This window comes from Tasmannia lanceolata, unplaced genomic scaffold (assembly GCF_043159265.1).
Source record: "Tasmannia lanceolata isolate RefF3 unplaced genomic scaffold, GAP_Taslan_0.1 ptg000013l, whole genome shotgun sequence".
Lineage (NCBI taxonomy): Eukaryota > Viridiplantae > Streptophyta > Magnoliopsida > Canellales > Winteraceae > Tasmannia > Tasmannia lanceolata.
The window spans coordinates 31,019,982-31,073,176 of NW_027518690.1; the positions used below are offsets into that span (position 1 = coordinate 31,019,982).

The 53,195-nt window shown below is 42.1% G+C and overlaps 1 protein-coding gene and 1 pseudogene across 1 annotated transcript; one reads left to right on the forward strand and one right to left on the reverse strand.

The window, feature by feature from the left end:
* The first annotated feature begins 6,457 nt into the window (after positions 1–6,457).
* On the forward strand, positions 6,458–7,468 carry LOC143891161 (protein FAR1-RELATED SEQUENCE 5 pseudogene; annotated as a pseudogene).
* Positions 7,469–32,200: 24,732 nt separating this feature from the next.
* LOC143891162 (uncharacterized) lies at positions 32,201–35,039 on the reverse strand. Its single transcript, XM_077395798.1, has 2 exons — positions 32,376–35,039; positions 32,201–32,218 (listed from the first exon to the last, which is right to left on the reverse strand). The coding sequence occupies exons 1-2, from the start codon at positions 35,037–35,039 to the stop codon at positions 32,201–32,203; spliced, it is 2,682 nt and encodes an 893-aa protein (XP_077251913.1).
* Between the last annotated feature and the right edge of the window lie 18,156 nt (positions 35,040–53,195).

A 53,195-nucleotide genomic window follows, 5' to 3' on the forward strand; every position in this document is an offset into this window, starting at 1 on the left:
TACTTAGAGGCAAAGCTATCTATCTTCTTCGGAAAACGCTTAGATCTCGGCGGTGTAGGAGAGACAAGAAAGGTGGAAGGGCATCCGGTGTTAATTCCCTTGGGTGGAGCGCTTAGAACTCGGCGAAGTAGGAGAGTCATTGTAAAGGTGGAAGGGCATCCTCATTTAATTCCCTTAGAGTGTAAAAGCCTCGGAGCCGGGCGTCGTGGAGGTTTCAATAGTAGAAATCCTCAAGTGCGACCTTGAGTAGAGTGGAGTAGGCCGTTTGCCGAACCACTATAAATCTTTGTGTCACTTGTGTGATTGGTATTTCTCTCACTCCCTCTCACTCTCTTATTTATTTGTGCTTGCATTTTTACATATTTAGAATTGAGTGAGTAGTTAGCATCTTGATTTTAATTAAATAATCTTAACCTTGCTAACTAGGCTATTAAATCACCTAATTAAGTTTGCTAATCAAAAAGGGTTTTGAACTTATATTAATTTGTATTATTGTTTTAAGTTCAACCATTTCAAACTTAATTAAACAAGGGATAAAACTAGGGTGAAATTAGTAAAAGTTTTTAAAAGGTAAAAGTTTTATAAACATCCTATTCACCCCCCCTCTAGGTTGCCAAACCGAGTCACCCCTCGGATTTCACCATTGAACGGTAATATTTTGGTTTTCCTATAAATATGGGTGTTCTAAACATAACAATCAATCCTAACACTCAAAAACTTCATTTGAATATCCAAGAGTGAATCAAACTTCAATTGTGCCTCTCATCACCATCTTTAGGATTTGGATCATAGGCTCAAATTTGTACATCCATTTTGTAACCCTTGTGAGGGATTTTTCATTTCTTTCTTTCAACCTTCGAGTGTTGTATTCGGGCGAGTATTCGGAGAAGCGAAGCCCATTCTCCGTGGTGAGGATAGCCACCGAGGTTAAAGCTATTGGGGTGAGGATAGCCACCAAAGTTAAAGCTATTGTAATTGGCATTCGATCTTCGCCAAGGTTAAGAAGATCAAATAGTGAAGCCATCAACGGGTTTGGTTGGTGGAGTGGAGTAGGCCTCGGATTTGACGACCGAACCACTTTAAATCTCGGGTGCACTCTTTCTATCTCTTTGCTCTCTTATTTGCATTGCACCATTAGATTTAACTTGTATGCTTGAATATTGATTCTTGATCTCTTAATCTTAAAATCGGTTTAAAAGGTTATAAATTGGTAGATTCTATTTCTTAAAACAACCATATTCTCCCTCCTCATTGTGTTGCCATTCTAGTATAACTTGGGACCCCCCTACATCGAATTTTCACAAATAATGAAAGAATGATATATGACTTAGTTGAACCCAAAACACGTTACTTGAAACGAAAACATGTTACTCGTCCTCAAAACAGTGCAAATCGAAGCCAAAAATCCATGTATTGTAAATTAAACCATAATTGAAATCAAACATGGAAAACATATTGCACTTATCTCTTTTGATGGAAAAACATTTATGGGAAACCCGATTAAGAAGAAGAAGGCTGAGTCGTGCCACTGGTCACTCTCCTTAAGAATCGTATCCGCCCCCTACCGGTGCAACCGGGATCCGCGAACCGATGCTCCAAGATAAAACAGCCAAAGTTGGCTCCAGTCTACGTGCACTCGCTGACCGGTCCACCCAGAACCACCTTAGAACTGTGCTCAGACACGGAAGGAACAGAAGGAAGAAAATGAAGCAAAACCAGAAAATATAAACCTTTTTTTGCGTAAACCTCTTTCTTTTTCTGTTGGCAAAAGCCACCCCAAACGTAGACCCCAAAATCTCTTAGCCTTCCCCAAACTGTATTCTCTTCTCCTTTTTATAGACACCAAAGTGTCAGTTGGAAAGAGCCAACATTTATGGGTATTAATGTTGAGAAAAGCCACCATTAAGAGCCTTGAACGTTTCTCTTCCAACATTCATATTTGTGACCGTTGGAGATGAAACGGTTTTGCAACTTTAATAGGTGTTATTATCATAACCATTTAGCAATTAATGGGGTAAAATGGAAACCGTTTTGGGCATTAAAAAGAATCTTTTCATTTTTGCACTCAAAAGTCACTAGCTTTTGAAATAAGAGGGAAATCAAATTTTGAATCTTTCCCTCTAAATTTTAAAGACAAGGCAAAAGCACTTTTGATATTTCAAATTCTTTAAAATTTCCAACAATTAGTCTTGGCCGGACTTGATAAGTTCTTAGTAGAATACGCTCTGAAACTCGACTTCGACGTTTCCAACAACGAAGCTGAGTACGAGGCACTCCTGGCCGGACTATCGCTAGCCCTCGAATTGGAGGATGCCGATTAAAAGCCCATAGTGATTCACAACTCATCGTTGGACACATTAATGGGCTCTATGAGACAAAAGGTCGAAGGATGCTTAAATCTCTAGAAAAGGCGAGAGGGAAAATCTCCCTTTTCAAAGAATTTGAGATTGTGGAGATTTCTAGAACTCTTAATGCAAGAGCCGACATTCTATCAAGAATTGCCTCCTCCGACACCACTAGCTGGGGAAACATGTACACTGAGGTAATCTCCCGTCCAGCATAGAGAAAGAGGAGATTGCCCATATTGGCCATGAACCCAGCTGGATGGATCCCATAGTGCAGTATCTCAAAGATGGTACCTTACCAGAGGACCGAAAAGAAGCAAGGAGGATTACTGCCAAATCCGCCCTCTACATACTGAAAGGTGAAGTACTCTATAAGTGATCATTTTCTTGGCCACTACTAAAGTGTCTTCGACCCACAGACGCCGATCGAGCAGTGGCCGAGGTACATGAAGGCATATTTGGAGATCACTCGAGCGGCAAGGTGCTGGCCCACAAAATCCTTCGCCAAAGATCTCCTTCAAGGACGAGCTTCCCTTACAAGGTCCGACAGAGCCAATATTCTCCCCTAAAACCGAGCTTCGCCGATATGATCCGGTCGAGCTAAAGGAAATCCCTTTCGAGGACGAAGCTTCACCCATCAAAAGCAGCAAAGTTATTCATGACCGCGGTTTGGTGGTTAGTTTGGATATAAAGGCTTAATCCATTTGAAGTGTGTGAAAGATTTTTTCAGCTTGCAAATTTTGGGAAATGATATCTCCATCTGTTAGGGTATGCTAAAAGACTCCGCCAAGCCTAAATAAAGAAGCACCATCATCGAGCAAAAGAGTAGTGGCTAACTATATCTTTACTTTGGATGACCTGAGTAAGGACGGATTGACCATACACCCAAGGGACGCCTTGAGGTAGACGGTCACCGACCCTCACCATCGCCGACTATCTACGATAACTGAGTTATAGAAACGCCCATACACCGACCTTTTAAGGCCAGTAGAGGCTACTTTCCTCTCATTAAGCCAAAATCGCCACATAGAATGAGCTTGACCTGAACCTTTTAAGGTCGACGAGCCGGAACACAATTCATTTAGTTCATTATATTTTTGTCCTTGTTCTTGTTCTGTTATCCTTCAATCGTGCATTGCACTAACCAATCGAGCAAGAAATGGGCTATATGAGATCACAAAAGTTATCCGACTGAGATCCTATCAACTTGAGACTTGATAGAACCTCAATTCCAGCACATGGAGAATTTGGAAAAATTTTACCAAGTAAGAAGTTCATTTTAGTTCATTATATTTTTGTCTTTGTTCTTAGTCTGTTTGATGCAGGAATTCTGTTTGATGTTTCTTAGGGTATCTCCAAAGGCGGTTTGATCATACACCCAAGAGGTGGAAGGTCACCGACCCTAGTTAACCTCTTAAGGTTAACGCCCACCGGACGAGCTCTTAAGCCGACCGAGTAGGGTAAGGCACTTGTCCGACCCAAGACAGGAGGACTCCATGCCATTACATCAATTAACCTCTTAAGGTTAATGCCCACCGACCGAGTATTTAAACCGGTCGAGTAGGGTGAGGCACTTATCTGACCCACAATAAGAGGATTTGATGCCCTGATCTTTAGATCAAACCAGATGATATGTGAAGTGCGACCGAGGTTGATCATCTCGGATACCACTAAAAATATCACTGGATAATGAGTGCCCTCCTCATAAAGGAGGGCGGGTCAGTCGACTTCGAATTGATCAATCGAATAAAGACGACCGACGTGCAAAGCACAAAGGGAATATCATAAAATTGTTACCTTTATAAAGGAAAAATAGAGCGTATCCCTAAATAAAATGGGAATAGGACCGAAGGTTTGGCCCACTTCTCGTAAGAAAAGCACGGACCAACGTCAAGCCATTTCTTTACCTGGATTCCCCCTATTTTATTTTTAAATAAGAAAGATAGAGGAAATAACCAGCGTAATATAAAAGAAAACCCCACCCCTCACAGAGGAAAGGCTAGAGGTTTATGAGATTCATAACACGAACCCTATCCCCCCATAGAGGCAAGGAAGAGAACTCGTATACATGAATAAAAAGGAACAGGACCCAACGTCCGACCCACTTTTCATTATTAGGTTACTCTAATCATTTTTAAATGAGAAAAGAGATAACCAGTTTAACAAAAATCTAGGCCTCTGTAAAAGCAGAGAGGAAGGATTTACAAATAAAATTAACACAGGCCCCATCCTCCCTAAGGGTAAGGAGTGAGAACCCGTGTATAATGTTAACAAAATGTAAGGTACCCACCGGTACCGAGTTAGTAGTGCCAATAAAGGCACGGTCCTACCAAGTATGTACCCCACCATGAAGGTAAATATTATATATATATATATATATATATATATATATATATATATATATATATATATATATATATGAGAAAAAGGATTATACGCTTGGCCGTTCAAAAATTGGTACGCTTGACTTTTAAGAAACACTCCCCATTGGCTGTTTGATCGGGCCCCACTTACAAACATGCGAAGAAGAAAAAACCCAAAAGAAACAGATTCATGCAAAGAAGAAAAAACCCAAAAGAAACAGATTCGAGCCTCTTCTCTGCTTTTGGATTTTTTCTAACGAGAAGAAGACGAAGCTCTCTCTCTCTCTCTCTCTCTCAACGTCATAGATCCCTCCCTCCAACCTTCTCCGAGCGCCACCTCCGTCGCGACGGGCGCCAAGGGAGTACTCCGACACATAGGTATGTCTTTTTTAGTTTATTTTTCTCGTATAAACTGCTATGCTAGGGATTTTTTGTCATTTTTTTATGGGTAAAAGGGGTTTTCATTCAAGGGTTTGGTTTTTTTTCGGTTTTTGGTTTTGATTCAAGGGGTTTTTCATTCAAGGGTTTATTTTATTTTATTTGGTGGCTGCTCTCTCACGCAAGAAGAAAAAACCCAAATGTTACAGATTCGGTAACTCGTATGTAACATTTGGGTTTGGTTTTTTTTTATTTGGGAAAAAACTTATCTAGGGTTTCTGTTTTTTTTTCTCTTTGTGCTAGGGTTTTTTTGTCATTTTTTTATGGGTAAAAGGGGTTTTCATTCAAGGGTTTGGTTTTTTTTTTCGGTTTTTGGTTTTGATTCAAGGGGTTTTTCATTCAAGGGTTTTTTTATATTTATTTGGCGGCTGCTCTCTCACGCAAGAAGAAAAAACCCAAATGTTACAGATTCGAGCCTCTTCTGTAACTCGTCTGTAACATTTGGGTTTGGTTTTTTTTTATTTGGGAAAAAACTTATCTAGGGTTTCTGTTTTTTTTTCTCTTTGGACTAATCTTACATCACTGTCTCTAAAATCTACACATTTTGTTCTTTGAATCCAAAGTATATAGAAACTAAGTATATACTTTGAATCCAAAGTATATCCAAAGTATGCGGTTGCTTGGTGGATATATTTTGTTTTTCTAAAATCTACACATTTTGTTCTTTCATTTTGTTTTTCCATGTTGTTTGGTGGATATATTTATCAAATTTCCATTTTTTTAGGTAACCATAATGGATCCAAATTCTTCACAACCATGTGGGGTACCTATTGAAGGAGTTGATTGTAGACCTTGTGGTTTGGTTGACGACACTTTCTCGCAAGCATGCGGCTTAGCTATTGAGGAAGTTGATGCTCATGGTTTACTAATAGGTGATGATGGTGTTAATCTGGATGAAGATATTGGAGAATGGGCCGAGACAGATGTGAATGACAGAGATGAGGTTAGCAGTGGTACATTTAGTACACCCAAGAGGGTTGATGGTGAGAAGGGTGTTGTAAATATGCCATTTGTGGGGCAAGCGTTTGATAGATGGGAATCTGCCTATGAGTTTTACAATGCTTATGGGCTGGCCACTGGGTTTGGGGTACGGAAGTGGAGTACATCCTCTTCAATGAGACACAAATGGCAAAGTCTAGGATCGCAAAAGTCATTAATTCGACCCACGATGGAGTAACAGGTGGGCTCTCAACAAATCAAGTTATTGCCCATTTGAGAGCAAAACGGAAGACCAATTTGGGGCAAGAAGCAGTCTTAGTGGCCAACCATTTGCAAAAAAAACGGTCGGAAGACCCAAACTTCTTTTTCTCGATGGAGTTAGACACAGATGGGACCTTTCGATCCATGTTCTGGGCTGACGCTAGGGCGAGGGATGCATACATGACATTCAATGATGTCATTGTTTTTTATGTTACCTACAAAACAAATAGACTCTCTCTGCCATTTGCACCATTTACAGGAGTGAACCACCACAGACAGCCGACCCTATTCGGATCTGCGCTGCTAGCCGATGAGACGGATGAGACATTTTGTTGGGTATTTGAGCAGTGGTTGACGTGCATGCATGGTAAAGCTCCGGGTGCAATAATAACTGATATGGACTTGGCTATGAAAAAAGCAATTAAAATAGTTTTTCCAGATACACGCCATAGGTTTTGCGAGTGGCACATATGGAAGCATCTACTTGAGAAAGTTGTAGAAATGCGGGATACCAATAGTGATTTTTATCATGATTATAATCGCTGTTTTCATTCAAAAACAATAGAGGACTGTGAGGACAAATGGCAACAATTGGTGGTCAATTATGAAATTGGTGGTAATGAATGGTTGTGTAGGATGTGGGAGCAGCGAGAGCATTGGATGCGGACATATTGGAGAACCACTTTCACTGCATGCATGAAATCAAGTCAGCGCAGCGAAAGCATGAATTCCTTCTTCGACGGATATGTGAACAACAACACTGGCTTAAATGAGTTCTTGAATGCCTATGAAAGGGCACTTGTTCAACGCCGTAAAACCGAAGCCGAAGAAGATTTCAAGTCAAAATATTCGATTCCTAAGATGCAAACGAATAGCCCACTAGAAGAAGAGGCCGGTAAATTCTATACGAGTATTATCTTTAACAAATTTCAGGATGAGTTGAAGGGTAGTACCAACTGTTGGCATGATTTTTTGAGCAGTGAAGGGACAATGGAAGAGTATTCTGTAGGTCTCAAAAATGATGAGAAGAGTAGGTGGTGCAGGGTACAGTATGATGATTCTGACGGAGTCACCGCGACATGTGAGTGCGCTATGTTTGAGATGGAAGGGATATTATGTTAACATATCCTTCGTATTTTTGACCTTAAACAATTGAGAAAGATCCCTGAGCATTACATGTTAAGGAGGTGGTCTATTGAGGCAAGAGATCGAGAGGGGGTATATTACCTATAAGCACACAAGAGAGTAATGGCATGAATCCGTTTAAGAGGTGGTGCCTAATCTCAACATGGCAACGACTTATAGATGGACCAGGTAAGAGGAAAGATGTAATGAAAATGATGGAAGATTTTTGCAGTGCACTTTGGGCTGAAGAAGAAGAAAGGAAGAAAGATGAGTTTGTGCAAAGTGAGTTACCAATCATTGGTAGCCAAGTCATTGGTAGCCAAGTCCAATCTAACATTTGTGTCAGTCAAACACCTGAAATTGCAATTAGAGACCCCACAGTTGCAAAGACAAAGGGCCGACTGAAGAATGCTACACGTTTGAAATCTAACATAGAGACTTCTGCAACCCAACCAAAGAAGAGGACGTGCAAATCTTGTGGGGAACAATGACATTATGCGTTGACTTGTAAAAAGAACTCCAAGGTCTGTACATGATGCGTTTTTAAGTTATAAGTTTCTTACAACAGAGAAATTATATGGTGTAAGGCCTTACAACAATAAGGCCCTTGTACTCCTTAAACTATTCCTTAATAACTTTTTTTTTTTTTTTTGTAATAGAAACTAAAATGAAAGCGGCCAAGGAAAGAAGAGGGAGAGGAGGAGGAAGAGGAAGATGAGCAGGTGGAAGAGTAGACGCCGAGCAGGTTAGTCGGTGTTTTTTTTTTTTTTTTTTCGAGTTCATAAATACATGGATGTTATCAGTATCATAAAGACATGGATGTTCTATCCTTGCAGGCATTTTGGGCTGAGAAGAGTTATCAGAACCTGCTGCTGCTGCTTTTTTTGGGTGTCGATAGCTGATGCTACATTACTAATTTCTATCCACTTCCACTTTGTATTTGTGCATTAGAAGTGTAGCTATCTACTTTGGGATCTGACGAGTCCAACCCATTGCCATTGATCCCGTTGGGATCTGACGAGCCTAGTTCCTTGATCCATGAAGCTTGATTTAGAGTTTTGCTAAGAAAAGACAAAGCCCTGTTCGTTTAGAGTTCCTTGATCCATCAAAACCAAAATATTGGCTCCGAATGTGATGATATTGATGATATAATATTTTGTTACAATTACTTAATTACCATATCATCCTCTGGTCCACCGTACTATTAATTTTTATTCTGCTGCTGCTGCTTCTGTATTGCCCCATGATATTTGGTCCAGATTTTATTACAGCCAAAAGTTTGTGAGTTTTGTAAAATTGCTTCCTTTGTATTTCTTTCCTAACATTAAGGTAAATATTTAAGGCACTAAAGATCCAAGGATCATGAAAGCAATAGTGAGAAAAACAAATAAAGCAGGAAAAAAATTGGCGACCACAGGTGCATATATTGGTAGTGTCAGCATGGTGTTATCACTGTCTAGTTTGTTTTTTTTTTCCCCCGAATAGCTTTCTCACTGCCTAGTTGGTGTCAGCAGCAGGGTTCGCCCACTTCAGAAGTTCTTGAAAATGCACCCTTTGTGGTCTTTGTATGTGATGTATCATGGTAAATTTGCAGTGACTTTTAGTTTTTGATGGATTTTGAAAAGTGAATGTTTAGGGAAGTATATGGACTGAGAATGCAGGGTTTGGAATTTTTCCATGTTGGAAAAACTCAACAAAAAAATTAGGTAGACTTGAGTATAACTATATAATTTTGTGAAGTTAATTTTGGAGTTTCAAAAAGTTCTAAAATTTGTAAAAAAATTAGGTAGATTTGAGTCCACTAAAACAATAAAATGATGATCGCCTAACATGTCCTTAAATTTGAGTCCAATAATTAGTTCCAGTTTGACACTCACAATCAGTCGTCATAATCTCAAGCGAACAAGGCCACTGGACTTCAACAATCGGTCTCAGAATACTACAGTCGGTTGTCACAATCTAAAACAAAAAGGGAGTGTCTGAGTCTCTTTTAACGGATTCTATTAGGTTTGTCACGCCTTAATCCTTAATTGTTCAATGATCTTCATCTTCGGTCCTGTTCGTTTGAGATTGTGACAATAAATTGTAAGACCCTGTAGACACCCCATTTTGACCTAGCCCCAATTTCCCAAAAGAAAAAGAAAAGAAAAAAGAAGGCAAATATAATACCTTTTTATCCTCCCCTGGTCTTTACTTGGACCACCCCCCTGTGGGGTATAAGAATAGACATAAAGACTAGATAGGTCTGTCCAGGGCAAGAAGAGGGGGGCCGAATTTATCATTTTAGCTTGTCTTGCAAGCATCGAACAGAGACCATAGGATCAAAAGTGAAATGGATGGTGAAGATTAGAATCAGGTCCCTAACCCTAGTTATAAAAAAAAAACAAACAAAAAAAAAGGGGGAGGGGAGGTCAAGTTTTTTGGAAGAGAGAAACAGAGAGGAAGGAACTCCACAAACCCCATCCCCATCTTCCTTGGCCTCCCTAACCGGAATCCGGCAAGGATCCGGCTCCCATCACCGACCGAAACCTCTACCTCCATTCTCCACTCTCCATTTTCTCCACCTCTTCTTCCTCCATTTTCTCCATCACCTCCCCCCATCCTCACCCTCTCCACCACCACCGCCAGCCGGAATCCGGCGAGGCCAAACCCATCTCCGGCCAGCAACCCATCGAAAATCCACCTCAATCTCCTCCATCTCCTCCAACCTCCACCGCAACCCACCTTCTTCTACCTCCAACCCACTCCACCGAGCCACCACCTCCATCGGCCGCGACCTCCACCATTACAGCCACCACCTTCTTCACTGATTGCCACCACCTTCCCACCGGAGCCACCTCTACAACTCCTCCCCCCCCCCCCCCCAAATCCCTTTTCGAAAGAAAAAAAAAAAAAACCCATTCACCGCCACCTCCATTGACACCGATCGCCACCACCTTCCCACCGTCGGCCACTACCCCCATTTCCTCCTCCACCCCCATCCGCCACGATCCCCATCTCCAACCCCCACCAATCCCCAACCACAAAACCTATTTTCTAAAAACCATCAACCCAAACCCCCCATTAAAACCCAAACAACCCAAACCCATTTCAGAAAAAAAATGCCAACCGCCACCACCCACACCACCAACAGCCACCGAAACCCTTCGAAAATCCTCCACCATCCTCCACCTCCACCTTCCACAACCCCCAAAGCCGAACCCACTCTCTACACCTCCCAAAAACCGAAACCCATAGCCACCAGCGACCATCCTCAACCCCTTTTTCGAAAACCCAATCCACCCTCCTCCAACACCATTTCTACCCCGAACCGCCACCTTCGTCGGCCACCCTCTCTTCCACGGCCACCATCCCCATCTCCGACGCCCATCTCCGATCCCCTTTCTTCGTAAAACATTCACTCGTTTCACATCTTCTTTTGCACATAAGGAGTTTTTTTTTTTTGTGGAGATGTCTCCAGCTTTAAGCACGCGAGGGATACTCCGAGATACAACGCTATCCAGCAGATGGGTGAAGATTTGAACGAGCCGGATCACATTGTTTTAAGGATGAGGGTTTTAGTTCTGTGGTTGCTGGGAATTTCTTCTGACGATCAGTTCGCAATCAAGAGCAATGGGAATGCTGGCAAAGAAAATGGTTTATCTGAAAGAAATGGGATTAATCGTGGTGGCGGTGGGGTCAAAATTCAACCCAAAACTGCATCAGGCTCTTCTGGAGGAAAGGTTATGATCTTGATTGTTTGATTGCACTTCTTCATGGCTTCAGTATCAGAACTAAAAAAAAGGAAAGAAAGAAAGGAGAGTGAGGTGTGTTTCTGTTTAATATAGAACTTCAATCCTTGTATCAGAAAAGGATCAGGAATGAATTTTATTCTTTGATTCATTTATTGAACCTCAATTGTTGACAGAGAGAAGAGTCTGGCCTCGTGGTTAAATCCCATTCTGAGTTTCGAGCTCTTGGGCTATGATGAGGCTACTCGGAGCCCGCATTAATCTTCCTCTTTCCTTCGCTTTCGAGGTTTCTCTTGGTTTTAGGATTTTTCTTAAATCTTAGGGTTCCTATAGATTTTCGAGGGGTTGTTCATCGATTTCAGAGGTTGTCTGTCGGGTCGAGGCTATGACGGAATGCTTCTTGAGCCAACCCCTTCCCTTCCTGCCTTAGAGTTTTCGCAGGTTAAGGGATTTCTTCCTCTTTAGAGTCAGTCATAGAGAGTTTAAGAGTCTGTCCTACTATCCTAGGGTTTGAGAGTCTGTCCTACCCTTGTAGAGTTTAGGATTCTGTCCTTCCATCTTTCGAAGTCAGTCTTCAGCATAGGAGTTAGTCCTTCAGTCTTTCAGGAGTCAGTCCTATTATCATAGGGGTTAGGATTCTGTCCATCCCCTCATCAAGTCATGTGATTTTTATCCGCTCCTGCAAGGTATAGGATCCTGTCCAACCCTTGCACAGTCGTGATTCTATTCATTCCCCCCCCCCGCAAAGCATAGGATGCTGTCCAACCTTTGTGGGGATATCAGGAGTCTGTCCTCCCCTTATGATGATAGGATTCTGTCCTGTTGAGTCAAAAAACATCAAAAACATCTGAAAAATCAAAAATCTCAAAAATCTCGAGTCATTAGAGTGTAGTTAGGAAAATCTAGTCCGAACTACGGATGGCTTGATCCCTAGCTGAGGGGTACGTAGGCAGCTCAGGCGTGCTGCTGGCATCCTGAGTCCAGTCATCACCTTTTTTTTACACCCTTTTCACACCATTTTTGCAAATATCTTTCACAACTTTAAAAAACTTCTATAAGCTTCAAAATCTTTCAAACCTCTCAAAACTTCAAAAATTCTTTAAAATAACCTTACCAGCAATTTTCAAAAGATCTTCCCATAGAGTTAGGAGTCTGTCCTAGGCGTGTGGGGTGTCTTAGAGTTAGGAGTCTGTCCTGATTGTGTTGCTTTGCTGTGTCTGGTCGTGTGAGTGTCCTCAGAGTTAGGAGGCCTCGAGTCGTGGCCGGTTAGACACTTAGTCGAGCCGATGGCTAGACTAGGACGCGCTTAGAGAGCCCATGGTTTTTCTTAGGACGCACAGCCTAGTCACACATAGGGTGTAGGGTCCACTTGCATTAGTTAGGGCATATAGGGAGTCCTAAAAATTACCATTCACTCGAACTTAAGTAATGGCGCATTAAGCTTTAAAAACTAGTCAGGTCTAGTTGATCGAGTCTAGGATAGCGGTCTTAGAAGGTTAGGCATTGTAGTTTAGCATAGGTCGCCGAACTACGTTGGCTCTGATTCTTCCCGAGGCCGGGATACGTAGTGCAGCTAAGATGGATGGCCATCTTGGTCCGAGTCAATTATCGCATTAGAGTCTAGGGTTTGTCATATTGTATGTTTTGCTGTGTTTTCTTACTTTCATGTACAGATCCTATACTTTTAGCTGTAGCATGCATGTGTTTGTCCACCAGAACATAGACACCAATTAGGCATGACACTCATAACCTAGCTATTCTTAGGTGTCATATCTTTCATTTCTTTTTGTGTGTGCTTCTTATTCATCTCCGAGATATGCATGATTAGCTAGACGTTATCTCGGGGATATTCGTTCCCATTTCACATGATTTTTGCCCAAAACTCTTCAAAGTTAATAATAAATGGCATAAGAGACCAGGTGCTCGCACTTGGGCTAATCGGGGGCGCCTAATCCCTTCCCTTTTCGTCATTAGGCACGGACCTTTTATATCTCTAGTTATCTGTTGCGACAGAGCACAGCATGGGATCCAGGGCCCACTTCCTTGGATGGCGACTCTTTCTTTGTTTAAGGTGCGTCTCTGTGGGACTCGATCCCGCGAGAGGGGTGGGGCGCGAGCCGCCACGACTTCTCTTGGTCTCTCGTACCCACGCGATTGGCGTGTGCATTTTTATTATTGATTTTAACTCATCTTTTATGTGAACTTGGGATCACTAAGGCAATCCGAATTCCACACAAAAGAGACTGACAGAGTCGCCACCTAGATGTAGGATCTAGGACCCATGATTAACCAGAAATCTAGACTCGCTACCTGGTTACAAGAATGGAAGGTATGGGGATTTATCCACCACATGCACCATTCCTGCCCGATAATCGGTCTTCGATTCCAAAAGCTAACTCTTTTAAATTTATTTTAAATGGCTCATTCAACTCTCTATTAATGTGCTAACTACGGGACATGCATCCTATGATCTAATTTCAATGTGAATCATAAATGTGTATCTTGATTTGTTAATTTGTCTGGATTCAATCTAAGTGAAAGTTCTCCTAAAATTCTAATTTCATGAAAAATCCTAAGTGATTTGATTAAGCATTTACAAGAAAATTAATATATAAAATACCACAATTTGTTGTGGTGCCGACTCGCGGTTGGTATGCCATCAGACATCCAAGCTGCCTACGTACCCAAGCCTCACTGGGATCAGAGTCGACGTAGTTCGGTGCACCTAAGCTAAGCTACTTATGCCTAACTCAACTAAGACACCGACCTAGACGGGATTGACTGTTTCAACAGTTTTAAGAGAAGTTATTTAATTCAAGTTGAGGATTTTATTATCTTAGGATTTCATCTAAGATGCTATATGATTCTTATCTAAATGCAAGTTGTTCCTTAGACTAATGCAGGTTAGCCTACATCCTAGTTTACTAGGCTTGTCCTAGGAAAAGATTGGGCGACTAGTGTAACTAGACCTATGGTACGGTTGCTATTTATAGCAAACATACGTGATGAGGCTGGACTCCTAACTCTAGGACTCCCTAAAACCTAGGACACGACCTGACACCAGTGTTCCTAAATCGGGCTCTAATGGTTCTTACGACGGAAACCGTGATCTAACGGTTCCGACAGACACGAGATGAATCGATTTCAGTTCTTGAAGTTAGTTAATTTCATATTTCAAGGATTTTCAGTTTTTTGACATTTAAGGATTACCAATGGCTCTAGGGTTCATCAATTTCGGCCCAGAATAGCATCCAAGGAAGGGAATCGTGGGCTCTTTCCTTGCGCAATTTAATACTTAGGTTATAGAATCTTATTGCCTGGCATATCTCAGGATTTCCGTGGACAGTAACCTCGGAGCCAACAACATGCTATAGCTTAAATATTCGAATTGTCAAAGATCGAGTGCAATAGGGATACGATTATGGATGCGCTGGCCGTTTTTCTAGGGAAATCTAAAGATCCTAAGATTTCTGTTTCAATGGATTAAGGAGTTAATATGTGACAGATTTTTAAGGTTCTTTAGAGATTTTCAGATGATTTTCAATTAATTCCGGATTTTCAATGAATTTTATCACTTTTAAACATATGAGTGATTTTACAAGTGAAACTGTTGTAAACGAATTCGAAATGAGTTGAAACTTCTACAGCAGCAAGATATGATGAAATGTAGCTTACTGGAAGAGTTTTGCAGATTTTTACATTAAGCTCATATTTAATTTCGAATTAACAATAATAGGACCAGATTGCAAAAATAACACAAAAACTATTAGATATAGAAATCTAAATTCAATGAAATTTCTACAGTAGTAAGATATAAGTAAAAATAGCATGCTGTGAGATTTTCATGAATTTTGGAAACTATTTATTATCAATTCCGGATTTTTCAATTTTCAGACCAGATTATGAATTAACACTACATCCCATATGAAACAAGATTCAAACCAATCGAAAATTTTACAGAAACTATAAATATGGAATATAAGACTACTGTAAAAATTTTGGTAATTTTATCTGCGATCTGATGTCTGTAAAAATTCTCCCAAAATCTGATAATTTTCAAAGAAAGCATAAAATAATATACCAAACCAATTCCAAAAATTCTCAAAAATTCATGGTAGCATGTATCAGCATTATATTATGTTCCTACGAAATTTCATTAATTTTGAAATTCGTTTAGTATATATTTTATTTTTCTTCATCGAAAAGATATTTTTGAAGAGTTTTCTATTTTTAAAACACGATTTTCGAGGAAATTACGATTCCGGAAAACGTCCTTCAACCTTGTTCTGATGTGATGAACACAAGAAAATTTTAAAATTTCAAAAAATAGATCATCCTGAGATGGCTATTTTTTCGAATTTCGTTATTACTCAGCCAATATTTTAAATAAAATACCACTCTTCACTCAAATTCTAAAAAACCGTTGATCCAATGTCCGATCCGATCCGATAGTTATTTTACTCTATTTAAGTAGAACATCGTATTAAATTTTGGGACAAAACGGATTTGAAACGCTCATGCAGATCATGATTTTAAGCACACACATTTAATATTCAATTAAATTCAATTAAATGTTTAAAAATCATGCAAAAATCTAGAAAAATACCAAATCATCCGAGAAAAATCTGAGAATAGTGTACTAACCTGCGATCGAGATCCTCGCAGAATCCGAGAGCCGAAACATCCGAAAAATTCCACCGCCGCTCGATCCGCTCCGCTTTCTCTTTCTTTCTTTCTTTTGTTTTTTTTTTTTTTTTTTGTTTCTTCGCACTGCTGAAAAAAAAGAGTTCCACCAATGAAACTTCCTGTTACCGCAAGGATCCACAGAGGAGGGTCTCGGCTCTTAAGAATTTGAGCCAAGGGTGGCTCGAATATAAATTTTGCCTCAAAGAGACTTGCGGCCACAACTCACAAGTGATTTGAAGAAAGAGGGCTGCCAATATCAAATAGCAATTGGGATGCAAATATCAAGTGATTTGAAAAGGGAACTGCCAATATCAAGTGGTGAGAGGAATACTAATGGAGGTGAGAGAGTGATGAGATAACCAATGAAGTTATGACCGTCTGTTGGGAGATTTCAAAAAGATGCCGTGTGAGGATTGAGCTGATGAGATGTGATTTACTATGGGTGATGATAGCTGGGAATTAAAACATATGGTAGATGGGATGAATAGGTGGCTCAACCAAAATTATAAGAAGGACGTAATTTGGCTAGGTAATAGGGGAGATTAAGATATGATAAGAAGTGAGATGGGATATGAGAGGGCTGAGGAGAGTGGTGGAGGGCGGCTCTTGGGGATATGGAAACAGAGGGAGGGAGAGGAGAGTGGTGGAGGGCGGCTCTTGGGGATATGGAAACAGAGGGAGGGAGAGAAGAGTGGTGGAGGGCGGCTGTTCGGATCTGGAAACAGAGGGTGAGTGGGGTGGTGAGGAGGAAAAACAGAGGGCGTGAGTGAGATGGTGAGGAAAAAAAAAAAAAAAAACAGAGTAAGATGGGAGATGGAAAAAAACAGTGGAGAGGGTAAGGGAATAAGAGAGAGAGAGAGAGAGAGAGAGCAAAACAGAAACAGAGCCGTGGAGATGCTCTGTTTTCTGTTCTTTTTTTTTAATATATATCTTGAGAGAGAAGAGGATAGTGATGGAGAGTTGCTGTTGAAGGGATAAGAGAGGGAGAGAAAAATAGAAAGAAAGTGATTGAGAGATGGAGATGTGAAGGCTGTGAGAGAAGAGGGCTGTGGAGAGTGGGGAGAGATGAGAGTGAGAGAGAGGGTGGTGAGAGGTTGAAGGAGATGCAGAGGGTGAGAAACGAGAGGGAGAGCCACAAAGGGTCGTGAGAGGAAACCAGAAAAACCAGAGGCTCCCTCCTTTTCTTTTTTTTTAGTTTCTGTCTTTTGTTGAATCTTTTCCACGGCTCGATAGATAATTTGATAAGCCAATGATTTTTTTCCGTGTTTCAGAATACGGTTAACCAACATGTTATCACTACTGTGTAAACGAAGAGTTTGAGAGTAAGCATTGCACAATCTCCGAGATCATTTTTTTTTGTTTTTTGCAAAGGAAATAAGGGAATAGATTCTCTAGAAAATGTCCCATACTAACGGATTCGGGTCCATAACCATGGGTTCCAATGCACGAGATCTTGTAGCACTTACCAATGAGGCCCTATCAATTAGTATTACACAGAAGAAATCAACAAAAGAATGGATTAAGGTGATAGAGTGTTATCAGGGGCTTCGGAATTGCAAAATTTTCTCTTTTTTTTTTTTCGTAAGCGGGTTTCGCTCATCAAGTTCCCAAGAAATTCGTCGATTTCTTCCGGAAGCAGATGATTATTCATCTGCTTCTCACGTTCCGTGAATAGCCGGGACATTGAGGAATATCCAGAAAGGCATTTCGGGAATCGATCTGATTCTATCTCTGTTCGTTCCGTTTGAAGAATAACCTTTTCTTTTTTAGAATCCCAGCAATCCTTGCTAAGATTGTCGGCCAATTCTTTCTATAGCCAGCTCTTGCCAAAACTTCAATCCCTTCCAAAAAAGAAAACCTTGTTCTCCATTTCCATATACGTACATGCATGCCTTTTTCTTGCTTACCATGCTAAGAAAGAAAAGCAACAAAAAATTTTATTCACCTTCTAATAACCCAACATGGGATAACCGAATATGGGTAGGACCTATTTGGAATGGTAGCGCGATACATGGATAATGGTGGATCCACAGACACATGGGTTGATGATGACCTTACCCACATCCAATTCAAGTGAAGCTAGTAGGCCCCACTATAAATCCTGATGTGTAGAATATGATGCATCGAAAGGTGGGTCCCGCTCATGACCGAATTCCCTATTGCGATTAAAGTCCATGCTTATAACATAATATGCCCCACTCCATAGGATGATCCGAACTACTTAATTGATGGATCCCCAACATGAATAATCATACCATACAAATCAGCCATTGGATGATCCAATCCGTCCAATTTGACGAGCCACAGCTTTAAACTTTAATTTTTCTTGATGATGGGTCCATATCAGATTGGCAAAAATACACTATACCCATCGTAGAAATTGATCTCGCTCATTGGGTCCAAAGTGAGTTCAAAACCCATATTCTTTGTTATTCTTTGTTAATGTCAATGCAAGGCACAGTGCGGGATCTCATTTTAATAAGAAGCGCTCAATACGGGCCCAGCAAACGGGTCAAAATTCTCTCTTGCTTGGATTCTTGGAACAACCCCTCTCAACGCTCAGCAGAAAAATGCAGAACATGACCGAGATGCCCGAAAAGATCGAGAAAACATACGAGGCGGACACGGGGATAGAAAACACTGAAAAATACTGATAACAAGAACACTAACTTCTTTGTTGATTAAAGCGGAGCAAAATGGGGTGTCTACAGTCTCGAATCCGGGCTAGTCCCCGAATCGAGAGGTATCTCACTTTACATCGCCGCTCATGCTGTGAGGGGCACTCTTTCGAGAGTTCCTTGGTGGAGCTCTCCTTCACGTGGATGATCCTGAGACTCGCGTGGGGGCACGTCCCCCCGTCTCTCTCGGATCGGGGGTCCACAGATTGGCGACTCTGCTGGGGAATTTTTTGAAACATTGCCTAACTCTGTAAAAATGCCATTTTAATTAATTTTGAAGAAATTTGGGTCAAAACCAAGTTAAATGGGAACTTTATCGTTAAAAATCCAGGGGCACCAAGTAGGTGCGTAAATAAAACAAGGGATTCACACACTGCACATCATGCATCGTCATATTCCTTATTTCTTTCATTGTTTTTCATTATTATTGGCTCCACGGGATAGATTCAATGCGTGCCCGACTGGGATGTCATTACACCCTGATGGTACTGTTGAATCTATTTCCAAGCTATGCGTCGGCGCTGCAGCCGTAGACATTGGGCGTACTTTTGTCTACAGCAGCCGATGGGCAATGAAGCATACTATGTATAACATTGGGCGTACTTTTGTTATACATATTAAGTATATTTCATACGCATAGTACCCGATAGATTGAGTCCGGAGCCCTACTTTATTTTATATATTATGTATATACTTACTGATTTAGTGAAACCCAACTAGGAAGTACATATGTTTATATAAGTATATTGCATTCATATAGGGTCGAACATGTGTTGCTCACACGTGTGGAGCCTAGAGTTAGGAGCTTTGTCCCCTTTGTAGACTAGGGTAGTTCATTTTACATGGCTACAGCGGTCTTAGTACACTCATCAGTCTGTCTCGAGTCGAGACCTCCTTGGCTCCGCTAGATTAGACTAGGGTTGGTGCCCCTGGTTAGTATGTATATATATATATATATGTACATATTTGTTATTAGATTAAGGTTTACTTCCTAGTTAAGTTTTCCTTCATAATCTAATCAATTATTCTTCTCTATCCATTCTGTGGATTATCATCAGATTCTTGGCTCTTTTAGTCATGATCTGTATTCCGTGAGCTTGATCATTTGATTGATCCTGATCAGATGTACTCCGCATGTCGATTATGAGTCTATCTTCCCATTATCATTACCGGAATGCGTGTTCTTGCTGAGAGTCCTGCTTTATCTTGACCATGACGGCATACTCTTCATGTTTAGTTGCTGAGACCCTCCTAATATAGCTGTCATGCTGTTGATTTTTTTTCAGAACCCTTGAGCGTAATCATTATCCTTTTGGGTTCGTTGACAAACCATTGTGCTTACCTTATCACATCTCATAGTATGGCCGTCATGCTGCCGAATTTTCTCTAAATACCTTGAGTGTGGTCATCATCCTTTTAGGCTTGCTAACAAATCATGTGTTTACGTTACCCTATCTCCATGTACAGCCGTTATGCTGTCTGATTTTATCCAACGGAAGGATGTATTGGTGCTACCTTTTGTCTCAACTTGCGCATTACATTGCCATGCGATTTCTTCTCATTGAACCTAGTGTTTGTGATGTCCATGATATGAATCTTGCCAGGTTGGTTAATCATAGCTCTCGAAAGATTCACCCTTTCAAAACCCATTTGGCCTCGCCCAGCTTCAAGGCTTAACCGCAATTCTGCTCCACTCATTTCACCTCTCGCATTGCCCAGATGGCCGAGTATACTGAGAATCTCATCTTGACAGAAATGAGAGAGATGATGATGGTATCCATGACCTGATAGATAGGGATCCCCTTATTATTCTTGAACTCAAGTGCTTCCAAGAACCCTACACCTAACTGTGTTACACCTCATTCACCCACCATGGGAGCCATTTCACCCATTCAACCAGTCATATATCTTACCACCTTTACCCGTACCACCTCTGGGCTGGAAAATAATTGGGAAGGAAAAAGAAAAATGTCAGAGCTTGAACTCCTTGAAAACATCATACCAGAGAAAGCCTTGCCATTGTCAGGTGCTAAAGAATAATTTGAGCTGGGTCAACAGAAACCGAAGAGGCCCTCCCTTCTGAGATTCTAACTCCAGGATTGCTCTCTCCAATCATTATCATCATTAATGAAGGCACGTTGTCCTTGAACTTTCAGCGCCAATCCGTCGCCTCCGATGAAGTGTCTCATCTTTGAAATTTATTTTGAAGTGTGTATACCAACCCTCCTGTCAAAGTTGGTAAGTCTAACCATGTCAATATCAATTCTAAGTATGTTGTGTTTATTGGTCTCTCTCATTGTGAGCCAATATCCAGTCTTTTGTTGAATTTGATGGAGAGCCTATTGTGGCGCGTCAAAAACCATTGTATATACTTCAAACATTCAATGCAACGAACATTTGATTCCAGTGTCGTCAGTATTCTTGTATATGTTCACTCTTGGATCTAATGTTAATAAACAAATTAAGACACCCTCCTCGGACGAGGATGCCGATGAAATTCTCCTCGAGATTTGAAAGATAATCAGACGAGAGGAAGAGCGTCGAGCAAAGCCACTTGCAGATGAAATCGATACTGTGGATAGTGGCATCGAAATCCGAAACTCGGGAAATAAGAATTGGCAAAATTTTATCTCCCGAAGAGCGCAAAGAATCGATAAACCTATTTAGAGGGTTCAAAGAAGTGTTGCTTGGTCCTATGAGGATAAACCGGAAGCGTGCCTTGGCATTGTTCAACGTGAGTCACCCTCAGCTTCAGACATCAGGTCAAAAGAGCAAAAATTTCAAACGAAGAATACCAGACATCGAGTGAAGTTAATGAAAAATTTAGAGAAAACTTTCGGACAACAAAGTCATGAGCATAGAACATGAACCCCAAAAAGAACTCTTGGGCTATACATTCTGATGGAATTTCAAGTCAAAGTAATCAAAGAGTAAGGGCATTCCCGCATTTCAAGAGAAAAAAAAAGATAGAATCCAGAGAAGAAAGGAGAAGGGAGCATGCCCCACGTCAACTCCTCAAGAACGTCAGAATCTCAAAAAGCAGAGCTGATAAATAGATTGAAAGATTTCAAAATCTTCAGCATTCAGAGAAGACCCAGAGTCGTAGAATCCCGAATATCAGTGCGAGATCCCAAAGAAAAAGTGGGAATTCAATCAGTCTAGCTTGCACAGTGCAGATGAAGTCTTGCCAGGAAATGCCGCCAGACTCCTCAAAAAAAGAAAAAAAAAGAGAAAGAGAAAAAAGTTCAAAGCCATTGAACCGTAGTCACTCAAGAAGCTTGTATGCCAAAACACTAGAAGGCCATCCTTGGACGCCTGCGCTTTAAACGCCAAAAATCCCAAATTTAAAAAAAAAATCCTTTTGCAAACACCTTCGAGCCTCAACAAAATCAAACATTCTTTTCAAACACCCTCAAACCAGGGGCAATTCAGTCCGAACTACGTCTGACCTGATCCCTTTCTACAGGGTACGTAGGTGTGGATCCCTTCCCGAGGGGGGTGGTCCCACTAGGATGTGTGTTTTTATGATGATAGCGCCTTTGTCCATTGGATTTGAATATGATTGCTTTTTTCATAAATTTAAGATAAAAGTCCTAACTTCACGAAAGAAGCAACTGACCAGAGTCGCCACCTAGATTAGGGATCTAGGACCCATGATTAACTCTGTTAATTTGGTCTACGTTTTGAGTTCTGGGTAAGTTACCTGGTTACGAAGTCGGAAGGTGTACCGCACGAGGTGTACAGCACCGACCTTGCCTAACTTTTGAAATCTTTAATTATTCAGGTTTAACTAAGGGGGTGAATGTGAATTTTATTTTAGAAATCTAAACATTACTAATGATTTAGCCGTTCACAGTTTAGACTCATGCGGGCCAGGAGTGCATCCTACATGCAACTACATGCCTATGTGCCTATGTGAATGTTTTTGACATTTTATGAGATTGGTGAGATTCGGTTTGAGTTGAATTAGATTGGTTGATTTGAGGTGAAGTGACCTATGCTATATGAACCTAGATCTAATGCAATGGACCTAAGTTGCATCTTAGTATTTCTGTGAGAATTTGGATCCAAGAATTCCATTGGGGAACCTAGAGTGCCATTTCTAAGTTTTTCAAGCCTAGAACCTAAAACTTAAGAATTTGGAGGTTTAGATTTTGAATTGAAGTTTTCCAATTTGATATAAGTTCTTAGATTCTTTTAAGATTCTTTTTTTTTATTCCAAAGAGTTCCAAATTTAACAAAGTAATTAAGCATGCAAAAACCAAAGCAACACAACTAGCAAGATGGCTAAACATGTGATTTCTAAGCATATGATGAGGACAAATAATAAATAAAGAAATCTAAACATGCAATTAATCATGCGACTAAACAGAAGGAAACATCTAACATGCAAAACGGTTTAAGGAAAAGGAAAGGGTGAGAAGAGAATGGAAGAGATGAAGAAGGGTGTTGAAAATGAAAGAGACAGAAGAAAGGAGAGGAAAGGTACAGAAAGGTGTGGAAAGGTACGGAAAGGTGCGGAAAGGTGCGGAAAGGTGCGACTGAACTTGGGAGTGCCAAGTTGCCTACGTACCCCATGGTGAGGATCAAGCCACACGTAGTTCCGATGGAGTTTGGATCATGACTGGGATTGGGAATTGGGAATCAGGTTCAGGAATGAGATTTTTGAAAGAGATTTTTGAATTGGGAACGAGCCTCGAAGGAGCTAATCGCAGAGGAATCATCAATGAGTCAATAAAAAGGGATGAAGTTTTGGCTAATGGGTTTGGACATAAGGATGCAACTCGGTTGGGTTAAAGAAGAGGTAACTCAGTTAGGAAGGGTTGATTGGGTTAATGGTTAGGCTCAAGTGAGTTGGGGTTGAACAGGTTTAGGGGTTTAAGGCTGAACCGGGTTGGGCTGGGTTGAACCGATTCGTGGCTGAACTGGGTTGGGGTCGGGTTGCGGGTCCGAGTTGGAGCCGAACCGGGTTGGGTTTGGGTAAGCTTGGATTAGGCTGAATCGGGTAGTTCGGGTTGAGTGCGGATTGGGGTGCGGGTTGAGGCTTGGGTGAGGCGAACTAGATTGGGCGTGTCAACTTGGTTAAAGAGCTGCACCTTGATTGGATAGAGGATTGACTCACTTAAGTTGACTCAGTTGAGTTTGAGGGTTGGGTTTGCGGTTGAAATGGGTTTGGGTTCTGTTGGATAAAAAATTAAGTGGAGATGGGATGGGGTATGTGCTGTATGGGCGGGAATGTGAATGTGAAGTCAAATGTGGTAACCGAATGGATTGTTAGGAGGATGTATTAGATGAATGCTTTTCTATGTAGGCTAAGGGTATGATAGCTATGAGATGTGAGATGGAGTAAATAACATGGATGGGGGAAGAGGTATATTATAGTCTATTGGGGATGGAATCATGTGAATGGGCATGGCACATGGTTAGCGGCTATGGGCATGATAACAAGGGTAGTGACTGTGTGTTAAAAGTATATGAGATGTGAGAGGATGGTATATGGGGTCTGATGCATGTAGAAATGGGGTGAGATGTGATGATGTAATGGATGGGGAAGGGATTGGGTTTAGCTAGCTGAGTGGACTATTAAGGCTTTGGGTCAGGGCCAAGTAGGCCATGGGTTTGGATCAAGGCCGATTTGTCCGTGGGTTTGGGTTAAGGATTGGGCTAGAGCTGGGCAGCTTGGGGTGCGGCTTGGATGCGGCTTTAGGGGTGTGGCTTTAGGCTACGGGTGGGGATGCGACCTTGGGTTACCGGATCCGGGTTGGATTGAGTTGGGTCCGGGTAAGGGCTGAACCTGGTCGGCTTGGGTTGAACCGGGTGAGTTGGGGCTGAACCGGATTGGGTTGAGTCGAACCGGGTAAAGGCTGATCCGGGTGGGTCGGAGCTGACCCTGGTTGAGTCGGGTGGGGTCCGGGCTGAACCAGAATGAGTCGGATTAGGTTTGGGTTAGATCCAGGTTGGGCCGGTTGGAGTGGAATCCGGTTTGGGTTGAATGAACCGTATGGGTTAAGGTCATGAGTTTGGGTCGGGTTGAGTTGGGTTGGACCGGGCTGGTCCGGGTTGGGGTTCGGGTGGTACGGTTCGGGTTGGATTGGTTAGGGGTGAACCCAAGTTGTGCTTGGGAGTGGGGCTGTTGGGCGATGAGGGAGGGGTAGAGCGCTGTTTGTGTGGGTGGGAGAGGATGCGAGGGCTGTAGGTGTGAGGGTATAGGTAGGGGTAAGGGTTGGGCTGCGTGGGTAAGGGTCCAACTTGGGTTGTAAATTGGGGTGCGGCTTTGAGATATGGGTGCCGATATGGGTTGGGCAACATGGGTTTAAGCATTTATGGTTTGGACATGGCTGTTTCGGTGGGATAGGCTGGGATTGATTGACATGGCTGAATGAGCCATGAGTTAGGGAAGAGCACATAAGGCCGAGCGGGTCCTGGGAATCGAATGGGCCATAGGATGGTTGGAGGCATAATCGGAAATTAGGCTATTGATCCGATTAGCTATGGGATGGTGGTGGGGTCGGGTTGTGGGTTTTGGGTTCGACTCAAGTTGCGCGTGGGTGAGTTGGGTTCGGGTTGGATTGGTTAGGGGTGAACCCAAGTTGTGTTTGGGAGTGGGGCTGTTGGGCGGTGAGGGAGGGGTAGAGCGCTGTTCGTATGGGTGGGAGAGGGTGAAAGGGCTGTAGGTGTGAGGGTATAGGTGGGGGTAAGGGTTGGGCTGCATGGGTAAGGGTCCAACTTGGGTTGTAAATTGGGGTGCGGCTTTGAGATATGGGTGCCGATTTGGGTTGGGATAGCTAGGAGTACAAGTTGGGTTGGGTTTGATTAGGTTGGGTGGGGTTGGGTTGGGTTGAGTTGGTTCGGTTGAGCCGGGTGTGGCTGGGTTTGACCAGACAAGTCTAGATGTGCTACATAGCACATGGGGCCTTTGGAGGGATACACACAGGGAACCGAATTGATATGTGCAGCAGCATGGTATGCATTTTGAAATAGATTTGGGTGACTCATAACCATGCCAAGCACATAGTTCAATTAATCATATATGCATCATGGGTTTAGATCTTTCGGTTTTTAGCTGAGAGTGAGGATAAAAAAAGAATGACACTTTGATAAATGCTCCAAGTTCACCTTTTAATTACTCATGCTAATCTCTTCTTTTCCAATCAAATCTAGCAAGTCTTTTCAATTTTTCAATTATGAAAGTTTCGATTTTGGTTTTATAATCCAATATCGAAAATTCCAATATTGAAATCTAAGAGAAGGGCATGATTATCTTTTCTTCTTTTTTTAGGGACGAGACAAAAAACTAAATTTGGCCTACCTCTTCCGAAGTTTGATGGCGATCGTTTCTTTATTGGATTCCTTTGAAGACGATGATTCCTTACTTTCGAAGTACTGTTCCGAAAATGAAGAAATGGAGAGATGGGGGCGGAGGTTTGGATGAATTTTAAGAGAGAGGGGGTATTGAGTTGAGGGAGAGGAGGGCGAATTTCTTAGGGAGAAAGAGAGAGGGAGTCTTGAGTTGTCTTGAGATGGAGCAATGGAGGGGTATTTATAGGTGAATGGGTGACCAAGGTTACTAAGTTAGGAGGAGAGGGAAAGGTAGGGTGGAGATTAGAACTTGAAGGTGAGAGACAATTTGATGGTATGGATGAAAAGCTCCTAGAATATTCCAACCCAATCTTTTGGAAACACCCATATATGAAGGAAAGAACGTCCAATTTTGGTGGGCTTGTGAAGAATAGAAAGAGTTTTAAATAGTGAAGATTGATTGCATTATTAAAGAAACAATTCATTGCATGCCATGTGTCATTGCAAATTTAGAATGAGAAAAGAAACGTCCAAATTTTAGAATATTTGGTTTCCAATAAAGTGTGGACATGTCCCCTTCTCAATTTTGGGCAATTACTTGAACTAGTAATATTATGACACTTGTTCTATTCCTAATTTGCAAAGATTTTCACCAAATCTTAAGGTATCCACACAATATTCAAAAATAGGGGAGAGGAAAATAATATACGTTTTCCCAAGCTTGGGAAAACGTGTGGTGAGAGGAGAGAGAATGTGAGGAGAGAGAACACTCGCGGAAACAGAAAAATATCGTTTTCCGGAGATTTTGGCATCCGATTTCGATAATTTTTTCACCTTTTGAATCCTTGATTTTTACTCTTTCGTTTAAGCCCAATATTGCCATACAAATTACAAATTACAAATTTTCATCCAATGAGAGCCGTCGGTTTTTAACGGCGGACCATTTTTCCACCGTTTGATCAAATTGTCGATTCGATTAGACCAACCAACTCGATCAGCTTTGGATCGATGATCCCAGCCGTTAAACCACCAATTAATGAGTTTAAAATCTGTTGTTGATCATAGGATTGAATAATTTCTACGGCTCTCATTTTTTCGTATTGATCCGTGGGTTTTCGTATGTTTTTCCTCAATTGAGCTACTTAATGTCCGATCGGGATTGGGGCTGACCCCGATTAATTTAATTTTGACCAAATGATCTTAATTTATTGAGAAAACACCCAAATTAATCTCAACCCTTGATTTGATGACTCGATAAAAATCGGATCTCGGAGCAGAATTAGGGTTCGGCCTGTGAAGCGACCCTACCTAATTTAACCCCGATTGACGATCCATTGGGTTGGATTAGGGTTTCGGCAACTTCAAGTATATAAATACATAAGAGAGGGTCTCTTACAATATTCACTATACTCGGGCCACTAAACAAGGTATTTTTCCAATTTTTCGGGCCATATTTTGGACATTTCGGACATTTCGGACATTAGGAGGGAGATTGAGAGATTTAGAGAGAAAATTCCACGGATCAATATTTTAGACTATTGTTGGTTAATGTGTAGCAAAATGAGGGTGTCTACAGATGCCCCTCTTTGGCAAAGGTTAATTAGTAACCGCCTGCCAAAGCTAAGGAGACATTCTTATTTTGCGAAACTTTAACTGACAATAGTCACATTCAGATGGACGATGTGATGCAGCAATTTGTATTTCTATGGCAATTTTAATGAAACATTCCAAACAAAACAACCTGATACCCCCCCCAATGTAATGCAATCCTAAATGCAGACTAATGCAGAATTTTGTGATTTTTTTTTTTTTTTAATGCAACATGCTTTTCTATCCTAATGATGCAAGAAGCGTGGCTGAAGATTACGGATGATCGAAGAGATGATGATAGGTGTTGGTGGGTGTGAGTACAACTCAGGTCAGATTATGAGGTGCAGGTGGGTGCGGGCGCAACTCAGGTCAGATTTTGAGGTGCAGGTAGATGCAAGTGCAACTTAGGTCAGATTTTGAGATGCAGCTGGGTGCGGGTGCAACTCAGGTCAGATTTTGAGGTGCAGGTAGATGCAACTCCGGTCAGATTTTGAGGTGCAGCTGGGTGCGGGTGCAACTCAGGTCAGATTTTGAGGTGCAGGCGGGTGCGGGTGCAACTCAGTTCAGATTTTGGGGTGCAGGCGGGTGCGGGTGCAACTCAGGTCAAATTTTGAGGTGCAGGTAGATGCAAGTGCAACTCAGGTCAGATTTTGAAGTGCAGCTGGGTGTGGGTGCAACTCAGGTCAGATTTTGAGGTGCAGGTAGATGCAAGTGCAACTCAGGTCAGATTTTGAGGTGCAGGTAGGTGCAAGTGCAACTCAGGTCAGATTCTGAGGTGCAGCTGGGTGCGGGTGCAACTCAGGTCAGATTTTGAGGTGCAGGCGGGTGCGGGTGCAACTCAGGTCAGATTTTGAGGTGCAGCTGAATTAGTGAGATGGGAGTTAACGAAAATTTGATTTTCCTGTGAAATCGACCTGTCTGCGGAAAAGGCCTGTCTGTTAATGAGACGAGGGCCAGCGGGACTGGGGGTCAACGAAACGGGAACCAAAGAAGATTGGCTTAGATGGCCTGGTGAAAATAGCTTGGATGTACTAAATCCTGAGAGTTCTTGCAATGACTGATTGTTTCTTGTTACTGCGGAAAAATGCACAAACGGATTTTACAAAAATTTTCGAAACAAACTTGGATTTTATTGAATTCTCTGTTGATGCAGGGGTACATTATTTCCAAGGAAACTACATCTAGAGTTCATTAAGTGAACCGGTATCATTTTTGGTTCTGCTGAATTGCTTGACTGTGAACTGCCCTGTCTGGATTGGGCTTTGATGGCCTTGCTGATTCTTCTTTCATGTATCTACCCTGTCTGGATTAGCTATTTTTAATTTCTTCTGAGACTCCCTCTCTTGGGTTGTAATGACTTATTGCATTGATTGGAGAAGATTGGTTCTTTCCTTCTTTTGTCGCAGCTTTGGGGGAAGAAGAATAAGGAAATAGATGTGCAAGTGCACTGAAGATGATTTTTAGAATTTTTTCACTGGAGTGCAACAAAAAAGGGGAGATGATTCGTGCTTCTGAGAATGATTTATACCTTTTTATTTGGCAGGTCAAGCCTTTCAAAGAAGAATTTATCCATAGATAAATATGTGTACTTAATTTGCTAGTTCAGTAATACCCCTCGGATTATTACTAACTCCTTTTGGATTGTTTGGTTTTGTTTCCCCTAGTTACAAGAATGCAGAGTTGGCTTGTTTGACCTATTTGGATTGGAGAGCTGTTTTGAGGTTTTGTCTTCTTCGATCTTATCTTAACATGACCAAATTGCCCTTCTGGGTTTTCGATTCGGCGGACCGCATGCCCTAGCTTTTGCCTGAACCGCCCTTTCGGGTTTTCGATTCAGCGGGCTTGCACCTTAATTTTTGCCTAAGCTGCCCTTTCGGGTTTTCAACTTAGCAGGTGAATGACCTTAATTTTTGCCTAGACTGCCCTTGCGGGTTTTCAATCTAGCAGGTCTGCAGACTCTCTTTTCTTTTTCTTTTTCTTTTTTTTTTTTATTTTTTTTTTATTTTTTATTTTTAAGAACCTTAAGCTGTTCACCGGAAGGACTTTATGGGTTGGATGAGGTTTAACAAAGAAATGGCTTGAGGTTTGCAAATTTCGACCGAACCCGAACGAGCAGGTTGCCTACGTATCCTAGTGTAGGAATCAGGTCGCGCGTAGTTCAGGGCAGATGCCCCCCTAGTTTCAGGGTGTGAAAGGAATTTTTTTAGGCTCAAATAGTTTGCAAAATGGGGTTTTTCTTTTGTTTTTTGGGGTCATAATTTCTGGGTTTTTGTTCGGCCAAAGGAGGCCTTCCGGTGTTCAAACGTAAAACCTTTTTAATTGATCAAGGTTTGTTGGTTCTACCATTATATCACCATTCTTATCTCGGAGTCTGACGGCTTTTCCAGGTAAGATTTGATCCACAATGTATGGTCCTGACCAATTCGGTTTGAACTTGCCCCTAGGGTCAGAGGTAGGTGCCCGGTTTGCTTTCAACACCAAATCCCCTTCCTCTAATTCTCTGATTTTAACTTTCTTGTTAAAGGCTCTTGCTATTCTGCGCTGGTAGCCTTGGGTGTGGTATAAGGCTTTGAGTCGCTTTTCATCCAACATGTTTAGCTCTTGATATCTGGCATTTACCCATTCTGTCTCGGGTAATTGACTTTCCATTAGTACTCGCAACGATGGTATGTGGATTTCAACTGGCAACACAGCTTCCATCCCATAGACCAGGGAATAAGGAGTAACTCCAGTAGAGGTTCGAATTGATGTTCTGTAGGCCCACAGAGCATATGGAAGCTTGTTAGACCAATCCTTGTAAGTTTCTGACATCTTGCTGATGATGGCCTTAATATTTTTATTTGCGGCTTCGACAGCTCCATTGGTTTGTGGCCTATAGGGTGAGGATTTGTGGTGCTTGATTTTGAACTCCTGGCAGAGAGTAATCACTTCTTTCTTAAAATGGGAGCCGTTATCTGAGATCAGCTCGTGTGGAACCCCATATCTGCAAATAATATTGGTTCTGATGAATTTGGCAACCGATGCTGATGACAGTGAAGCATATGAGGATGCCTCGACCCATTTAGTAAAGTAATCGATGGCTACAAGAATGTACTCGTGCCCATTTGAGGATTTCGGTGAAATTTTTCCAATAATATCAATGCCCCACATCGAGAATGGCCAAGGTGATGTGAGAGAATGTAATTCTGAGGGTGGTACATGGATAAGATTGGCATGTACTTGACATTTATAGCATTTCTTAACAAATGCAAAACAATCTGATTCCATTGTGGGCCAATAGTATCCAAGGCGCAAGATTTTTCTAGCAAGCATTTTTCCATTCATGTGCGGGCCACAAACACCTTCATGGGTTTCCTCAAGGATCTTAGCAGCTTGATCTACTGTGATACACAAGAGTTGAATGCCATCAAAAGACCAACGATACAATTCATTTCCGCATATGACAAAATTGGAGGCTAATTTCTGTAGGGTTCTCCGTTCTTTGCTGGAGGCTTCGGCGGGATGCCCCTGGCCTGAGATAAAGTTTTTGATATCCGTAAACCAGGGTTGGCCATCCGGACATCTCGCCGCTATTTCTATAACATCACAATGAGCAGGAACCCACTGTTCTTGGATTGTTATCGGCCTCATCTTCTTTCCATCGGGTATGTCTATCATGGAGGCTAATGTGGCCAAAGCATCTGCAAATCGATTCTTTGTTCTTGGTAAGAAAGTAAATGTGATGTTTTTGAATTGATCCACAAGAACATCTAGGTATTCATGGTATGGGATGAGCCTATCCTCTCTGGTTTTCCACTTCCCTTTGGTTTGACAAATGATCAGCATCGAATCACCATATGCATCAAGCTCATCAATGCCAAGGGCTAACGCTGCTTCCAATCCCACGATACATGCCTCATACTCTGCCATGTTGTTGGTGCATTCGAATTGTAGCTTGACAGCGAGAGGGATATGTTCATTCCGGGGTGAAATGAGCAATGCCCCTACTCCTTGCCCCTTTTGGTTGGAAGCACCATCAAAGTATAAGGTCCACCTAGGTTCATAGCTCTCCTCCTCCATTGTCATAATTTGCTCATCTGGGAAGTCTGTTCTCAAGATACCAGTTTCCTTTATTGGGATCTCTGCTAATTGTTCAGCCACAGCCCTGCCTTTAATAGATTTCTGAGTGACATAGGTAATATCGAATTCTGAGAGCAACAATAACCATCTAGCGGTTCTCCCTGTTAGAGCAGGCTTTTCAAAAAGGTATTTCAAAGGATCCATTCGAGACAAAAGTATCACTCTCTGAGAGAGCAGGTAATGCCTAAGCCTTTGGGTGGCCCAGACAAGTGCTAGACATGTTTTTTCTAAAGAAGTGTACTTTTGCTCGTATTCCAACATTTTCTTGCTCAAATAATAGACGGCTCTTTCATGCTTGGTTTCAGGATCTTGTTGAGCAAGCATACAACCCATAGCTGTATCAGTGATTGACAGATATAGTAGCAAAGGTTGCCCTGAAATTACTGGTGCAAGCACAGGTGGTTCAGATAGGCATTGTTTAATTTTGTTAAAGGCCTCTTGACATTCTTCTGTCCATTCCTTAGATGCATTCTTCTTCAGCAACTTGAATATGGGTTCACAGGTGGAGGTTAGGTGAGCTACAAATCGGCTCAGAAATTGGATCCTTCCCAGAAAACCTCTAATTTCCTTTTCTGTCCTTGGAGGAGCCATTTCTTGGATTGCCTTAATCTTTTGAGGATCAACTTCTATCCCCCTCTGGCTGACTAGGAACCCCAACAATTTGCCGGACGTAACGCCAAAAACACATTTACTTGGGTTGAGGCGAAGCCGGTATTTCAAGATTCTTTGGAAGAATTTTCTCAAATTCCCGAGGTGATCTTCCCTTTCTTTTGCTTTGACAATCATGTCATCCACATATACTTCCACCTCTTTATGAATCATATCATGCAACAGAGTGGTGGCGGCTCTTTGGTAAGTAGCTCCTGCATTTTTCAAGCCAAATGGCATCACCTTATAGCAGTAAGTGCCCCATTGTGTGATGAACGAGGTTTTGATCATGTCTTCGGGTGCCATCTTGATTTGATTATAGCCGGAAAAACCATCCATGAAGGAGAGTAAGGCATGGCCAGCAGTATTGTCGATCAAGACGTCGATATGGGGTAAGGGAAAGTCATCTTTAGGGCTTGCTTTGTTCAAATCCCTGAAGTCCACACACATTCGCACTCGGCCATCTTTCTTAGGGACTGGTACAATGTTTGCTAACCATTCAGGGTACTCCACCACTTGTAAGAATCCTGCGTCGAGCTGTTTTGTTACTTCTTCCTTAATTTTTAGAACCCATTCTGGCTTCATTCTCCTTAGTTTTTGCTTTTTTGGTTTTACCCCTGGTACCAATGGAAGCTTATGTTGGACGATTTCCTCGCTTATTCCTGGCATGTCCTCATAGGACCAAGCAAAGAGTTCTTTGAACTCTTGCAGAAGGTTCACTAGTTCCTCACGCTCCATGGAAGTTAGTGTTTTCCCGATTCGTATTTCCTTAACTAGTGTTTCGGTACCAATATTTATCACTTCAGTTTCTTCTTTTAAAGGCTGGGCTCGGCGTTCCTCCTCTTGTTTAAGCAGTTGCTGTAACTCAAGGGGAGGTTCGTCGGCCTCCTCATCCGAGGAAGGTTGTTCACTTTGATTATTATCATTATCAGAAGCACAAATATCAGAAGAGGACACAAGAGGATACTGAGAAATAGATTTCATTGAAGCGAAAGCAAGTACATTCTTACTGAAATTATCCTGAACAGGCTCAGGATTCACAATGGAAGTAAAAGCAGAAATAGAAACATCAGAATTTTCAGAAATGACAAATGGATAAGGGAGAGGATCTGCACTCCAGTTGGAAAGGACACAATTAGCTGCGGCAATGAAGCTTTGAGGATTAGCATATGCAGAATCTTCTCCAATTGCTGCAATAATAAGACAATCTCCTGGGAAGAGAGAGTTCAGAAGGTTTGGAGCCAAGCAATCCTGCCAATCTTCCTGTGTATCTGTGGTCTTAGTTGGTTCTGCAAAGAGGGACCCCAAGAGTCCTGGAGTAAGGTAGTCCTGCCAATCGATAGGGGGTTCTGCAATGGTACTGATGAGAGGCTCTTTTGGTATTTCCAAGTCATAGAAGATTTCGATCCCACAAAGAATCCTTCCCGTGTCTGGCTCAAACCACGGCTCTGCAAACCCGTGGTATGGAGTGGTTTCTCCTTTTCTGGTAAAGTACCCGTTTAGAGACAATGAGTACGAAGGTATCGAGATCACACCCCCATTTCTGCGAATTTCATTTCTTCTCATCATTTTAGCTTTCATCTGGTTCTTCTCTTTGTTTGTAGGTTTATATCCCAAGCCAAAAGTTCCTTCCATAGGCTCAACATCAGGCCACGACACCATGCCCTGTTGGTGCCATCCCAATCCCATTCCAGGGAAAAATCCCTGCCTCTTCATCATTTTGGCGACTGAGGGGTTGAGGGTGCAAATGATCATGGGAAAAATTTCTTTTGCTGCTTCTTCACAAGTGATCTGTGCAATTTCCAAGGAAAAACCATTCAGCATGACATCTTTTCCGGTGATAAGGAGTGACTTTTCTTTTGAAATTTGGGTGACTTCCAAATCTTCATCACCTCTGACGGTGATTATCTTGTTGTTCTTGATGAATTTTAGCTTCTGGTGAAGGCTTGAAGCAATGACCCCCTCTTTGTGCAACCAAGGGCGGCCTAACAGCAGATTGAATGAGGTTTTTATATCAAGGACCATGAAGTCTACTTCGAAATTCTCACCCCCAACAAGGATTTCTGCGGTAAGAATCCCAATGACATTTCTTCGGGTGTTATCATAAGCCAGGATTCCTTGTTGGGAAGGAGTGAAATTCTCGGGTCCAAAACCCAACATGGTAGCTGTCTGGAGAGGGCAAACATTTAAGGCTGATCCATTATCAACTAGAACAGAGGGAATTCTCATGCCCTGGCAGACAATGGTAACATGGAGGGCATGAATGTGATCACGACCTTGAGGTGGCAAATCCTGATCGGTGAAGGTTATAGACTTGGCGGCACTAACCATGGCCACTAGGTCAGCCAATTGATCCGGAGATGTTTCAGTTGATACTTGTACCGCATTCAATTCTTTGAGCACTGCCTCTCTATGCCGACGGGAAACCGTCAGTAGGCCCCACACTGTGATGTGGGCCTGAGTTTTCTTCAATTGTTTGACAATCTCATCATTCTCTTCAGCAATTCTCTTTTGAACGTGATCCTCTACTACCTCCCTGGCCAAGGCTGCTGGGTTTTCATCTCGGAGCTCAGGCGGCTTGAATACCCTACCTCCCCTCGTAAAATGCTGGACCTCATCACATTGAAGCTCAAAAGGATCAAGGTTATCATATTGAAAGATCAGAGGGGATGGAGGTTCAGTTTTATGGGTTAGGACTATGGGTGCGACTTCTGGTTCATCGACCTCTTCCCAACGAAAGTAGTAAGGCTCAGGATTGGTATCAATGGCACATATTAGAGTTGATGGATCAAATTTAGGAACATCAAGGGTGATCATTCCCACTTGCGCGGGTGGGGGTAATGCATGGTTTGGGAGAGGGTTGTTGGTGATATTGGGTTTAGGAGGAAAAACTAGAAGATCATTTTCAAGCAAGTCTTGAATAACATGTTTAAGGGCTATACAACGATCTGTAGTGTGTCCGGGACCTTGGTGGTACTCGCAATGTTCACGGGGATTGTAGTTTTTTGGCAAAGGGTCGGGGGGAGGGCGAGGGGCGGGTAATGTGATTTTTTTCGCGGCCAGGCATTGTTTTAGAACCGCGGAGGGGGGGGGCAGGTAAGGGAGTAAATTCTCTTTTTTACCGAATAGGAGGTTTAGGAGGATCCTGGCTGTAATCGAAAACCATCGCTTTCTGGGTTTGCTTGGATGAGGAAACATTATTGACTTCTTTATTGGGAGGGAAGGGCTTCTTGAAGTCACTTTTTGCTTGAACAGTCCTGGCCAGAATTCCTTTGTTCATAGCATCGTCAATCTGGGTCCCAGCATTGATGAAGAGATCAAAAGTAGGGCAATACTGCAGTGTCATGTGTTGAAGCATTGAGGGGAGGAGGTTATTCAGCATGATCTTGCACTGCTCCTTTTCGGTAGGGCGGTCCATCATTGAGGCTGCCAACTTCCTCCATCTTTTCACAAAGGCGATAAATGTTTCCTTAGGCTCCTGCTTAGTTGCTTCCAGATCCCGGATAGTCACCTCAGACCCATCATCATATGAAAAGTGCTTAATGAATTGCTCGGTGATCTCATTCCAGCTCTTAACTTTCATCTTGTCTAAACCCAAATACCATTTACGTGCAACATCGGTTAGCGAGATAGGAAAGAGCTGGGCCATCTGTTCTGAATTCAAACCTTGGGACTGCGATCGTATGATGAACATTTGCACATGAGCAGTAGGAGAACCAGTACCATTGTATTTGTCAAAATCTGGAATTTGGAAATTCGGAGGTAGACGGACATGAGGGAACAATGTAAGATCATCTGGGTTGAAAGTGCTTAATTCTCGGCTCTTGATCCCTTTGACTTCTTGAAGTAGCAACTCAAATTTCTCAGCAAGGGACTTGTCTTCTGGGGTAGGGACTTGAGGAGTGCGATCTCCCTCATCATATTGTTCTTGATCTTCGATAATCAGAGGAGACAGATTGGGTTGAGGGGAGACCTCAGATGCGGTTGCTGTAGACTTTCCTTTTGTTGTGGGAGTACCAAAATTTTCCTTCCATTGGTCTTTCATGATCTTATTCTCTTCACGAAGTAAGCTCATCTGACGGGTGAGTTCGATCAGCAATTCCTCAACACGAGGAGTCGGAAGGTTTCCAGTAGGTTCAGACATTGAGACAAGAGTGGGAGAAGATGGTGGTGAAATTCTCAAGAGACGAGCGGAAACTCGGGTCCAAGTTACTTTTGGATGATCAATGGTGAATGTAAGAACTCCTGACAAAGAAAATGTTGGAAGTTTAGACACGATAGTATTCCTTACTAAAACATGCATCGGCTAGAAGGACTAATTTTTACACACACATTTGAGGTTGAGAAATTTTCCATTGAAAAGATGGTCTTATTTATTTGAACATTGAAAGAATGTGACCAATAGATTGGTGAGGCATGATCTTCAAAGGGGATGCCCCTTGAAGGTAATGGCATTTTAGGGGTTTTAAGGATGTACTTGAAGAAGATGCCCCTAGTTCAGGGGAGATAAAAATCCTAAGCCAGAGTTATGAGATGAGTCCTTGAAATGGAATCCTGGTCTAAAGGATATCAATCTATGATCAATGCATCATTGATTAGTGAGAGATGGGACTTCCTAGATCTAAGAGCAATGAGATTATTATCCCAACCTCAAAGGCATTTTCTTTTTGTGCTTTACTTGGAGGGCACAATTCCTAACCCTTAATCTAGCGGAACCAAGTGGTTTGGTTCATGACTTTGTTCGTGTTCCTGAGACCGATCGTAGCCATTGGAAGATGGACTACGGCCTAATCTAGATACAGAAGGGTAGGATATCCTAATCTAGGCTCACACACACGTGAGGTACGCATGTTCGTGCTATATGCAGGTGTGGGGTAATCTAGGGGTAAGGCCAAGAGTTCCCTTAGCGCGAATCCGTGTTCGATATACTCTACCGGTGTCCAGAGTAGTAGTACGTGAACCAACAGATCCGTTTACGCACCATAAAGGTACTAGGCTAAGGGTGGAATGCTTCTCTAACACAGAGGCACCGGGTCATGACCTCCCAGTCAACCATGCTAGATAACACTCCGGGTTCCTAAATAGGACGTGTGTGAATGTGATATGCAAGGGTGTAGATGTAAGTGATGTAAGTGTGTGCAATTTGGGGATTCGCATCTAATGCCCTTAAGTCCTTTAATTAATTTTTGAAAGTTTAGGTGATGGATTATTTAAGTAAGCAAACAACCATTTTTTTGTTCTTTTTGTTTTTTGAATTTTTGAGTTTTTGAATTTTTTTTGTGTGTTTTGGTTCACATTTTCCCCCTTTAGTGATAACCTAAATGACTAAAGCTTTTAAAAGTTATGAAGTTAGGTAATTTCATCCCCAGCAGAGTCGCCAATCTGTGGATCCCTTCCCGAGGGGGGTGGTCCCACTAGGGTGTGTGTTTTTATGATGATAGCGCCTTTGTCCATTGGATTTGAATATGATTGCTTTTTTCATAAATTTAAGATAAAAGTCCTAACTTCACGAAAGAAGCAACTGACCAGAGTCGCCACCTAGATTAGGGATCTAGGACCCATGATTAACTCTGTTAATTTGGTCTACGTTTTGAGTTCTGGGTAAGTTACCTGGTTACGAAGTCGGAAGGTGTACCGCACGAGGTGTACAGCACCGACCTTGCCTAACTTTTGAAAGCTTTAATTATTCAGGTTTAACTAAGGGGGTGAATGTGAATTTTATTTTAGAAATCTAAACATTACTAATGATTTAGCCGTTCACAGTTTAGACTCATGCGGGCCAGGAGTGCATCCTACATGCAACTACATGCCTATGTGCCTATGTGAATGTTTTTGACATTTTATGAGATTGGTGAGATTCGGTTTGAGTTGAATTAGATTGGTTGATTTGAGGTGAAGTGACCTATGCTATATGAGCCTAGATCTAATGCAATGGACCTAAGTTGCATCTTAGTATTTCTGTGAGAATTTGGATCCAAGAATTCTATTGGGGAACCTAGAGTGCCATTTCTAAGTTTTTCAAGCCTAGAACCTAAAACTTAAGAATTTGGAGGTTTAGATTTTGAATTGAAGTTTTCCAATTTGATATAAGTTCTTAGATTCTTTTAAGATTCTTTTTTTTTATTCCAAAGAGTTCCAAATTTAACAAAGTAATTAAGCATGCAAAAACCAAAGCAACACAACTAGCAAGATGGCTAAACATGTGATTTCTAAGCATATGATGAGGACAAATAATAAATAAAGAAATCTAAACATGCAATTAATCATGCGACTAAACAGAAGGAAACATCTAACATGCAAAACGGTTTAAGGAAAAGGAAAGGGTGAGAAGAGAATGGAAGAGATGAAGAAGGGTGTTGAAAATGAAAGAGACAGAAGAAAGGAGAGGAAAGGTACAGAAAGGTGTGGAAAGGTACGGAAAGGTGCGGAAAGGTGCGGAAAGGTGCGACTGAACTTGGGAGTGCCAAGTTGCCTACGTACCCCATGGTGAGGATCAAGCCACACGTAGTTCCGATGGAGTTTGGATCATGACTGGGATTGGGAATTGGGAATCAGGTTCAGGAATGAGATTTTTGAAAGAGATTTTTGAATTGGGAACGAGCCTCGAAGGAGCTAATCGCAGAGGAATCATCAATGAGTCAATAAAAAGGGATGAAGTTTTGGCTAATGGGTTTGGACATAAGGATGCAACTCGGTTGGGTTAAAGAAGAGGTAACTCAGTTAGGAAGGGTTGATTGGGTTAATGGTTAGGCTCAAGTGAGTTGGGGTTGAACAGGTTTAGGGGTTTAAGGCTGAACCGGGTTGGGCTGGGTTGAACCGATTCGTGGCTGAACTGGGTTGGGGTCGGGTTGCGGGTCCGAGTTGGGGCCGAACCGGGTTGGGTTTGGGTAAGCTTGGATTAGGCTGAATCGGGTAGTTCGGGTTGAGTGCGGATTGGGGTGCGGGTTGAGGCTTGGGTGAGGCGAACTAGATTGGGCGTGTCAACTTGGTTAAAGAGCTGCACCTTGATTGGATAGAGGATTGACTCACTTAAGTTGACTCAGTTGAGTTTGAGGGTTGGGTTTGCGGTTGAAATGGGTTTGGGTTCTGTTGGATAAAAAATTAAGTGGAGATGGGATGGGGTATGTGCTGTATGGGCGGGAATGTGAATGTGAAGTCAAATGTGGTAACCGAATGGATTGTTAGGAGGATGTATTAGATGAATGCTTTTCTATGTAGGCTAAGGGTATGATAGCTATGAGATGTGAGATGGAGTAAATAACATGGATGGGGGAAGAGGTATATTATAGTCTATTGGGGATGGAATCATGTGAATGGGCATGGCACATGGTTAGCGGCTATGGGCATGATAACAAGGGTAGTGACTGTGTGTTAAAAGTATATGAGATGTGAGAGGATGGTATATGGGGTCTGATGCATGTAGAAATGGGGTGAGATGTGATGATGTAATGGATGGGGAAGGGATTGGGTTTAGCTAGCTGAGTGGACTATTAAGGCTTTGGGTCAGGGCCAAGTAGGCCATGGGTTTGGATCAAGGCCGATTTGTCCGTGGGTTTGGGTTAAGGATTGGGCTAGAGCTGGGCAGCTTGGGGTGCGGCTTGGATGCGGCTTTAGGGGTGTGGCTTTAGGCTACGGGTGGGGATGCGACCTTGGGTTACCAGATCCGGGTTGGATTGAGTTGGGTCCGGGTAAGGGCTGCACCTGGTCGGCTTGGGTTGAACCGGGTGAGTTGGGGCTGAACCGGATTGGGTTGAGTCGAACCGGGTAAAGGCTGATCCGGGTGGGTCGGAGCTGACCCTGGTTGAGTCGGGTGGGGTCCGGGCTGAACCAGAATGAGTCGGATTAGGTTTGGGTTAGATCCAGGTTGGGCCGGTTGGAGTGGAATCCGGTTTGGGTTGAATGAACCGTATGGGTTAAGGTCATGAGTTTGGGTCGGGTTGAGTTGGGTTGGACCGGGCTGGTCCGGGTTGGGGTTCGGGTGGTACGGTTCGGGTTGGATTGGTTAGGGGTGAACCCAAGTTGTGCTTGGGAGTGGGGCTGTTGGGCGATGAGGGAGGGGTAGAGCGCTGTTTGTGTGGGTGGGAGAGGATGCGAGGGCTGTAGGTGTGAGGGTATAGGTAGGGGTAAGGGTTGGGCTGCGTGGGTAAGGGTCCAACTTGGGTTGTAAATTGGGGTGCGGCTTTGAGATATGGGTGCCGATATGGGTTGGGCAACATGGGTTTAAGCATTTATGGTTTGGACATGGCTGTTTCGGTGGGATAGGCTGGGATTGATTGACATGGCTGAATGAGCCATGAGTTAGGGAAGAGCACATAAGGCCGAGCGGGTCCTGGGAATCGAATGGGCCATAGGATGGTTGGAGGCATAATCGGAAATTAGGCTATTGATCCGATTAGCTATGGGATGGTGGTGGGGTCGGGTTGTGGGTTTTGGGTTCGACTCAAGTTGCGCGTGGGTGAGTTGGGTTCGGGTTGGATTGGTTAGGGGTGAACCCAAGTTGTGTTTGGGAGTGGGGCTGTTGGGCGGTGAGGGAGGGGTAGAGCGCTGTTCGTATGGGTGGGAGAGGGTGAAAGGGCTGTAGGTGTGAGGGTATAGGTGGGGGTAAGGGTTGGGCTGCATGGGTAAGGGTCCAACTTGGGTTGTAAATTGGGGTGCGGCTTTGAGATATGGGTGCCGATTTGGGTTGGGATAGCTAGGAGTACAAGTTGGGTTGGGTTTGATTAGGTTGGGTGGGGTTGGGTTGGGTTGAGTTGGTTCGGTTGAGCCGGGTGTGGCTGGGTTTGACCAGACAAGTCTAGATGTGCTACATAGCACATGGGGCCTTTGGAGGGATACACACAGGGAACCGAATTGATATGTGCAGCAGCATGGTATGCATTTTGAAATAGATTTGGGTGACTCATAACCATGCCAAGCACATAGTTCAATTAATCATATATGCATCAGGGGTTTAGATCTTTCGGTTTTTAGCTGAGAGTGAGGATAAAAAAAGAATGACACTTTGATAAATGCTCCAAGTTCACCTTTTAATTACTTATGCTAATCTCTTCTTTTCCAATCAAATCTAGCAAGTCTTTTCAATTTTTCAATTATGAAAGTTTCGATTTTGGTTTTATAATCCAATATCGAAAATTCCAATATTGAAATCTAAGAGAAGGGCATGATTATCTTTTCTTCTTTTTTTAGGGACGAGACAAAAAACTAAATTTGGCCTACCTCTTCCGAAGTTTGATGGCGATCGTTTCTTTATTGGATTCCTTTGAAGACGATGATTCCTTACTTTCGAAGTACTGTTCCGAAAATGAAGAAATGGAGAGATGGGGGCGGAGGTTTGGATGAATTTTAAGAGAGAGGGGGTATTGAGTTGAGGGAGAGGAGGGCGAATTTCTTAGGGAGAAAGAGAGAGGGAGTCTTGAGTTGTCTTGAGATGGAGCAATGGAGGGGTATTTATAGGTGAATGGGTGACCAAGGTTACTAAGTTAGGAGGAGAGGGAAAGGTAGGGTGGAGATTAGAACTTGAAGGTGAGAGACAATTTGATGGTATGGATGAAAAGCTCCTAGAATATTCCAACCCAATCTTTTGGAAACACCCATATATGAAGGAAAGAACGTCCAATTTTGGTGGGCTTGTGAAGAATAGAAAGAGTTTTAAATAGTGAAGATTGATTGCATTATTAAAGAAACAATTCATTGCATGCCATGTGTCATTGCAAATTTAGAATGAGAAAAGAAACGTCCAAATTTTAGAATATTTGGTTTCCAATAAAGTGTGGACATGTCCCCTTCTCAATTTTGGGCAATTACTTGAACTAGTAATATTATGACACTTGTTCTATTCCTAATTTGCAAAGATTTTCACCAAATCTTAAGGTATCCACACAATATTCAAAAATAGGGGAGAGGAAAATAATATACGTTTTCCCAAGCTTGGGAAAACGTGTGGTGAGAGGAGAGAGAATGTGAGGAGAGAGAACACTCGCGGAAACAGAAAAATATCGTTTTCCGGAGATTTTGGCATCCGATTTCGATAATTTTTTCACCTTTTGAATCCTTGATTTTTACTCTTTCGTTTAAGCCCAATATTGCCATACAAATTACAAATTTAAAATTTTCATCCAATGAGAGCCGTCGGTTTTTAACGGCGGACCATTTTTCCACCGTTTGATCAAATTGTCGATTCGATTGGACCAACCAACTCGATCAGCTTTGGATCGATGATCCCAGCCGTTAAACCACCAATTAATGAGTTTAAAATCTGTTGTTGATCATAGGATTGAATAATTTCTACGGCTCTCATTTTTCGTATTGATCCGTGGGTTTTCGTATGTTTTTCCTCAATTGAGCTACTTAATGTCCGATCGGGATTGGGGCTGACCCCGATTAATTTAATTTTGACCAAATGATCTTAATTTATTGAGAAAACACCCAAATTAATCTCAACCCTTGATTTGATGACTCGATAAAAATCGGATCTCGGAGCAGAATTAGGGTTCGGCCTGTGAAGCGACCCTACCTAATTTAACCCCGATTGACGATCCATTGGGTTGGATTAGGGTTTCGGCAACTTCAAGTATATAAATACATAAGAGAGGGTCTCTTACAATATTCACTATACTCGGGCCACTAAACAAGGTATTTTTCCAATTTTTCGGGCCATATTTTGGACATTTCGGACATTTCGGACATTAGGAGGGAGATTGAGAGATTTAGAGAGAAAATTCCACGGATCAATATTTTAGACTATTGTTGGTTAATGTGTAGCAAAATGAGGGTGTCTACAGTAGGCAACCTAATCAATTCAGGTTCGGTCAACCTTTGGAATAAAAGTCAAATTATTCCCTTTCAACCTTTGAGTTTAAAAGCCAAATCTTTCGGTTCCAAACCCCAGCGAACTACGCGGACCTGATCCTCCATTTTTGGAGTACTTAGGCAACCTGACCAATCCAGGTTCGGTTGAAACTTTGAAATCCAAAAGAAATATCCAACCCTTTTGAACCCAAGCCCGCCTAGAAAGTCCTTCTGGTGAACAAGCAGAGGTTCAAAGTCAAGAAGAAAAAACGATGGAGTCTGAAGACTCGCTAGGCTGAAAACCCGAGAGGGTGGTCTAGGCAAAATTTAGGGTCATTCACCCGCTAAGTTGACAACTGAAAAGTCGGCGTAGGCAAAAATTAGGGTATCAAGCCCGCTGGATTGAAAACCCGAAAGGGCGAACCAGGCAAAAGTTAGGGCAAGTGGTTCGTCAGATTGAAAACCTGAAAAGGCAATCTGGTCAATGGCAATGACTTCCAACAAAAAGCAAATCATTGAGATGGAGAAACAGTCTTCAACCAGGGTAAAATCTCGGAGTCCAAGTAGTGCCAGCAAGCTTACTTCAACATTCCTCTAAACTAGGGGCATTGAAACCAAGCAATCCGAAAGGGATAATGACTATGACATAAACACCGAAAGAAGAGAGTAGTGCCTCTTGACACGGTCTTCGAAATACTCTAAGAGTGGTTAAGCCAAACCCTTAAAAATGACACATCAGATCCAAGAATGAGTCGAAAGCGAATCTAGTCCTTCGAGCAATAAGAGTCTTCTTTGATTGAGTCCTTGGAAATCTGTTCCTCCTTCATATTTGTGTTCCCTTTCCTTGCAAAGTCCAAACTGTCGGGTGCTGGAAGAATGGGAGCGTGTCCTCCAAAATGCGAAGAAAATTCAGAGTAAATCCTGGTTTAGATATCAGAAGGGGCGGGAGACATCTTGTTCAAACCTACCAGAGACCTTAAGCCTCCAAAAGTGAGCAATGCGAAAGAAAGGATTCTTAGACTCAGCCATCATGGTGATTGTCCTACTCTCTCCATACCAAAAAAAACTGTGCAACCTCAAGCCTTCATGAAATGAAGCATCTTTTCTTCAACCATCATTGTCCTGCCTCCTTAAAACTCTTGTCATGGAAACACAATATACTAGGGGCATCTTTTATGACTTGCGTCATAAAAGATGTCAAGAGCACAAAGGCAATCAGTAATAATGTCTCCAGCAAGTTAAGATAAGAGGGGTACGAGCACATCTCAAGCCAAGCCTCTAAACTCCTCAGTTGAGTCCACTCTTCAAAAGAGTCAATTCTCCAAGAAAATCAGTTTTCCTAGCGGAGTCTAGAATTTGCTCGCGCAACCTTCAGTCCCGAGCAGAATTCAGTTCTCTTAGAAAAATGGTCTACTCAAAACCTCAGCAAGTTACTTGTGTCTGGTTCTCAACAGAGATCGCGCACTCCTAAAGTTCTCGGCAAGAGACAATCAATCCTGTAATGGAATCGATCGAAATCTCGATTTCTTGAATCAAAATTGTTCCTTCTTGAGTTTTGTGTTCTTGATTCCTAGAGTGGTTTGATCATGATGCTGTCTAATCATTCCGCTCTGTTCATCTGTCAAGATGCTGTCTTCTCAGATCCCAATTTAGGTTTGATCATGATGCTGTCTAATCATTCCGCTCTGTTCATCTGTCAAGATGCTGTCTTCTCAGATCCCAATTTAGGTTTGATCATGATGCTGTCTAATCATTCCGCTCTGTTCATCTGTCAAGATGCTGTCTTCTCAGATCCCAATTTAGGTTTGATCATGATGCTGTCTAATCATTCCGCTCTGTTCATCTGTCAAGATGTTGTCTTCTCAGATCCCAATTTAGGTTTGATCATGATGCTGTCTAATCATTCCGCTCTGTTCATCTGTCAAGATGCTGTCTTCTCAGATCCCAATTTAGGTTTGATCATGATGCTGTCTAATCATTCCGCTCTGTTCATCTGTCAAGATGCTGTCTTCTCAGATCCCAATTTAGGTTTGATCATGATGCTGTCTAATCATTCCGCTCTGTTCATCTGTCAAGATGCTGTCTTCTCAGATCCCAATTTAGGTTTGATCATGATGCTGTCTAATCATTCCGCTCTATTCATCTGTCAAGATGCTGTCTTCTCAGATCCCAATTTAGGTTTGATCATGATGCTGTCTAATCATTCTGCTCTGTTCATCTGTCAAGATGCTGTCTTCTCAGATCCCAATTTAGGTTTGATCATGATGCTGTCTAATCATTCCGCTCTGTTCATCTGTCAAGATGCTGTCTTCTCAGATCCCAATTTAGGTTTGATCATGATGCTGTCTAATCATTCCGCTCTGTTCATCTGTCAAGATGCTGTCTTCTCAGATCCCAATTTAGGTTTGATCAAGATGCTGTCTAATCATTCCGCTCTGTTCATCTGTCAAGATGTTGTCTTCTCAGATCCCAATTTAGGTTTGATCAAGATGCTGTCTAATCATTCCGCTTTGTTCATCTGTCAAGATGCTGTCTTCTCAGATCCTAATTTAGGTTTGATCAAGATGCTGTCTAATCATTCTGCTTTGTTCATCTGTCAAGATGCTGTCTTCTTAGATCCTAATTTAGGTTTGATCATGATGCTGTCTAATCATTCCGCTTTGTTCATCTGTCAAGATGCTGTCTTCTCAGATCCCAATTTAGGTTTGATCATGATGCTGTCTAATCATTCCACTCTGTTCATTTGTCAAGATGCTGTCTTCTCATATCCCAATTTAGGTTTGATCAAGATGCAGTCTAATCATTCCGCTCTGTTCATCTGTCAAGATGCTGTCTTCTCAGATTCCAATTTAGGTTTGATCATGATGCTGTCTAATCATTCTGCTTTATAATCTCACTATCCCTTGAGAGTTCATCTCAGTTTTCTTTTCGAGAATCTGTCTCGTCAATTCATCTTATTATTCCTTCTCGATGAGAATCTGTCTCGTCGATCCATCTCGTCGCCCCCTTGCATCCCATCTGTGTAAGACCCCTGAGGCATCCCTTCTGTGTAAGACCCCTGAGGCGTCCCATCTGTGTAAGACCCCTGAGGCATCCCTTCTGTGTAAGACCCTTGAGGCATCAGACGCTCTTTAAGAATTCAACATTCGCAAAATCATTTTCGTTAATTCTTTCCTTCTTTAAACCAATTTCCGGGGCAGGTCAAAATGCGTTCTCCTCTTGGCTTTGACAATCGTGTGACGAGCACCCTCTGCCAAAGAGGGGCATCTGTAGACACCCCATTTTGACCTAGCCCCAATTTCCCAAAAGAAAAAGAAAAGAGAAGGCAAATATAATACCTTTTTATCCTCCCCTGGTCTTTACTTGGACCACCCCCCTGTGGGGTATAAGAATAGACATAAAGACTAGATAGGTCTGTCCAGGGCAAGAAGAGGGGGGCCGAATTTATCATTTTAGCTTGTCTTGCAAGCATCGAACAGAGACCATAGGATCAAAAGTGAAATGGATGGTGAAGATTAGAATCAGGTCCCTAACCCTAGTTATAAAAAAAGGAGGAGGGGAGGTCATTTTTTTTGGAAGAGAGAAACAGAGAGGAAGGAACTCCACAAACCCCATCCCCAGCTTCCTTGGCCTCCCTAACCGGAATCCGGCAAGGATCCGGCTCCCATCACCGACCGAAACCTCTACCTCCATTCTCCACTCTCCATTTTCTCCACCTCTTCTTCCTCCATTTTCTCCATCACCTCCCCCCATCCTCACCCTCTCCACCACCGCCGCCAGCAGGAATCCGGCGAGGCCAAACCCATCTCCGGCCAGCAACCCACTGAAAATCCACCTCAATCTCCTCCATCTCCTCCAACCTCCACCGCAACCCACCTTCTTCTACCTCCAACCCACTCCACCGAGCCACCACCTCCATCGGCCGCGACCTCCACCATTACAGCCACCACCTTCTTCACTGATTGCCACCACCTTCCCACCGGAGCCACCTCTGCAACTCCTCCCCCTCCAAACCCTTTTCGAAAGAAAAAAAAAACCATTCACCGCCACCTCCATTGACACCGATCGCCACCACCTTCCCACCGTCGGCCACTACCCCCATTTCCTCCTCCACCCCCATCCGCCACGATCCCCATCTCCAACTGCCACCAATCCCCAACCACAAAACCTATTTTCTAAAAACCATCAACCCAAACCCCCCATTTAAACCCAAACAACCCAAACCCATTTCGGAAAAAAACCGCCAACCACCACCACCCACACCACCAACAGCCACCGAAACCCTTCGAAAATCCTCCACCATCCTCCACCTCCACCTTCCACAACCCCCAAAGCCGAACCCACTCTCTACACCTCCCAAAAACCGAAACCCATAGCCACCAGCCACCAGCCACCATCCTCAACCCCTTTTTCGAAAACCCAATCCACCCTCCTCCAACACCATTTCTACCCCGAACCGCCACCTTCGTCGGCCACCCTCTCTTCCACGGCCACCATCCCCATCTCCGACCCCCATCTCCGATCCCCTTTCTCCCTAAAACATTCACTCGTTTCACATCTTCTTTTGCACATAAGGAGTTTTTTTTTTGTGGAGATGTCTCCAGCTTTAAGCACGCGAGGGATACTCCGAGATACAACGCTATCCAGCAGATGGGTGAAGATTTGAACGAGCCGAATCACATTGTTTTAAGGATGAGGGTTTTAGTTCTGTGGTTGCTGGGAATTTCTTCTCACGATCAGTTCGCAATCAAGAGCAATGGGAATGCTGGCAAAGAAAATGGTTTATCTGAAAGAAATGGGATTAATCGTGGTGGCGGTGGGGTCAAAATTCAACCCAAAACTGCATCAGGCTCTTCTGGAGGAAAGGTTATGATCTTGATTGTTTGATTGCACTACTTCATGGCTTCAGTATCAGAACTAAAAAAAAGGAAAGAAAGAAAGGAGAGTGAGGTATGTTTCTGTTTATTATAGAACTTCAATCCTTGTATCAAAAAAGGATCAGGAATGAATTTTATTCTTTGATTCATTTATTGAACCTCAATTGTTGACAGAGAGAAGAGTCTGGCCTCGTGGTTAAATCCCATTCTGAGTTTTGAGCTCCTGGGCTATGATGAGGCTACTCGGAGCCCGCATTAATCTTCCTCTTTCCTTCGCTTTCGAGGTTTCTCTTGGTTTTAGGATTTTTCTTAAATCTTAGGGTTCCTATAGATTTTCGAGGGGTTGTTCATCGATTTCAGAGGTTGTCTGTCGGGTCGAGGCTATGACGGAATGCTTCTTGAGCCAACCCCTTCCCTTCCTGCCTTAGAGTTTTCGCAGGTTAAGGGATTTCTTCCTCTTTAGAGTCAGTCATAGAGAGTTTAAGAGTCTGTCCTACTATCCTAGGGTTTGGGAGTCTGTCCTACCCTTGTAGAGTTTAGGATTCTGTCCTTTCATCTTTCGGAGTCAGTCTTCAGCATAGGAGTTAGTCATTCAGTCTTTCAGGAGTCAGTCCTATTATCATAGGGGTTATGATTCTGTTCATCCCCTCATCAAGTCATGTGATTTTTATCCGCTCCTGCAAGGTATAGGATGCTGTCTGTCCTCCCCTTATGATGATAGGATTCTGTCCTGTTGAGTCAAAAAATATCAAAAACATCTGAAAAATCAAAAATCTCAAAAATCTCGAGTCATTAGAGTGTAGTTAGGAAAATCTAGTCCGAACTACGGATGGCTTGATCCCTAGCTGAGGGGTACGTAGGCAGCTCAGGCGTGCTGCTGGCATCCTGAGTCCAGTCATCACCTTTTTTTTTACACCCTTTTCACACCATTTTTGCAAATATCTTTCGTAACTTTAAAAAACTTCTATAAGCTTCAAAATCTTTCAAACCTCTCAAAACTTCAAAAATTCTTTAAAATAACCTTACCAGCAATTTTCAAAAGATCTTCCCATAGAGTTAGGAGTCTAACCTAGGCGTGTGGGGTGTCTTAGAGTTAGGAGTCTGTCCTGATTGTGTTGCTTTGCCGTGTCTGGTCGTGTGAGTGTCCTCAGAGTTAGGAGGCCTCGAGTCGTGGTCGGTTAGACACTTAGTCGAGCCGATGGCTAGACTAGGACGCGCTTAGAGAGCCCATGGTTTTCCTTAGGACGCACAGCCTAGTCACACATAGGGTGTAGGGTCCACTTGCATTAGTTAGGGCATATAGGGAGTCCTAAAAATTACCATTCACTCGAACTTAAGTAATGGCGCAAGAAGCTTTAAAAACTAGTCAGGTCTAGTTGATCGAGTCTAGGATAGCGGTCTTAGAAGGTTAGGCATTGTAGTTTAGCATAGGTCGCCGAACTACGTTGGCTCTGATTCTTCCCGAGGCCGGGATACGTAGTGCAGCTAAGATGGATGGCCATCTTGGTCCGAGTCAATTATCGCATTAGAGTCTAGGGTTTGTCATATTGTATGTTTTGCTGTGTTTTCTTACTTTCATGTACAGATCCGAATTGAGAGGTATCTCACTTTACATCGCCGCTCATGCTGTGAGGGGCACTGTTTCGAGAGTTCCTTGGTGGAGCTCTCCTTCACGTGGATGATCCTGAGACTCGCGTGGGGGCACGTCCTCCCGCCTCTCTCGGATCGGGGGTCCACAGACCCCAAGATGATTATTGAGGTCAAAATTAAAGTAATTTTGACCCCAATAATTGAATTGGTTGGGGGCTCACAAATCACAATCGATGGTCATAATCTCAAACAAACAAGGTATTTTATACGTTAATGTTCCATCACCTATCTAAGATTAGCAAGAGCAATTAAATGAGGCAAGTTGGCAAAAAGATCAATAATTCACATTCCAAGCATGAAAATAAGTACATTGCCAACGACACCATCAAGTTTCTCCGTCCATGAAAATAATTACATTGCCAACACCCCCATAATGTTTCAACCTAATTTAAGACTTTGATTTCATGAAAAATAAGGAAAAAAAACCAAAAATTCCTAATACTTTATGCATCCAAATTTCATTCTTGAACATGATATTTTCATTCTTTAACATGGTATTTTCATTATCCAATGCGTTCACATGGTCTTCGATCGTCCTATTCTTGGCATTTCCTTCTCTTCCATTGTAAGGCCTTGACACCCTGCCAACCTCAGTGCCATATGAATCAACGTCAGCCCAACGGAAATATCTACATTTGCACCCCTGAACATTGGTTACACATTAGAATTCCCACAAGTTGCATAAAAGAAGACTAAATTACAAAAATTGAACGTTTACTGACCCAGGGCATATTGCAACTGTAGTATGGGCGGCCTCTATTTCCGTTTACGTTACTTTTGGTAATTTTCAGCATCGCTGGCTGCTCACATAGACAGGTCTTGGACGTTGCTTGTACACTAGATGAATTACCATTGTTGGTGCTTGAGGAAGCCATCATGATAGTTTCTCTTACATGGAAAATAAGAGAATGTCAGCAAAATAACTACGTTGTTCAAACAACATTGGATCAATTAATTCATCAATTAACAAGAGCAGCATCATCATGACATAACATTGTGGATTTGGTAAAACAAAATGAAATCACCTCCAAGCGTAAAGCCCTAAATCAGAAAATGGTAAGGAAGGGTTTTCAGAAACAAAGGTTTTTTTCCACGGGCCACAAATCTTATTTTAATAGAGGGATTCTAGGAAAGCTCTATAGGTCATTTCCTACTCATATCAGCCATGGAAAAAGGCCTTACAAACCAGTCTTGTGTTTTGACTCTATATGGTCAAATGAAAATGACACCATCTAACTTAATGGTTAGCCAAAAACAGGGGGACCCAAAGTCCATCAATTGATACTACAACCCCACATATGGCTACATCATCACACAACAACAATTTAATATAAAATAAGGGACAACTAGAGAGGGAAAGAGTACTCACCCACAACTGATATTCTTCTTGTTCTCATGCAATGCCAACGAAATATCCTTCCATCATGGATTAACTTTTCATTACCCAAATACCAAAATAACATCATTGTTGAATTTTCTGTACGCAAATTAAATTATGTCTAGGCCATCTTTAGTAACCGTGACATTTTTCCCATGGAATATCAGTTTAAGAAAAAGAAACCCTAGATTTTAAGAAAAAGAAACCCTAACTCCATGTCTTCAATCGAAATAAAAATTCAAACCCTAACTCCATGTCTTGAATCTACACAAAAATACAAACCCTACCTCCATGTCTTCAATCTACACAAAAATACAAACCCTAACACCATGCTTGAATCCAAACCCCTTTAATCCATAAATAAACAAATAAAAAATTTATAATAGCATTATACCGAAGAAAAATTGAAAAAAAGGAGAGGCAGTGATTTAAGATTAGTCCAAAGAAAAAAAAACAAAATATATCCACCAAGCAACCGCATACTTTGGATATACTTTGGATTCAAAGTATATACTTAGTTTCTATATACTTTGGATTCAAAGAACAAAATGTGTAGATTTTAGAGGCAGTGATGTAAGATTAGTCCAAAGAGAAAAAAAAACAGAAACCCTAGATAAGTTTTTTCCCAAATAAAAAAAAACCAAACCCAAATGTTACAGACGAGTTACAGAAGAGGCTCGAATCTGTAACATTTGGGTTTTTTCTTCTTGTGTGAAAGAGCAGCCACCAAATAAAAAAAATAAAAAAACCTTGAATCAAAAACCCCTTGAATCAAAACCAAAAACCGAAAAAAAAAAACCAAATCCTTGAATGAAAACCCCTTTTACCCATAAAAAATGACAAAAAACCCTAGCACAAAGAGAAAAAAAAACAGAAACCCTAGATAAGTTTTTTCCCAAATAAAAAAAAACCAAACCCAAATGTTACAGACGAGTTACAGAAGAGGCTCGAATCTGTAACATTTGGGTTTTTTCTTCTTGTGTGAGAGAGCAGCCACCAAATAAATAAAAAAAAACCCTTGAATGAAAAACCCCTTGAATCAAAACCAAAAACCAAAAAAAAAACCAAACCCTTGAATGAAAACCCCTTTTACCCATAAAAAAATGACAAAAAAACCCTAGCACAAAGAGAAAAAAAACAGAAACCCTAGATAAGTTTTTTCCCAAATAAACAAAAACCAAACCCAAATGTTACAAACGAGTTACAGAAGAGGCTCGAATCTGTAACATTTGGGTTTTTTCTTCTTGTGTGAGAGAGCAGCCACCAAATAAAAAAAGAAAAACCCTTGAATGAAAAACCCCTTGAATCAAAACCAAAAACCGAAAAAAAACCAAACCCTTGAATGAAAACCCCTTTTACCCATAAAAAAAAATGACAAAAAAACCCTAGCACAAATAGAGAAAAAAACAGAAACCCTAGATAAGTTTTTTCCCAAATAAAAAAAAAATCAAACCAAATGTTACAGACGAGTTACAGAAGAGGCTCGAATCTGTAACATTTGGGTTTTTTCTTCTTGCGTGAGAGAGCAGCCACCAAATAAAATAAAATAAACGCTTGAATGAAAAACCCCTTGAATCAAAACCAAAAACCAAAAAAAAAACCAAACCCTTGAATGAAAACCCCTTTTACCCATAAAAACATGACAAAAAATCCCTAGCATAGCAGTTTATACGAGAAAAATAAACTTAAAAAGACATACCTGTGCGTCGGAGAACTCCCTTGGCGCCCGTCGCGACGGAGGTGGCGCTCGGAGAAGGTTGGAGGGAGGGATCTATGATGTTGAGAGAGAGAGAGAGAGCTTTGTCTTCTTCTCGTTAGAAAAAACCCAAAAGCAGAGAAGAGGCTCGAATCTGTTTCTTTTGGGTTTTTTCTTCTTTGCACGAATCTGTTTCTTTTGGGTTTTTTCTTCTTCGCATGTTTGTAAGTGGGGCCTAGTCAAACAGCCAATGGGGAGTGTTTCTTAAAACTCAAGCGTACCAATTTTTGAACGGCCAAGCGTATAATCCTTTCTCTCTCTCTCTCTCTCTCTCTCTCTCTCTCTCTCTATATATATATATATATATATATATATATATATATATATATATATATATATAATGTTCTGCAAACTAGTGCATCCGAGAACGATAAAAAAGGATCCGCTTCCTTAAAGAGAAACGAAAACCTGGGCAAGGCACGGACATAAGACTGTAACAGAAAAAGGTATTCCCAAATACCTGTTAACAACGCCAATTAAGGCGCGACTTTCATAAGTTGTATACAGCCCGGCATAAACAAAAT

Coding starts and splice junctions, on each gene's coding strand:
- LOC143891162 (XM_077395798.1), bottom strand. CDS start 35,039: ATGATCACCCTTGATGTTCCTAAATTTGATCCATCAACTCTAATATGT.